We start from the raw sequence: 72,089 nt of genomic DNA, 5'->3' as shown, positions 1-72,089 counted from the left end.
GATTATTATGATGTTGGTTTCGTGCATATCCTATTGGGTATGACATGGATGGAAAATCTCGCAAGCTCCTTCTGTTCGCTTGTAGCATATTCTCAATCTCAGTTAAGCATAAATGAATTGTTTCCTTTCAGTAAGGCGAATACCTATGATTAGTAAAATAATAAACATAATGATTATGAGTAAACAATATTTATTTAGAATATATAAAATCACCTTGTTTTCTATGATTGAATATGATATCATCTGTCATCCATTGCCATGTCTGTTACCAAACATATTCTGGTCTGTCCATGGTGTTCATAAATAAAAGCTTGACAAATAATTTTCTTAGGTAGTGTGCAGTACCCCAATTATTAGCTTCCTGTAAATCACTAATAAATTCTTGATCACTACCTAGAAAGCCTTTTGCAAAACATGCTTCCCTAAATGTAGGATATACCAGACCGTTGATTGTTCTAATGTCACTGTAAGACTGTGCACCTTTGGTAGTGGATAGCATCATTCTAAGGTAAAACAGTTCACCACTGAAGGTGGGACCATATGAGTCTGCCTATTGTATTCCCTTGTTTTCTTGGTTGCCAGCATCTTTTGCGGGCGACAAACAAATCTTGAGATATATTGATGATATGTAAGATCCCGTCCATAAGAAATATTTTGTTAGAATGCATCAAGTTGTGAACATGGATTCTTTGATTGTGTTTTTTGATAGGACTTCACCTATTTGTTGATCATCTGTCCAGTAAACATGCTGTTGATTTTCAAGGTGGAAATATAGCCGCTCCACTGCGGGGAACGCGCATGCATTGGGAATGCAAAAATTTTCTAACATGTTTCTGGGGAGATACATATCTAATGATTCAAGCAGCACATATATTGTTGAAGATAGAATCAGATGTTGGTAAGTTTGAGTTAAACATATAACATCAAATAAATTAATTTATGTTAAATGATTTTGTTAATCAATTAGGTGAGAATAGAAGGATACCTGAATCAAGATATTGCTTAATTTCATCTTGATTTCCAAGAGAAGTTGTGATACGGTCAGAACCTTTGTTGATGTATTTAACAGATATTTAATGGATGTACTTTGATTACACCATTCCACGTTTAGTGTGTTTTATACTTTAATAAGAGTTGTGGATTGTATGGCACAACAAATCTGTTATCTAGTTCAATTCCATTTTCATCACTGTACGTCCATCATTTCTTCTCCTATAAACTGGGAATCCATCCTGGTCAACAATTGTTGCTCCATGGAATTTTTTTGGAAAACATCTAATGCACTTTCCATTGACCATACATGGTGATTTTTTATTTGCAAACCCACATGGTCCATGCATCATATGGTTGGACACAATTTCAAATAATTGTGCTGGGTCTGTTTGTCAGGTATTTATGCTGAAATCATTTGATCAATATCGTGTGGGTTTGGTAACTTGTTTGAAGGGTGCAGAAAAATTAAAATGTGGGCATGTGGCAATCCTCTTTTTTGCCACTCAATTGTATAAATATCTGTAATAAACTTGCATCAGTGATATTATAAACATCAATTAGAAAGTAGGGAAAAAGTCATAGAATTTTTTATTACTTACATCCAATAATGTTGCCAAAGATATTGCCATGTTTTAAGTCATTCATTAATTGATTGAGTTTTATTTTGAAAACTCGTGTGATAATATCAGGGCAATTATTGGGGGTCAGATTGGATTGTGTGACCTTGCGTTGTATTTCTGGCCATGTTGGATTACATGTCATTGTTAAGAATAAGTCTGGAAATCCAAGATGTCCACAAATTGTCATGCCATCAAAATACAGTTGCTCCATATATCTTTGACTACCAACAAAACTACTTGGCAGTATAATTCTCTTTCCTCTATCCCTACCAAGTTTTTCAGGATGATCATTAGAGCCAGTTAAATTGATGTATTTGTCAACCTTGAGTTGTTGTTGATGCTGTTTGACATAGTTTAGTTTTTGAGACTCAATCATACAATATCCATCAACAATCCATTGTTGAAATAATCTTCTGGAATGAAGTATAGTCTGTGCTTCATTAGTTCTTGACTGTAGGCGGTAACAAAAATATTCGCACAATGTGACTTGTTTCCTCTTTGCAGCATGTATATTGGCATGATCTTTGTGAGGTATATTTAGTCTGTAACCATCTTCTCCTTTTGGGTATAAAAGTGGATATTGCAAAGGCAAATATGCAGGATGAAGTTCATGTATTCTCTTTAGAAGTCCGGATTGTTTTTCTATTATAATATCTCTTTTATCAACTGAGTGTTCATCACCAACAATCAAGGCAGCAACTTTAGTGGTAGTTGGTAAGTTATACAACCTTCCGTCTGTTTGTCTTTGACTAATGAGTTTCATCTTCAGGTCTGGAACTGCAGCAAAATGCAATTTGTCCCTTGCCATTTGAAACCTTTGAGCATAGTGATTGTGATCAAGCATGTCTTTGATTGCAATGATAATATGTTCATCAAGCATATCATGCATCCTGTAAATAAAAAATTAGCCAGAACAGTATACACAACTATTTGAATATGTAATTTTTTACATGTGTGACATAAGTATGAATACTAACGGATTTTGTGACAGTCTGTTGATGATCTCATTGTCTGTATCATAAATACATAGTTGTGCAAACTTAGGTGGGTTATTAGGCATAGGGAGGAGGCTTCCAATAAGATGATGTGTTTGTCCATGTATACGGAAAGTTGGAGGTCCTTTTCCAGCATTATAGGATTTGTCAAATTTGATACCGGGAGATGTAAAGGCAAACATTAGATTATATATTCGTATGTACTGCTAGAAATTCTTAGCTTTAGGATCCTAGTTATTGAAAAGTAAGTGATTTAATGGATGGGGTGGTTCATGCAACAGAGGCAATTGTATTTTTCCATCAGAACAACATAATGAAAACATTGGTTTGTTTGTTTGTTTGTCTTTATTTATCCTCTCATCATACCACATCATAGCCTTACAATGTGGGCATTCCCATACAGGATCTCCGATATCAATGTAAGTACCACCTATAAATAAGGTATGAATAATAATTAAATATATCAAACACATTTGAATAAATTTTATAGTTGGAAGATCAAACCTGTATTTTGGTATGCAGATGAGGCAGATAGAAAGGTTTGTTCATCATAATCATCAAGATCATCTATTGTTGGGTCATTTAATGAGTATTCTATGCATATTGATATGGTATGACACACATCAGTCGAAAATATTCGATTTATTTATTTGATCATCGAAGAAACAGAATATAAAAAAATATAAATGATGGATAAATACCTATATCAATGTTTTCCTGTGTCATATTTACATCATCATCAGTGGAATATGAGATGTCATCGCCGACAAATTGATCATGCTGTGTAGTGTTAGTTGGTGTTTGATGTTCATCTGGATAATAAACAACCAATTTGGAATTCTATATATAAGTTGACTGTTGAACAAAATCTGAAAAGAATGTAAAAATAAATAAAATGTGTGCATGTAGATATTTGATAATAGCATAAGAATAAAAATTACCTCTGTGAATGTCTTACTGTGTCATATTGGAATAAGCATTACTGGCTTGGCATGTGGATGTAGAAGCAGTTGTCATATTTTTTTTATTGTCATAAGATGACATCAAATTTCTCTGGATGGAAGAAACATTGATTGTATGTCTTTTTGAGCAATGTCTAGAATCCTTCATAAATAAAGTCCCGTGTGATGGTGGTGTACATTGGAAGCTTGTAGCGGGGTTATTATTATCGTTAATGGTTGCACTACATTGTGAGTTAGACTGCAAGTTTTCTATAACAATAGTTTTTGTAAGTATAATATAATATTAATATGATATGAACAATAATAATGTATAAATGTATTACAAATTGCAAATTAGAAATTTGTATTAAGTATTACCATTAGTAGTTGAACGCTGTTTTTTCCGTTCTTGTAAAATACTTTGCCTACGCTTGCTTCGTTCAGCATATTTGTCCATGAGTGGTTTGATTTCTGCAATAACTGCCTTATAATTGTCAAACAACACCAAAATCAAACATTGAAATTGTGTTAAATAAGTTGCTAAATACCTATATTAATCTTTTCCTGTGTCATATTTATATCATTATCGGCGGAATATGAGCTGTCATGGGCGACAAATTGATTTTGTTGTGTAGTGTTAGTTGCTCTCTCATGTTTATCTGCATAATAAACAGACAATTTGGCATTCTATATATAAGTTGACTGTAGAAGAAACTTCGAAAAAGATGTAATAATAAATAAAATGTGTGCATGTAGATATTTGATAATAGCATAACAATAAAATGACCTCTATGAATGTCTGACTCTGTCATATTGGAATAAGGATTACTACCTTGGCATGTGGATGTAGAAGCAATTGTTCTATTTTTTTTATGCTCAAAAGATGACATCAAATTTCTGTGGATGCAAGAAACATTGACTGCATGTCTTTTTTAGCATCGTTCAGAATCATTTATAGATAAAATCCCGTGCGATGGTGGTGTAGATTGGAAGCTTGTAGCAGGGTTATTATCATGGTTAATGGTTGGACTACATTGTGAGATACACTGCAAGTTGTCTATAACAATAGTTTTGTAAGTATAATATAGTATTAATGTGATGATATGAAGAATAATAATAATCTATAAATGAATTACAAATTACAAATTACAAATCTGTATTAAGTATTATCATTAGTAGCTGAACGTTGGCTTTTTCGTTCTTGTAAAATAGTTTTCCTACGCTTCCTTCGTTCAGCATATATGTCCATGAGTAGTTCGATTTCTGCAACAACTGGCTTATAATTGCCAAACAACAGGAAAATCAAATGTTGAAACTGAGTTAAATAAATTGTTGTAGTAGGCTGACTTTAAAATGATACCAATATTATAGTTATTTGCATTTGCTTCACCGAGTAAAGGGATGTGTATTTGCAATAGAAAAAGCAGAATAGCATAAAACAATAGAAAAATTTGTATTCAAACGCGCATTAAATTTCATAGTCAATGGTTTAGTGCAGCACGAATGATCTGCTACTCTAAAATGTTAGGTTTGCAAATTCTCTGTTGGGTGAACATTTATGATCATCGTTTTTCTTATTGAAGTTGTAAACATGTAATTTTTTATGAGGGAGGAAACAAAATGTTGGAAAATAAATGGGGCATTGCCAGATGAATCGGAAGTAACAAAAGTTTTTTAACAATTGTTTTCATAGCATTAATATTGATATTGATTGATTGACATCAATGGGGAATTGACAAAGGCCGTCGAATGAGGGAAATAAGTTGGTAGAGTTGGTGAATCCAACTAACCCATGAAGCTTAGTCAGTGTTGCTGGTAAACGTGTATTTATATGTGTTCTATTAAATGCATTAAGGCATTGAGCATGGCATCCAAAAAATAGCCGCCTATAAAACATAGAACAATGATACCATATATTTTCATAGCTGCACACATTAAATGTATTTGCAGATAATGAGGTCAGTAACAAAATAATAATAATTGTAAAGTATTTAAAAAATCAGTGTATTGAATATTGTATATATGAATAATAATATATAAATAATAATAAATTATGGAAGTCTGAGATACGTTAAGCATGGGTTAAATTTTTTAAAAATAATTATTATTATTATTATATAATTAGTATTATTTATTATAATTTTTAAAATGGTAATAATAATAATATTAATAGTAATACTAATACTAATTGAATTAAAATTTAAAACCATATATAAATATATAATAATACTGATTCCAATGTAATATGCCAACATATTTGAAAGCAAAAAACAAACCCTGTTATATACTTGAAAAAGGAACGAAGCACTGTTATAAGTGTTATCCCTTGCTTGTTATATATAATTTTATATAAAAACATAAATAAATATGAATATAAGAATAAATAAATTGAACCATTAAATGACATAAGTTAAATTTTTTTGTTTCATCTTTAAAATCTTAAAATTAATTGATTGTAAGAATTTAAAGTTGATTGCTCCTCATAGATGATTTAAAGCTAATTGATAAAATACAACAACAGTTTATTGCATGAAACCAAGTATTTTGTTCGTCATACAGTCAAACTTGACTTAGTAATATGCAAATAAAGCAAGCCCAATCGATTTATATGCTATGGTATCACAATTTGAATAGTTAATTGATATGGTTGTATGTTATTCATTTAATTAATAATTGTGATGGTATTCACGATAGTAAAGAGTATAAGACGGATGAATACCAATGAAAAGTTAAAGTTTAATCAAATATTATCATATATCATATATATTTGATATTCGATTGTTTATACATCATTTGCTATGAAATGATGGTGGACCGCACAAAATATATTGTCATATCTACTCAGTGAGCAGATTCAATACGATCAAATTGATGTTAAACAAAACATAGAAGCTGAAGACACAAGATTGTGAAAGTCCTAATTACTCAGCTTTGATATGTTTGTTAGTTGATAACTGATACTGTGCATGCTCATCTGAATCGAAATCAGAACTGGTTTGCAGACAACTAATCCTTTTGGTTGGAGTTAAACAGGTAGAGTTTTTAGGATCGTAATCAGAAGACTATGACAATGATGGCTGTGAACACATTTACCAATATATATATTAAGAACAATATCATAAGTAAATATTTGACATGATGCAATATTGAAACAAAAGACCCACCGAGGGAACAAAAATTGGTGGTGAATTTTCTGGCTCAACAGCTATTCCTTTTCCCTTACTTGATTGTTCCTGTATGAAAAATATTAACACGGGAGAAACATCATTTATTGTTGTTGACCTTATACTGTGATAAACTTATTTAGTTATTACCTTCAACCCAAGGGTGGCTATCAATGATTGAATATGATGGAGTTCTTCACTCATATCCAATACAGATGATTGGCGTAATTGTGAACGGAACTTAAATCTGACAGCCCAAGTTTTCGATAGGATTTCATCAACACACGTTGGAAATACCTTAATATCATCCCCATCCTAGACAGGTGAAATAAATGGTATCAATGACAAATCACAGAATCATTATTTAATCTGTGGTTCTATTGTGTAGAACATACCGCTATCAACTCATCTCGACATTCTCCAGCAGTCTTACCAAACAGCTTGATACATGTTGCATCCCAGAGAAGGAAGTTTCCTTTGTCCCCATTATGCTCCATCCTAACATTTAATTTATACCTTGACATCCATAGAAATTTCAGGGAAATTTGCTAAAACAGCAAAGCGTGTAAATAAATAATCAGTACAAAAAATGATCATGGCTAACCGTGGAACTGTATCGATCACACTGGTATGGCAAGAACGGAAAGCTGAGCCACCTTTTGATGGATCAAATGTGGTTGTACAGTTAGGACAACTGTCATAACTCCATGGAGCATCAATAATGATTTCGTCAACTGTTCCAACAGTTAAGCAGTAACAATCCTGTAACATGGTGAATAATAGATGAGGAAACAAACATGTGGTAAAGGCCATATTAACGAAAGCATTGTTCAACTATTAACCTGTCTGAGATTGTTGATTTCACCTATACTGACCACTTGAGCATTCTGCAGAAATTTTTCCACCATATTACTCTGGCTAGATTGGGAGAGAACCATCCTTATCATTGATTATCCCATTAGAATAAAATGGGACAGACAAACTGAATGGACAACAATATAAAAAATTAGAGATCAACTATTAAAGCGTATAAAAAATGCAAAGGAACTAAAAAACATAAACACTGCAGTATGCCAACACTGTTAAAATGCAAATTTAATGACAAACCTTTGACGAAATTCGTGTATCTTTGTAATATTAGCGTTGACATACAATTTAGATCCAAATTTGATATTCTGCACGCTTAGGGGATACTTGTCTGGAATGATATCCATCAATATCATCAACAACATACATATTTATCACCCAAAGTAAATCAATCTACATAATAAAGACTAACCAACACCAGACACACCTGTAGCATCCTTGATTTTACCTAAGGTCAACATAACAACTAATGGTTCCTGAAGCAGAAGGTTTTTGTCAATAGCATCATGTAGCTGAATAGCATAGTCCTCCCAAACAGTTATTAGAATGTCACAGTTACTATGACCAAACAATCACAATCAATATGCTAGTTGTTGCTAACCCATTCATCATATTATATATCATCATATAAAATAATAAGGACAAACTGCAATTGTCTGATTTGTTTAGTGTGTGAACATATATATATATATATATATATATATATATATATATATATATGTATGTATGTATGTATGTATATGTAAAATTAGCAGATTTGAATACCTGTTATCCCTGAGCCTGACTGTCATCCTGTGAGGGGGATTAACTGTCTTAACATCGATCAGATCAGCAACAACACCAACAATATCTTGTCAAACATGGTCAGGCAAGACAAATGTTAGTCTGACACAAAGATGCATATAAAATTGTTGGTTAAACAAAAAACTAAACAAACTGACCCACTAAAGTATGGTGTGGTGCGAGGCCAGAGATTATATCAGTAAAAGGAGTTATGAGATAAACATTAGAAGGAATTTATGGACGATGAATTTCCTTGACGAATGTAGTTTTTAGGAAATAAACCAAATATGGAGTTGGGCTGACTCTGTATTCAGATTGGTTGTCAACAATCCTCAGGTTCTGAATCAAATACGAAGAACCACACTGTAACTTGTCCCGCAATTCAGTGAAGAGTTCTTGGTAGAGAGTAGCTCCAATTTTTGAACCCTGAAACACTTAAATCATAAAATGAAGTGACATGACATACAATACAAATTAGTAATAACAACAATCAAAAAGAACACAACAATAACCGTTTGGTCCATCAACACCATCTCAATTGTTTGTTTACTATTTTGCTTTCGAGCTTGCCAAAGATCAGTGATACGCACAGCTATTTTCCATGTTCCTTTTCTGGTGTGTAACTCAGATATCATATTTTCTTTGCGAGACATCACTACAACACAGATAATAAAGACCATTGCGAATCACAAAAAGAGAGACTAATACAAAGAAAATAGGAATCACATTCAACAGGAACAAATAGTTGGGACAATACCAACATTAAAAACCTTTCTGTCATTGCAAAAAAACCCCGCCAAACAGAAATGCATAACCCAAAACGTGGTAAGAACAAAACAATAGCAGACATTAGCAAACCTTTTTGGTTTTGCAAACAGTGGCAAACAGGAGCAATCCGGCAAAAAAAGTTGGACGAAAATAGAAACCTGCATATAAGAGAAGAAAATAGCAACACACGTCAGTAAAGCCCAACAAAAAGGTAAAGGGTAACAAGAAAAAAAAATGGACAAAAACAGAGGAAATAAAAAAAAATCAAATACAAAAGTAATAAAAGATTTTAACACAGCAATGAAAACGGACAGAAACACAATAACCATACACAAACCTGGAAAAAGAAGAATCAAATGACAGCTTCACGACTGGATATAGAAGAAGTCAAACAGTACTAATCAAAATGAGACTGACAATGAGACAAAGGTTACATTTGTTTTTAGTCCAAAGCAAAAATCAAAATGAGACAACATTTGTTTTCAGTCCAAAACAATATACAACCAAATACAACGAAACTAAATGACAATCAAAATGAGACAAAGCTCAAGTATCTTTTTTTTTCAGTACAAAGCAAATATACACAAAAAAAACCAACTACAAAGGCAAAACTTTAAACATGAAGGAAAATGAAGAGTCCAAAACAATACACATAAAAAACAAACACAAAGGTAAATGTTTTTTAACACATGGATGCAAACGAACATAAAGGCCAAAACGAACACATGCATGCAAACCTGTAAAAAAAAACAAAATAGAAACAGTTGTAGGCATCAAAACGAACAGAAAGGCATAAACAGTAGCAATGTAAATAAGAATCAGGCAAAGCTCACGCATGTTTTCAGCACTTCAGTCCAAAGGAAACTGAAAAAGCTAAACTGACAATGAACACATAACCGAAAAAAATAAGCAAATGCAACACAAACCAAAAGTTCAAAAAGCAAGTGCAAAGGAAAGAAATAGTGAACGCAGTGTGCACAGAAAATGCGAAAAGAAGAAATGGGAAAAAAATGGAAAGCAGAAAAGGGAAGAAGCAAAAAGGGGCAGGACGAACATAAACAAAGGGACAACACACGTGGACTGAAGTGAGCAATCAACAAAGAAGCATAAAAGAGGGTTTTTAATGGACAGGTGGCAACACACAGGCTGAAGAGCAAAGAAGCATAAAAGAGGGTTTATTATTGGACAGGTGGCAACACACGGGAATGAGGAAAGAAGAAGCATAAAACACAGCAATGAGCAAAGAAAGAAGCATAAAAGAAAGCCTATAACTGGACATGTGTCAACAGGACAAAGAATTGACAGTGGACAGGTGTCAACAGGACAGAGAAAATGTAGTCAGGGCCTTGTTTGTATAATTATATAGATGATGCGGTGATTTTGTGCAGGTCGGTTGGGGGCTTCAATTAGATGTAAGAATTTTTGGTATCTGCCTTCTGGATTCTGATACCCTTTTCGCTTTTCCTTTTACCCTTATTACTAGGGTTTAGAGTTTGGAGAGGCACTTTGTGTTTTTTACATACATATTTCAAAAAAAAAATAGAAGTAAAAAATAAAAGTTATAATATGAGAACAATGGGTAATTATTAGAAGATAATAATAAAAGTTTAAAAACTGATAAAGAATAAAATTGTTTAAAATTTATGAACTTTAAAAAATGATATTTTCTTTATTAATAGTATAGATCAACATGTGTGACAATGATATTGCTAATAAGTTAACATTATTGTTAACCAATTAAAGTCATTTAGGCATATTTCATCCGTTTTTTTAATGGAATTGAAGTATTAGCAAGTTTACTCAACCAATGAAATTAGATTTCTTAATTAATATACTTATTAGGATAAGATAAAATATTTACTAGTATTACTCTTATAGTTATTTGATATTAATAAGATATAATTATCTTAGCAACAAGACATTGGTTTAAGTAGTTCTCATTTTGGTTCTTAGGTAAGATATTGAGTTTGAGTATTATAAATGAAAAAAAAAAATGTGATTAAAGGGAAGACCCCACTAAAATGTATATATACTATATGTAAAACAAGTTAAAGTTTTGTCATTGGATCAAAATTTTAATTTGACAACAATTGTATATAAAGGAAGCTTTAAACTTTGTGAACCATGGGATCAAAATTGTAATTTGGCAATAGACGTTAATTTAGTACTTTATGTAAAGAAAGCTTGAAATTTTGTTCACCGTTTGATAGAAATTATAATTTGACAATAATGGTTGATTTAATTTAATAAATGTCTAGTATATTTTATCATTTGTGTTGTTAGATCGAGAATCTAATTTCATAGCGGCCATTGATTTGACTATTGTAAGAAAATTATTATTTTATTCAACAGAAATTTCTTGTAAAAAATAGTATTAAACATATTAGAACAAATAGATTTGTTTTTTTTTTTAATTTTGTTGACTTTATTTTTACTCCCATTGATTTATAATCAATTTTAAAAATGGATTATACAAATATATATATATATATATATATATATATAGTAATTTATTATTTAATTTCTATACTATATATTAATTTTTTTTAAAAATATAATAAATAAAATGTTACTACTTAATATTATCATTTGATTGAAATTCTAATTTCACAACTATCATTGATTTGATTGTGGTAAAAAAATTTGTAAAAGAAAATGCTTAAAATTTTTATAACTATTAGATTTGTTTAAATTATTTTGACAACAATCATTTACTTTATTCCATGCAAATATATTGATTTTATTCAACAGAAATTTAGTGTATAAAAAGTATTAAACATTTAAAAACGAATAGGTTTTTTTTTTACTCCCGTTGATTTTATAATTAATTTAAAAAATGGATTATACAAAGACATATATAAGAATATTTTATTTAATTTCCATATTAAAATATTGATTTTAAAATAATTATATAACAAATAAAATGTTACTACTTAATATTATCATTATTTATCATTAATAGTAATTAAAGGACAGCTCATCCAATCATATACAAGTTTTTAAGAATAATTTAAAACTAGCATAACATTTCAAAGTTTTTACTTTCATTAAATGATAAAAACTAATTTAATACCAACAAAAAAAAAAAACCGAACATTTACTCATCTTTTTGCTATTTCGTGGCTTCATGGCTATTATTTTTCGGTAACTTTTTTTAATGGCTCAAGTTTATACTTTTTTTATGTTACATGAACATTATAAATATGAAGAAATGGTTATTCGCAAAAATTATTTTCTTTCTTAAATTTTACATGCTATTTCTATTAGCTTCGTTCCCACATGCTAGCAATGAGGGAACAATTAATGGATACTCTTATCAGTTATCAAGATCAAGAAACAATGGTTACTTTGAGCAACAAAGTAGATACTTCCAAAAATGCTATGGAAGAGTAAGTAAAATTTCTCTAATGTTCGTAATAATTTTTTTATAATGACTATTCCATTTAAAATCCATTTGAAGAGTCTCTAGATGAGTTTTATAAGATGCAGAATTGTTGGTGTATCTTTCTACTACTTTTCTATCTTCTATACAATTGGAGCACATTTGGAGTTTCCTATCACTTTTAGGTGAGCAAAAATGGTATTCTTCTACATGGTAAACATTGTTTTTAGTTTTTACATTATGTTGTTCTTAAATACCATTTTCTCCTATCTTTCCTATAAATTAATATTGTTTTCTTTTATGATAACATAAAATACGAGAATGTTTTTTTTAAGTAAAAATAATTTTTTATTTTCAACCATCATTTGAGTCTTTAGAGTTTGACATTATTAATTATGCTCTAATTTGTGTTATGAAATTTATTAGGTTTGCTAAAGCCTAAGTGATGTTTAGGGTGATGTTGGAGAGACATGGTGCCCATGATATTTCTCTCAAATTCTATGAACATGATTTTTTCAATATTGATTGCCTCCTCATATACCATAATTTGGGTATTTTATTTTACTTCTTTAATAACATCAACCGAAAATAAGTATATTATTATTTTTAAGAGAAAAATGGCTTCCTTTTGGTTGTTTGCATCTGTGATTTGAGTCTTTAGAATAAGTAGTTTCATTCTTCATTTCCTTAAAGTGTGCAAAGGTCCTATTTGCTACTATTTGAGTATTTTATTTTTCTATTAGTTGTTCACTGAAATTAATCAGGTTCAGTTAACCGAATTGTATTAAACTTCAAAATGCTCATAAATATTTAATTATTAACCAAATGTCCAATAAGGTAACAAATTATGTCGTCATGAGATTAATCAACTCAAAATTTAAACAATATAATTAAAATTAATAACCTTTAAAGGATAAAAAATCACGCAATTTCAAAAAAATTAAAAAAATATTAATTTCACTATAAATATATTTAAATTGATTAATTATAAACATAAAAAATTAATTAGATTGTAAATAATATCCATGATATAAAAATGAACACTCCAACACAATATTCATATTTATTATATCTACTATTGTACTTAATATACTACTATAAACTAAAAATTAATAATTTTATTTATGTACATATTAAAAAAATAATTTTTAAATATTTTTTCTACAAATTTTTATGACACTAAAAAATATATAATTTAAATAAATTAATGCAACACAGTGGTTTAAAATCTATTATATATATATATATATATATATATATATATATATATATATATATATATATATATATATTATAACTATGACAAAAAAATTCAAAATGTATTCTCAACAAAAATATTCAAAATAAATAAATATTATTCAAATAGTTTTTAAAATTTGTAAACGTAATATTGAAATAATGAAATTTACAAATACTAGGGGAAAGCATGTCTCTACATTTTTTTTCTAAATTAAAAATAAAATGATAAGGGGAAAAATATAGGTTAAATATAAAATGGGAGGAAATGTTAAAAAGTAGTGATTAGTTTTAAATTGATGGTTTTGAAAATAGTTAGAGGGTAAGATAGTCTTAACACAATGTGAAAATAAAAATAAAAATAGCATTCTCTTTATATATTGCTAAAGATATAGATTATATTGTGATAAAAAATTATATCAATTTATTAAAGATATCTTATAATAATATTGTGATTTATCATTAAATATTTAATGTTAATATCATTGATATTTTAGTTAATTTTTATAATTTTTAAAAGGAAATAATGTTTATATATTATAAATTAATTTTAAAAGGAATATTATACAATTTTTATAAAATGGTAATATTATCATAAATGTTATATATATATATATATATATATATATATATATATATATATATATATATATATATATATATATATATATATCATATTCTGATATTATCTTATCTACGCAAATATAAAACATGGTAACTTATATGCTCCTTAAAAGATTATCATGTTTATCCTATTTTATTTTTATCCAACTCTTATATTATATTTTATTCTATTAACTAATAAAGGAGCCCTCGAGGATTTTTAATTAGTCTTAGGAGAAATTACTTTTTTATGTTAACATATGTTAAAAAAATAATTTAAAATATAAATAAACATATTATATAAAAACATTATAAAGTAATTAAAATATTTAATAAATATTTATGTTCCTTGCTACCTATCAAGCTGCACACATTAGAAAAATCATACTAGAAATGTTAGCACTTAGCAGGTTAGCATCTCCTTCCAATTCATTTTTATTATACATAAAATTTGGATAAATTTAATTACATTTCAATATGTTTATTCATATTATTCATTTTTATTTATATTTTAAATTTATCCTATTGAAAAAAATTAAAAAAGGTAAAAAAAATATCTAAATATATTTTAAAATATTATAAGTAATGTTTAGAAAGGAAAAAAAGAAAAGGAAATAAAAATAATACATTTAATTTTATTTGTACAAAAAGATTTCGCATTATAGTAACATAATCTGATAGAAAAAAATAGGATCAATGGTATATGTCTGGTAAATAAACATTATATTTAATAAATCTATTACAAAATCAAATTTAAGAAGAAAATATTTATAATGTATAAAGTTATTAAATTTAACTTTAGCAATAAAAGAAAGATATAGACAACTAAAAAGTAAATATAATATCAAATAAAAAATTGTATGTATACTTAAAAAAAAACATCTCTCAATTGCAAAAATGATAATTACATAACCTTTTGTGTCCAAATATTTGCATAATAAATAAGAACATGCTGCTAATGTAGCTTATTCTGTTATTACAATTTTATCCTTTCTGTTGCTGTTAGATTTGTAACTGAAGGGGTGAGTTCTCTCTTGAGTCTCTGTATATTTCTGTTGTTTAAAAAGCAGCATAAATGGTTAAATATTGGTAGTGCTGAGAGAGGGATTTTTTTTTTTAATCAGACTTGATTGAGAATGAGATATTACAAAGAGAGAAGAACTGAGAGTCTTCATTGTGTTTCACGGTAGTAATTTGAATCAAAGGGAAAACCATGACTTCTTACTCTGAACAAGATCAGACTTCGCTGTACTTTAATTGTTTTCTATTCACTGCACTGTGTCTTTTGCTGGTTTATCAGGTGGTTTAGATACAATAGAACATTAATATATCTCAATTAAGGTTATTTTTATATGTAGTATTTTAAAAGGCATGGAGACTAAACTTATATCGGATCTGTATTTGTTTTTTGTTTTACTTTACATGGGACGATTGTTCCAAATTACAGATGTATAATTTGAGTCACCAGTAGGTACGTGAACTGTAAGTAATTGACAACAAAATTTTGGAGGAAACAAATGTAGATTATCCAAAGGCTTGAAAACAGTAGTTAGCATGCTGAATTTGTCCCTGGAAAGGAAATTTTCAAAAAGCGCACATACATGTGTTGTACAATTGTTTTATTTCTTACGAAGTTAGACGCAAGATTAATCCTCAAAGCCCCTCACACCACATCTAAAATTTGGTTTCAGCTCTCATTGTACCTCTCCATATATATATATATATATATATATACACACAGTATCCCCTCTGCACATTTTTAATATCAGTTATGTTTCTTGCTAAACCAAGAACCATTGTTTGTTAATCAAAATCTGAGTGCAATGCTTAAAAATTGCAACAATCAATTAGATTTTCTATCTTGAGAGACACGACTGTGTTTGATATTAAGAGTGCCAAGTAGTCCTCGTCCCCTGGAAAGTTGTTCCAGCTCTTCAAGCTTTTGTGCAAGAAGTGCAATTTCTCTAGCCAATTCTTCATTCTTAGTCTTTATTTCCTGCAAAGTAACAAAAAAGTGAGTAGATCCTTGAAATTTAGAATATTTATTGTCCCCAACGGCTTCCTCCACCTCGAACGGAAGAAAACCAGACTAATTATATAGGTAGGCAAAACTAAAATCTAGATGTGGGGGAAAAAGGCATCCAAATTTAAAACCTCCATCATGCATAGCAGTCAGAGAAAATAAATAGATTACCCTCAAAACATATAATCCGTGACAAAGAAAGGCAGAAAAACAACCTCAATCTCCTGTGTACGTAGTTCTTCTTTTCTTGCTTCTGATCTTGAACTTCTTTGCACCTCAAAGATGATGGCAGCTCCTGCAACCTAAATAGAAGTAAATTAATGATGGCAGAAATCTTGATAGATGGTACAGATGAATTTTTTTTAGCATGCTATTAATCTTCATACAAAATACTTGCCCTTTAGTTTCTGTGAAGTTTTATACATAGCATACATCTCATGCAAAGTATGAAATTAGGTGAATAAACTCTGCTAAATGCATGATATTTCTTTTGTCCTGTTGTGGAAAAAATGTCAAATAATGATCTCAAGGTTCAGTCAGTTTCATGAATAAGTGTCATTCATACATATCCAAATGGTTCTCAACATTCTTGAATATTGATCCAGGGTACTCTTATTCAAATAAAAGATACGAATTCATAGTATTTCACAAGTTAGAGATATAGAACCATTTTCAGCCTCCACCTAATTCATTGGAAGCCAACAAGTAATACAATTAAAGTTGTCATGACTCATAGAACCAACTACTCTGAAAGCTTAAGTTGTTGGGTTGGTAAAGGCACTTAAATGGCTCTCTATCTAACATACCCTCACACGCAAGAGCCCTTTGGACTTGAAGCCTGCACAATGCACAGGCTATGTTACCTTTTACTAAAATTTAGCTGTCACTTAGAAGAGTATGACAACAAGGACTGAACTCTACACAACATGATCATAATGACACTAAAACCATGGCATAAACTACACGTCCCAAAGCTCAAGTTATTACGTGAAGGCACATGAATGGTTTTTCTTTTATATCCAACAATACATTTATCAGTGAAAAAACACAACCGAGTCATTATAAAAAAATGACCACATCCAAGTGATGAATGGGCCGAGCAGTCAAGTAGAGTCAAACACGATCCATGAGCCTTCTCCAGGTTATAGAGATATACGTGTGTAATTTACTGAAGTTCAGGGCAAAATGATTATTCCATCAAGCACAAGTGTGAAAATTTTCACCTTACAAAAAAGACTAATCACACTTCTAGAACCCTTGTGAGACGTCATGACAATTTTAAGGGAATATAGCATTTTGGAGATTCCAAATTGACTAGTAATATGGTTAAAATAGTGTATATAAGTAGAGAACAATCCAATCTCACAAGCTAGCTTTTGAAGTTAAGTTAGATCTAAAATTTTAGATGGTATCAAAGTTTATTCTAGCGATTGTTGTTAGCCTTACTAGACCACCTGTTATCAAGTCATTATATCAGACCAACTGCAAATGTCTTGTGTGAGGGGAAAATGGAAATTCTTCGGTGACTAGTGATATGATGCAAATAATGTATAAAAGTGAAGGCAACCCTCACTTCATGAATTAGCTTTTGAAGCTGAGTTAGGTCTAAGCTCAAATTCTAAATGAGAATTTAATTATTGGCTTAAATAAGTTTTTTTGTCCTTCAAATTCTGAGTTTGTTTTCTTTAGTCCCCAAATTAAAATTTGCATCTTTTAGTCCTTTAGATTCACAAACTGCTTTTTTTAGTCTCCTAACAATTTTTGGCCGTTTGGAAGCACATTTTGTGTCAATTTTTTATTGCAGAAATGACTAAAAAGAACATTTCACGAATTCGAGTGACTAAAAAATACACATTTTAAATTGGGGAACCAAAGAAGACAAACTCTCAAACTTAATGGACTAAAACATATTTCAGCCTTAATTATCATATTGCAGCTGCACCTCTTCAATCTGCAACTAGCATCAACACAGTAAAACACACAAACAGGTAGAAGGCAATTCATGATAATAATAATAATGATGGTTTATGATTACCGACCGAGAAAACAAAGAGTTCTCCAAGCAGATCAGCAGCAGCTTGCACAGCCTTCTCCTCGTTCAAAGGGCGGATTGCAACATCAGTGGCATGACTGTAAATTCGTCTCTGCACTCTCGTCGTCAATCTATGATTGGCCTGAGACACAGAGAGTCACACACAACACAACACAACGCACGTGCGAGTGTGAACACACGCGCGAGAAAGGAAAGGAAAATAAAAGTAGGACCTGACCTGGGCAATGCTGATGATGAAATTTCGGAACTTGGGGTGGTAACCGGCCTCCTTCTTGAGCCTGTTGGCGATTGGTTTGCACGCGGTTCTCAGAGCGAGTGTTGCTAGCTTCACCACCGGAAGCACCACCATCACTTGTACTTTCTGGAGAATAGAATAAAAAGAACAGAAACTGAACTACCAAGTTAATATGTGCTACCCCTCCTCCTCTTGGTCTTGGGTGCGTCTGATTGACCAGGGTATTGGAATTTCTTCAGCATCTTTCTTGCTCAGCAAGAACATGGTCTGAGTAACAGAAAAGTAGTAAAAGGAATACATACATACATGCACATACATAATACATAGTTAATATCGATGGTCGAGAATCTTCCAAGGAGGCCAAATTAAAGCATTTTTTACTAGTATTGTAGTATGTGCATCTTTTACATATAATTTTAGATTTATAATAAATAATTTGTTATAATATTTTTTTTAATTTATGATAATCATTTTTAAAAAAATTAAATTCAAGTTAGAATTAAAGATGTTAAAAATAATAGATCCAGAGAGATAAAAAGTTAGAGATGGTTAGGAACATATTAAAAAAAACATATATATTTGAAATTGATTTCTAATACTCAGTTGAACCGAAAACTCCATCAGAAAGCAATAGGTCAGGAAAGAGTGTTGCTACGTGCACCCAGTGTTATTGCTAGTGCACTCAGCCTCCCCGGTGAAAAGACAAAAATATTATCGTGTATTTTTTTAAAAAAAATTTGTGCACCAAGTCATTGAGGTTGATCTGCGCATTAATCTTGGTTGATCCCCATAAGCAAAATTTGATCCGTAGATGACATAGATGATCCGCAACAAGATCGCGGATCAACTTGATCCGCAGCAAGATCACAGATCAACTTGATCCGCAAGTAGTAGGCGAATCAAGTTGATCCGCGAGCTACTCGCGAATCAAGTTGATCTGTGATCTTGTCGCGGATCAACTTGATCTGCAAGCAGGTTGTGTCTTTGTTTTTTATTTTAGATGAAGATTTTATTTTATTTTAGATGGAAATTTTATTTTATTTTATTTTTGAATACGAATAACATAAAATTTGCACGAATTGAAACGTAAAATCATTTCAAACATAAAATAACATTACATTAGCTTCAAACGTTACATTAACTTAAAGAGAGTGGAAAGAAATAAAATTTGCATCAAATACAACAATTAAGTCATGCTAATTTTGCAATAAGGACATAGACATATTATTTTTTTCAAATAAGCAACAAATTTTTATGTTAACATAACAAATAAACAAAGGTACATTTTCAATCATCATTTAAGTCAACATAGTCTCTTTTGTACAACGTGAAGCTTCTATAATGTTGCATTCTACTAATATATGAAGTTGGCCACTGCTTCGCCTGAGTATGACAATTGGTAGACCATAACAATGCTATCAGCGGTAAAGGACAACGATCTTTCAAATAAGTCTGTCGTACATGCAAAAATAAATAAGTATTAACTCAATCGTACACAACTAATTGCATAAATATAAAAAAAAAATTATATCTACAATGTACCTGAACAAAATGATTGCCATAGACGTGACCGATACAAATTATGCGATGCACCGAAGGATCTCCCGGTGGTTGACTTCTAAGAGAAAAGAACGTCATGCTTTGTTGGTGAGACAAGGATACAAAAATTACATTATACCTTGATGCAATCACATATCCCATGTCGGTTATATCCATCCACTTATCCATAGTGACCTGAATGAAACAAATATAGACGTCAAAGTTTATTTTAAAGTTAAGTCTTAAAAATCAAAAACACAAATTAAATACCGTGGTTAACCCATCAACATGTAGTGACATCCTTAAATCCTCAAATTTGTCTGTGCCACCAAAGAGTTTGATATAGTCTTTTGTGAATTTGGCAAGTTCTATAAGCAGATGGGTGCGGATCAACGACCAAGACTCTTCACACATACCTAATAAACCGGCAACCGCCTGATATCCACAATTTCCATCAGCTCTGGCATCAACAATATTATCAATGAAGTCGTGCATAAATGGCTGGAATTGATCCAACATAGCCATTATCCTTCAAAGTCAGCAGAATGTTTTTTGGTTTGACCATTGACTTCGTCATATCAGTAATAAGTGTCTTTTCAGCTTTACTCAATCGCCCGGCAAATGGATGTCCAACTAATGACTTGACCAATTCATGATTATGAATCCCACAAATCAACTTCGCCGTCCAGCCTTGTCCCCCAACCACTGACTTGCCACAAAGCTTGAAGGGACACCCACATTTCCTAGTCTCAGTGTCTCTTCTAACGAATTCTTTCTTCCTACACCTATACTCGCTACTCCTTTCACACCCAATTAACACAAACGAAGTCCTTCCTCCATTACCTGTGTTTGTGTCAGACCTTACAATCACCGCCACAAATCCATTTTCATAAGCAACGGATCGAGCCCATCGCAGAACATCCTCTCAGCTTTCAAACACCTACAAACCAATCCACATAATTTCAGCTTCCTATGACATATTCATTTTATTAAATCACTCACAGTCATGAACATTATTACCTGAGAAGTATTGAACGTATCTAAACAATCAACATGTGGTTCATTCACACCACATTCTTCTTCATTTTCATAATCCATATCCACTTCTTCATGCATTATACCTTCATACATCCACTGATCCTCGTCCATCTTAACAATAAATCAAAAATTTAAACACAAACATACAAAATGACAATACAAACAAAGTAATAAATTAAAAAAAAATTAAACTTTACAATTTCAAAAAATAGAGTCTCTTGCGGATCAACTTGATCTGTGCATCTTTTGCAGATCAAGTTGATCTGTGGAAGGCCCACGGATCAACTTGATCTGCAAAAGACTCGAGGATCAAGTTGATCCGTGTTTCATTGCTGCGGATCAAGTTGATAGTCGCGGATCAACTTGATCCGCAAAAGACTCGAGGATCAAGTTGATTCGTATTTCATTGCTGCGGATCAAGTTGATATGTGAGAAGCCCGATTTGCCGTACATCAGAACAAAACGCACCCAACACTGCGTACCTCGTATGCCGCAGCCGACCACCGCAACGCCTTCACCTTCACAGAACCTAACTGTTCACCGAACCAAACTGATCACAACGAAACGAAAGAACTACGGCGAAGAAGCACTATGCACGGAGGAGAGAAAACAACAAAAGAATGCGTAAATGAAGCATTGTGTCATTTAGAAGAGGAATACGCACTATTCATGGCGACACTGTTCATCGACAAGACGAAATGCAGGAGCAGCAGGGGAAGGGGTAGTTTAGCCATTTACAAAATTTGTCGGGTGCACCTAGCAAGTCCCGCCAAGAAATCGTCAAATAGGTCTTGAACAGTAAATCTCAGAAAATGAAAAAAAATGGTTACTGAAACTCTGAGAAAGTAAACACGCCACTGGTTTAGGACGCAAGTGTGGTTTGGTGTTGCGTGTAGCTGTTGATTGGGAGACATCAATTTGTGTAGTTCTTTTTTCTTTTTTTCTACAATATAAAAAGCAAATAAAATGAATAAGATATGATAAATGCTAAGCAATAGACATAGACATGGCAATGGGTGTGGTGGGAAAATCTCGACTCCCCAACATATGTTTAGTACCGAATATCTGACGGGTTAAATTTTATTATCCTGTATTTGATATCTAACAAGTTAAATTTTATTATCCCATATTCGATATCTAACGGGTTAAAATTTATTATCTTATCTCATCACGTACTCGTTGCATAATGGGTATCCTTGCATCCGTACTTGATTCAAATTAGAAAAATATTTTTTAAAAAAAATATTAAAAATCCGATTTTAAAAAAAAATAAATTGATTGTTAAACATTTATTTTTAACTACTTATATATCAATAAATTTATTATAGTGCATTTGTCTACAAAAATCGTTAAGAAAAGAATATTAAATTATGTAAAATTCTAAAATAAAATTAACTAGTAATAAATAAAATTAAGACTAACACATTTGTCTCGTGATTCCATTTTTTCAAGGTAAATAAAATACACAAAATATGAAACAACATAACTCAAATTCATAGACACTAACCCAATAGTCATCGGTTCAAATTACACCAAATTAGAAATAACTAGAAAATGAAAACAATGTCCATCATCAAAATAACCACCAACTTCACCAAAGATGCCATCAACATTTATTCCTCAACCTGGTATTTATAAAATCAAACATCATATTTTAGATCTTGTTTCAAATCTTAAAATAAAACATCACATTAGTAAATAAGTATAGTTATTACTTTACCAATCAACAATAATGTCTACTAATCTTGCAAATGTTGAGTAATGCTATTGACCAAAGATCCACCTATATTTTAAAATTTTTGAAAAATTAGATATGAATAATGATATTAAAGTTTTTTTAGAACAACTAAAAGTGAATATACCTTCATCATCAGATTCAATCTCATGAGTAAAAGTTGATTCTTCAATTGTTCTAGAACCTATAAATAATAATTATAAATAATAAATAACAAGTTATAAGTTTTAAAAATATAAGCAATTCATAAAGTATTACATAAGCATTCAAAATTTTACCTGCATTCTCTGAATTCCATAACCAACTTTTAGAACACATCAAAGCTTTTAAAGTAGCATAATGAAGTCAGCTATGATGAGAAGTTAATATCTGACCTCCAATAGTAAATGTTGATTCAAAAGCTACAGTAGAGATTGGAATAGCTAACACATCCCTTGCAATTGCTTGTATTGTTGGATACTTTAGCTCATTCAATTTCCACCACATTAAGATATCAAAATTTGAACTTCTTGGTAAAACTTCCTCCTCTAAGTAATGATCCAGCTCTATTTTCATAGTTGAAGTTCTTGCCTTTTTCTTTCTTTCAATGTATCTATCATAATCATACAATTTACTCTTTCCATCACTAACCACATCTAGAGATTAAAAAGAACTAGTAAAATCTTCATACTTTTTGGCTTGATATTCTGAAACCAAATCATAACACAAGTTTCAGATCCTATTAACTTGTGGAAAAAAATCCATGGGATAAATTGATTCAAAGTAAAACTCAAGTAACTCCATTTTGTATCTTGGATTTAAAAATGATCACATGAATACCACTCCAATAAGAATCAAATTTTTCTAACATCTTTTCTGCCATTTTTTGAATCACTTCATTAGGGGAATTGACCTATTCAAATAAAGTCATCTTGATCTCACAAATTTGAGGAAAATAAATGTTAGCAGTTGGATATTTTGTGCCAGAAATCATTTTTGTAATATCATTAAATATGGCCAACCTCCCACACACTTCCTTTACAAAATCCCATTGTGAATCACTTGGAAAACAAGAGTATTGAGTTTTACGTTGCTTTAATCGGGAAAACACATCCTTATATGATATTGCAACATCAAGCATCTTGCAAGTTAAATTCCATCTAGTTGGACAATCTAAATTCAACCTTTTGGTGCACGGGATTCACAATTGTTTAGCAGTTTCTTGAAATTCTTCCAACCTTTTAGGTGTTGCAATCCAATATGCTACACTATCTTGAATTTTTTCCACTCCATCCTTCACAACTCCTAAACCATCTTTTACTATCAAATTTAAGATGTGTAAAACAACGCATGTGAAGAAACGCTCCTTCCTTAATTAAAGTGCCTAATTGCAACTTATCCTTAATTTTTTCAATCATGCAATCATTTGTACTACAATTATCCAAAGTGATAGTAGACAATTTTGTATCAATGTTCCAATCCAACAAACACTCAACTAATGCATTGCAAAGTCTTTCACTTGTGTGAGGTGAAGGACCACAAATGAACCTAATATATAATATAACAATAAATAGCTTAATCACACTATCACGCAAAAATATCTAACAAAAAAAATTCTAAAAAAAATTCAACACAATATGTTGGGAAGCTATAAAATTAAGAATGTTGCTAGCATCTCAAAATGCAACTTTGTAAAGTGCATGAGCTATCAATGTAATGAGTAGTGACAACCATATACTCTTTATTTTGGTTGCTTGCAGTCCACATATCAAATGTAATTGCCACCCTTCCTTCATTTGTATCCAACAACTTCATAACAATTGATTTTTTAAAGTCATAAACATTGAATATCTCTTTCTTTATAGTGTTTCATGAAGGACATTGAAATTGTTGTTGAAGTGTAGCTAAAAATCTTCTAAACCCAACACGATTCCCTATTAAAAGTGGATATTTTGCATGATAATAGCACATGCAAGATCCTTCTTAGCATTTTCTTCATTATAACTTCCAACGGTTAATTCTTGTCTACCTTGTGTAACCTTAGGAATAAGAAATGTTTGTCCCTTCCCTTTGTCATGTAACCTTTTTTGAATGCATTTCTCCATATGGGCATGCAAATGCTTTGTTCCATTCTTTGATGCTCCCCCAAGAAGCTTTTTGTTGTATTTACATTGGGCCTTGTCTTTCCCATTAGTAGTTTTAATCTTATCAATATGGTTCCACGCAATACTTCTGAGCCCCCCTCCTCCTGTTTTTGTAGATGATGCAACATGGTCATCCACCACCATGTTAGGTGGTTGTTGCATACGTTCATTATTAGGACCTTCAGCTGTACCAATAAAACTTTCTACTGGAGTTGGTTGGTGTGAAGACAATGGAGTAAGATGGTATGAAAATTGTGGAGTTGGTTGGTGTGAACTAGGTTCTTCAGTTTGCATATTTTCTGCCATGTGTTCCTGAAAAACTAAGTATGTTAATTCATGTTATGATATTAGAATAAAAAATATATGTATGACAATAGTGTGATATATAGACATTTAATCTTTATATAAGATATGCTTGGAAGTAACTATTGAATTGCTAAAATATTATTGATTCATCAACTTTGCATCAAGTTATAAAGATGCCATGGAGTTCAACAAAAAGCTATTATTTTAAAAACTAAAGCAATTTGTTAGACAAATGGCCTCAGTTATCTTAAGAAGGGGGGGTTGAATTAAGATACAAAGAATATTCCCCAATTAAAATTTCGCTCTCTCTTTTTAGATTAACAATGCACCCTTAACATGAATTACTCAAAAGACAATTCAAAATAAACTTCTTTAAAGCAAAAGATAAATGCAATAAATAAAAGAAGTTTAAGGGAAGAGAGAAATGCAAACTGATTTATACTGGTTCGGCCACTTCCCGTGCCTACGTCCAGTCCTTAAGCAACCCACTTGAGATTTTCCACTCTCTTTGTAAAACTCCTTTTACAAAGTCTGAACCACACAGGGACAATCCTTCCCTTGTGTTCAGGAATCCTTTACAACAAGAGATCCTCGGTCTCTTAATCCCTTTTCAGAAGTAAGAAGAAGAGAAGAAGAAATCTCTCTTGAAAGAGATAGATTGTACAATGAAGATCAATCACAATTCCTTATTGAATATGCAAGTGTTTGACCAAGGAATCTTTGAGAGGATAAGACATTTCATTTCAGAAAAACTCTCTTAATCTTTTGAGAGGATAAAACTTTTTGGGCAATGAAAACTCTCTTTTCATTCGTGTTTCCAAGTCACATATAAATAAACCTTTGATGGTCATTCATAAACCATTTGAATAGATGTGACTCTTGGAAGTTATTTTCTGAAAATCTCCTCTGGTAATCGATTACAGAATTTGTGTAATCGATTACAGGTTTTAAAATTTGAATTAAAACGTTTACTAACTGCTGGTAATCGATTAAACAGTCTAAAATTTGAATTCAAATATTTAGTAGCTGTTGTAAATCATTTTTGGCCACTGGTAATCGATTACATCCTCTGGTAATCGATTACCAGAGAGTAAATCTCTTGAAAAACACTTTTTAACTTAAATTACTTGGCCAAACCTTTTGCTATATCAATTAGGAATTCCTTTCCTAAAATACTAGTGATCATCTTGATGTTGTGTCTTGTATTCTTGAATCATTGTCTTGAATTTAAACTTGAAAAGCGCATTTCATCATTTGCATAAAATCATCATGATCATCATCAAAACATCAAAGTCATTTGCTTCTACAATCTCCCCCTTTTTGATGATGACAATATAAGTCCTGAAATCAAGATACAAGCAAGCAATGTATATGCATAATATATTGCGCGTTCACTCCCCCTATGTTTTGGAATTGATGATCACTTGATTTCTAAGCTTCTCTACCACCCCATTTTTCTCACCCTTTGGCAACATCAAAAAGCCAAAGTTCGTGGGAATCAATACAGATAAAATAATGAAGTGGACAAAGATCAATTATAAGTCATAACCAACCAAAATCATAAATAAGTCATAACCAAAATATAATCCAAACAGTCATAATTCAAAACCACATAGAATCTAAACATAAAAGACTCAAGTCCAAATACTAAAAGATAAATAAAGTGCAGAAAATGATAACTTAACTACCATAGCCAAAATACAAGGCTTAAAAGAAAATTAGAAACTAAACTCTAAGAAGGTGGAGGTGGTGGTGGAAGGTCGAAGCTCTGACGAATATAACCCACATCTTCTTCAAGCTGTGTGAGACGAATATCCATGCCGGAAAAGCGAGTATCCAGAGAATCAAAACGTTTGCCAACATAAGTACGAAGACCCCGTAACTCGGAAAGAACTTCAGTCATGAGGGCTGAATCATCTCGCTGAGGAGGAGGAGAAGGAGTACGCTCATCTTGAGGAGGAAGTGCATCTTTCTTCAGCCATTGACCATTCCGATCCTTACGGTATCCAAAAGAAGTCACTGCACCAGCACCAATAGCAAAGGAATGCTTGACTTGAACAAATGGTTCATCATCAAACGAAATTTGAAAATGACGGAGAAATAGGGTGACCAATTGAGGGTAAGGGAGAGGTGCATTGGCCCGTAATGCCTTATGCATTCGGTACTAAACCAAGTGAGCCCAGCCGATCTGACAACCGGTAAGGAAAGCCCACATCAAAATCAAATCCTCCTCAGAGGCTTGAGCCAAATTTGAAGACCGAGGAAGCAAAATTCTAACAATAATGTAGTGCATGATGCGATTATCAAAAGTTAATGATCCGGCCAACAATCTACTGGTCATTTCAGCCTGGTCATTGCAAACCATACGGTGAGCATCATGACTAGAATAATCAAATTTCCAGTCATCAACAATGGTGCCCTCAAAAGGTGCACCTTGACTGGGGTAGTTTAGTCAAAGAAAAGAACAATGATTGATCAATGATCATGGGAATACCATGCACCTCAGAAGAAATAATGTCATCCTGAATTTTTTAATTGCAGTAAAAGACTTTTACAAGTTTAGGATAATAAGGCAATTATAAAGACATGAAATCAACCAAGCTATAATTTTGAAACACTTGATAACAATCAAATGTCTCATCATTGAAGAAATCTATGTCTAGGTACTTAGGGTCTAAAATGATCCTAGAAAAAAATTGAGAGAGGTACCGTAGACGTTGATCATCGGAAGAAAACAGAGTGGATGATCTTGGAGATGACAAGGAAGGATGGATAGGTGTTGTGGGTGCTTCGGATGGTCTGTGGCGGCGATGGCCAGCAGCAGCGGCGGAGGAGGATGACCCCTTTCTCTTCTTTGACGATTCTGCCATTTGATGAAGTTTTAGTGAATTTCAATCGGTGGAATCAAAAGAGAAGTGAAAAAGAGGAAGATTGGGCTTTACGGGACGTGTTTTGGTGAAGAAATGAGGAAGATATGAGAATTTGAAGATTAGGGATAAAGGAGGCTCGAGAACGAGGGTAAGGCTGTGCAGCGTGACTGGTTTCGTGGGTATTTATAGAGGAGGATGAGTTGTAATCAATTACAAGGTGTGGTAATCAATTACAGGAGTAGTAAGCCTTCTGGTAATCGATTACAGGATGTTGTAATCGATTACAGGCTGCCTGTTCTTGTGTAATCGATTACACTGAATGGTAATCGATTAGCAGAGCATAAACTAGGCTAGTTCCTCTAAAAATTACCTATGTCTATGCTAAATACATCTAATACTATCAATCATCACTACTAATGTATTTAATTCAATCAAACAAGTATTAATCAAACAATTAACACACACCAATCAAATATAATCAAATACTTACAATTAAACACAATCAAACAAAAGCAATCATCAAAACATAATCAAAAACAATTATCAAAGACAATCAACATAACTATCAATCAAAAACATTAATGACAATCAAATATTTAAGCAGTAAACAAGCATCAAAACTCAATCAACAGTTAAAAATCATAGACAAAAATCATCAAAGTAATCAATCAAAGACAAGTGACCTGTTGGTATCATTTGATATTACTTGTTGGGCTTGTTGATCAAGTGGCCTTTGTTTGTTGTCTCCATAAATCACATATCCATTTATCTTGGGGAGAAATATGAATAAACTTTGATGCATGCCATGTGTTTGGAGAAATTGCTATCAATGAATCGCCTTTTCTCTTCTCCATTTTCGTAGTCTTTCATCATGATACCCAGATTTATGTTTTTATTTTTCTGAATCACTTGAAAAAAATTTGTGATTTTCTTCCCAAGTGATTTATGCTTTCTTTTCCTTCTTTTCTTTGAGATTCCTCTTGTCGGATTTTTCAATTCTTCTTTCAAAGACAAGATAATCGAATCTCATGTGCCCAGGTTGATTGCTTTCATAGCATGTTGAGGCTAAGGAGGAGTCTTCTTCTTTCTTCTTTGTATTTATGTTTGATTCCCTTTTATTTCTTTTGTTTCTCAAAAATTTATTGAACCTTTTCACAAAGAATCTGAAATCATCATCATCTTCTTCTATTTCAGTCAAGTCCTCTTTGTCACTTTCTTCTTGAATAAAAGATGATGAGGCTCTGAGTGCTAATCCTTTTCTCTTTATATCATTCTCTTCATGTTGATGGAGTCTCATAAGTTTCATTTCATGTTCTTGAATTTTTCCAAAGAGAGTGGCAAGAGACATATTAGTGAGATCTCTTGATTCTGCAATTGCTGTTACTTTTGGTTGTCATTGCCTGCTTAAACATCTCAACACTTTGTTAATAAGATCTTCATTAGGAAATATTTTTCCCAATGATGCAAGATGATTAACTATACGAGTAAATCTCTTTTGCATATCTTCTATGGTCTCATATTGAAACATTCTGAACAGTTCATATTTATGTGTGAGAGTGTTTATTCTATATCTCTTAACATCAGTTGTGCCTTCATAGGTTACTTGCAAAGTATCCCACATTTCTTTTGCATTTTTATAATTTGAGACTCTAAAAAATTCATCCATGCCTAATGCAGTAGTGATTATATTTTTGGCCTTTAAATTGTATTGAACCTTTCTTTTTTCATCATCATTCCATTCTTCTCTTGGTTTTTCTATAGTTGCATTATTTCCCATTACCTTTGTAGGAATAAAAGGACCAACTTCAATGGCTTCCCATATATTTAAATCTATGGCTTCAATAAGGATCTGCATTCGGGTTTTCCAATAGTGATAACCCTTGCCATTGAACATAAGGGGCCTATTAATAGAATTTCCCTCAAGAAATGGAAAGTTGGATGAGGCCATATCTATTCTTGAAGTTTTTAAACTTTATACAAGAATCCTGCTCTGATACCACTTGTTAGACAAATGGCCTCAATTATCTTAAGAAGGGGGGGTTGAATTAAGATACAAAGACTATTCCCCAATTAAAATTTCGCTCTCTCTTTTTAGATTAACAATGCACCCTTAACATGAATTACTCAAAAGACAATTCAAAATAAACTTCTTTAAAGCAAAAGATAAATGCAATAAATAAAAGAAGTTTAAGGGAAGAGAGAAATGCAAACTGATTTATACTGGTTCAGCCACTTCCCGTGCCTACGTCCAGTCCTCTAGCAACCCACTTGAGATTTTCCACTCTCTTTGTAAAACTCCTTTTACAAAGTTTGAACCACACAGGGACAATCCTTCCCTTGTATTCAGGAATCCTTTACAACAAAAGACCCTCGGTCTCTTAATCCCTTTTCAGAAGTAAGAAGAAGAGAAGAAGAAATCTCTCTTGAAAGAGATAGATTGTACAATGAAGATCAATCACAATTCCTTATTGAATATGCAAGTGTTTGACCAAGGAATCTTTGAGAGGATAAGATATTTCAATTCAGAAAAACTCTCTTAATCTTTTGAGAGGATAAAACTTTTTGGGCAATGAAAACTCTCTTTTCATTCGTGTTTCCAAGTCACATATAAATAGACCTTTGATGGTCATTCATAAACCATTTGAATAGATGTGACTCTTGGAAGTTATTTTCTGAAAATCTCCTCTGGTAATCGATTACAGGATTTGTGTAATCGATTACAGGTTTTAAAATTTGAATTAAAACGTTTATTAACTGCTGGTAATCGATTACCAATATTGTGTAATCGATTAAACAGTCTAAAATTTGAATTCAAATATTTAGTAGCTGTTGTAAATCATTTTTGGCCACTGGTAATCGATTACATCCTCTGGTAATCGATTACCAGAGAGTAAATCTCTTGAAAAACACTTTTTAACTTAAATTACTTGGCCAAACCTTTTGCTATATCAATTAGGAATTCTCTTCCTAAAATACTAGTGATCATCTTGATGTTGCGTCTTGTATTCTTGAATCATTGTCTTGAATTTAAACTTGAAAAACGCATTTCATCATTTGCATCAAATCATCATGATCATCATCAAAACATCAAAGTCATTTGCTTCTACACAATTAATACAGATTAAAATGTGAATTTTATCATGCTAATCACCTTCCACAAGTTACATTCATTGCACAAGACACATTGTTTTAAACTGAAAGCTCTAAATCATACCTATCCTTTTAGAATGGAAGTTAACTTCAGCTTTTGCCTTAGTAACATAACCTTGATTCTTTCAATTAAGAATGATTAAATGTCGGAGTTCTGAGATTGTTACCCTTAATTTTGGTTAGCCTGTAATATATTAGCTGGTGATAGTATTGTAATTGTTATCACCCAATAGCATAGCCATTGTCATCCTAAACATTGTGGGAGTAAATAATTTTACAACATAGCCCGCATATATATATCTTACTTACAACACTCACTTTGGACTTCTTTAGAATTTCCTTTTTGAAAGATTCTATTCCATCCATTGTATGCTTCATCTTTTCTTAATCAAGTAACATGGATTCACGACCCCATTTTTTTCGTCGCTATACAATTTAAAAATAGAAAAACAAAATCATAATATTTTTAGCAAACATTATCTTTTTTTTCACTTATAGAAGAAGAAAACTACTTGGTCAATTAAAAGTTTATAGTAAATTAATATTTAAGTGAAAGTAAAATATATTGCAATAATTAAAAAAATACAAAAACCGAATCCATAGTCCAACGATTACAACAAAGAAAGAAAAGGAAGGGAAAAAAAGGCTTCTCAGAGATTGCTTAAACTCTAATCCAAAATCAACATCAAAAGAGAAAATACAAAGAAAATTTCATCTTATGCATAACAACATTTAAACGCTTGGATTTGGAATTTAAAAGGCATGCACCTGAACGTAGCTTTCGTTGAATAGAGGCATCGTTGCAGTTATTCAAAAACTGTGAAATCATTGAAAGGAGAGAAAGAGAAGGCAAAAAACTCATAAACATGATAAAAAGGTCCATTAATTAAAAATAATAATTGGAGATATAAAGTTTATCTAGTGGTAAAGAGAAAAAGGGAAGGGAGGAAAGGTTGCAGGTTCCAATCCCAGCTAACAAAAACTAATAAGAAAACATACATTCTTATGAAGTTTGAATCTATTGGTGGCGACAATGACGGTCAAAACACATGCTTACAACGGATTGAGAGTCTCGGTCATTTGAGATGGTCAATTTTAGAGTGATTGAGTGAGAGAGGTAGAGAGATGAGTGAGGAAGCGCGACGTCGTAGAGCATACAACTTTTAGGTTTTAGGAATTAGCCATTATATATAGGGTTTTTTTATGTTATTTCTTAAGTGGCGGGGTGGATTCGGGTTTGGGGTCGGGGTCGGGACGAATATTAGTAATCTCATACTCATAACCGTCCTCGCTTTTGGTTATCGGGGAAAACCTGAACCCGAACCAATACCTGGTCAACTCGGGTATTACTCGTCAATGTCAGGATGGATTCGGATGGGTACCAATGGGTACAGGTTTTATTGCCATGTCTAAATAAATAGTTATAGCCATCCTATATCCTATATAGATGAATTCTAGAATGCGTCAGCAAAAGAAGTGTTTCATGTGCGAGAGCGGTGAGTAGTGGGTGGGAAATTAATCTGGGTCGTGCGATTAAAAAGAGTTAGAGTGTGATTGAAATATGATAAACCAATTTTGGGGTATTAATGTTAGATTAAAAAATAATTTCGCATTATATTTATGTAGCTAACGTGGTAAATTTGTCCCAATTTACCCCCTCAAAACCAATTTACACATCTCAATGGTACTCTAACTTTTAAATCACACAACCCAGATCAATTTCTCACCATTTGCCCACCTTGGTTGCACATGTAACACTTTTTTTGCTCATGCATATTAGAATTCGTCATCCTATATAACGTAAAAAGGCTTCCAAAATCAGAAAAGGAGTGAAAAGTAGAAAGATGCTCTACCAAGTTCATTTTTTTAAAATAAAAATAAAATACTTTTTAATATATTAAATTAAATCTTAAAATAAATAAGATTTGTGGGTGAAACAATCATTTAAGGGTCTTTTTTTTGTTAATTACCATTTGAGGATTTGTTTTGAAATATTATTCTAAAGTTACAACTTATCCCCTTTAGAATAATATTTCAAAATGAATCCCCAGATGAAAATTAACAAAAATAAAGACCCTCAAATGATTATTTTGTCAAGATATGTGATATGACCGTTCGACACCAAGATTGATGATATAACAAATAATTTTCATATTTTGCAATTGTAGTTATTGATTGATATATAATATAATTTTTCTTACTTCACATCAATTTGTCAAGGTTCAAGTATCTCAAATATTTTGTAATAAATGAAAGGCTACTTGAGAAAAACATAAGCTAAAACAAGTAAAAAGTAGTTCAAGACTTAATCATGAAGGTGAAAGCTAAAGAAGATATAACTAAACTAGAGCCTAATTCATATCATTACTTATACAAACAAGAGATATTATTTTATGTTGTAGAAATCAAATAGTATGTTATATTTGATTTACTTTAATGTGTAATTTGTATATTATTATGATAGTTAGTGGGAGGTAAATTCTGGCTGAAAACAAAAGCTTAGTAGAAAATAATTGTTAATGGATAATTAAGGCTTGGTGAAATTGTTAGTGGGAATTCACTACATGTGCATCAACGGTTGCTATGCATAACCTTTAAATAGGAACCTCTTGTAAGCTTTTAAGGCAGAATATTCAGATTAATTAAATTGAGTGTTTCTCTTTGTAAGAGTTTCCTCTTTGTTCTTGGGTTAAGAACTTTATAGTGTTGGTTCTATTGATAGATTACGGTTACGGTCATGCTTTCTTTGCTAACTTAAGTTCTACCGATAGGTCGCAGTTAGGATCAGGTTCTTCTTTCTATCCTATACATTCATATCATTACCTAAACAAAAAAAGAGATATTGTGTTATGTTCTAGAAATTAAATAGTATGTTATATTTGATTTGGTTTTATGTGTAGTTTTGTATATTATATGATGTTAATCATAATAATTTTCAAGGAAAGTTATGAATATTATTATTTTTGTAAAAACTATGTAATTTATTGTATTCAAATTTAAAAATATTATTTAATTATTACTGGTTCAACAACTGTTCAATTATTGTTGAACCATTAAACCTTGAACCGGTATCTTTATCGATTCACTAACGGGTTTGATTTTAAAATATTGTTGTTTGGGGTTCGGATTCTAACCTTGGTTGTGAAATAAATTGTGTTGAGAGAAAAATTCAAAAATATTCACCCTGTGGGCAATCACTATTCATAATGGTGTACCATAGTAACACGAATAAAATTTGAAAACATAAAAGGATATACATGTTAGTAAAAGTTCACCATTTTATGAGAGGATAATATTTAAATGAGTGTAAAAGTGAGAAAGTGAAGGCACTAAAAGCTTGAAGAAGCTCATAAACTCATTAGGTTTATATACAAAGAGATTAATTAATATTATTAGGATAATTTTTCTTTGTCAATTTCATATGACCTGTTTAACTAAAGTGACTTGTATTATTGTACATATGTTTGTTTTAGTAACTTTTTTTTGTTATGTATCAAAGATGATGGATTTTTTTTATCCTATTGAATCATAGATTAATTTCACTAATGGTAGGTAATTGTCGTTGACCCAAGAGAATTTTGTAAACAGAGAGACTCAAATATGGATTTTTCTCTTAAATACGTTGTTCTCCTAAATACATTGTTTTTCATATATGAATGCAATGAAATCTCACACCATTGTGTCAACACTACAAGTTTGTTTATTAACTTTATCTTGTAATAAAATATTGTTTTGAGCCTTGTAATAAAAGTTAACAAACTTGATAATAAAATACAAATATATGCAGTGATATATCTAGATTTTTTTCAGGGTTGGATAAAAAAATAGCCTATAATATTTTCATGGTTGAAAAATAATATAACCTTTATTAAAAAGGTATTAGATGAATTGGAAATAGTAAAAATTAAAGGGATAAAGTAGGTAAAATCAATATGAACTTTATCTTACATAGTAAAATATTGTTTTGAGCCTTGTAATAAAAGTTAACAAACTTGATAATAAAATACAAATATATGCAGTGATATATCTAGATTTTTTTCAGGGTTGGATAAAAAAATAGCCTATAATATTTTCATGGTTGAAAAATAATATAACCTTTATTAAAAAGGTATTAGATGAATTGGAAATAGTAAAAATTAAAGGGATAAAGTAGGTAAAATCAATATGAACTTATTTTCTCTTTTATAAAGTTTTACATTAATTTTCTTTAAAAATTATCTTATCACAAAAAAATCATTATTTAATATATTCAAGTAAAAAAAAACTTTATTGAGACAATTACCCCATTATTGTTTATATAGATCAACCCTTGAACACACAAGAATTAACACTATGGAAAAATAATTTAAATTAGATAAACATGTTGAATAACAAATAAAAGAGATAGGGAGAAAATAAAATAAGTAGTATTGTTTTTTATATATTTTTTCCTATGATATTTGTGTAAAATATTAATAATTTTTGTTGGTTAGTAATCTTTGTTGTAGGATCGAATTAGTCACTTTTAGTGTGATTTCTTTTTTCATTTATGAATTATTTTTTCCATTCATTAATATAGAATTCAAGATTTTGATTAAAAGATTCAACCTAGTTTTACTCTAACTAAGCACATGTTGACTATTACTTAGAAATATGATGATAAGGAGTGACGGATCCAAGGCTCTAAGTCAGTCGGGACAAATTATAAAAAATAAAATCAGTAAGTTTAACTATATAAATGTATATGGAATAAAATACAAAAATATAAGATTTTATTTATAATTTATAATTTTTTTTAAAAATTATTAGTGAATTTTAAAAAATGAGGGGGTGCAAGTGCACACCCTCACCATAGTATAGATCCACCACTGATGACAAGGTTTGTTTCTTAATTTTTATAATAATTATTTTAAAAATTATATTTAGAAATATTTTTTATTTATTAAGAATATAAAAATCTTTATATTAGCTGTAAATAAAACTCAAGCTCTTATTTTTTTACCATTAAATATTATTTGTGGAACAAATCAATTATTTAGAGGGCTTTGAATACTTTATTTAAAATAAAAAATATTATAGTTTTTAAACTATTTATTTACCAAGGTTCGAGAATAAAGTCATTGATAATTAACTAAAATTTTTAAATAATATAAAATGATACTTTAAATGTCCTAACTCAATTCATTATTTTTTTTAATAATTCATAATCTTTTGAACAATTATGTATTGATAGTAATTTTTTTTCCTTTTTGAATTATCTATTAAATAAAAAACTATATAGTGTTAATTTGATAGATAATATAACATTACCCTTTACCCCGCATATATAATGTGATGTTATATTATTATCTAAATCATTTTTTTTTATGGAACAAATGACGAAGAACCTCAAATAAAACCCCGATCTATTAAATTAAAATGACGAAGACCCTCAAATAAAACCCTGAAGTGAAACCTACCCTTAACGCTTTTTCACGGAGGCCACCGTCGTCTCTGAAAGTAAGCCCTTCCCTTTCATCGTTCACAGCGGCGCCTCTAGTTTTCTCACTCCGCAACCAAACGACACCCATCTTCGTGTTGTCTCCCAAAAACGACACCGCCGAAGCAGAACCCTAAAACTTTGCTTCAACGATGCAGCACGACGAGGTCATATGGCAAGTTATCAGGCACAACCATTGCAGTTACATGGCCAAGTAAGTTCCCTCACCTCTTCAATTTTCCTTTTCTTACGCCCTCTTCAGATTTATGTTTTTTTTAAATGTTATTCGTTCATTTTTTTTTTTGTAGAATTGCGACGGGGAATTTTTGTAGAAACCCTTACAACGTGACTGGGGTTTGTAACCGAAGCTCGTGCCCTTTGGCTAATAGTCGCTATGCCACCATTCGCGACGACAATGGTACTTTTGCTTACAAATACTTTTTTTGGGTAGATTTTTGGTAGAAATTAATGCATAGTGATGAAACACGTGTGGATTGTGAATGATATGCACGTTTTGGTTGAGTTGAGGTTAAAGTTTGGTTCTTTGGAGAATCCACAAGATGGCTTGGTGAGGACCTGTAGTAAATTGTCTTTGATGTCTCACTTAATTTGGGCATTATCGTTCTTCATGTTCCCATATGGAATAAACTGGTTTGGTTTTATTGTGTGCGACATATCAGTGATTTAGGGCGTGTTTGGATAAACAGCTTAAATGAGTGTTTATTTAGTCGTAGATTATTGTGTGAAAAATTTATGCCACGAGTGCTTAATTCATTAAGCTACACTGTTTAACCAAACAGCTTTAATTTTTTGCTAAAATACCAAGATAAATTAAAAGAAGCTCATGGAAGCTCTTCCAAACACTCCCAAATGATTATTCTGATGTATGGAAAATGCAATAAGTGGGGAATTCATGGCAGAGTATTCAAATAGTGATGATATTACATTGGGTGCTGCAGGAGTGTTTTACCTTTACATGAAAACTATTGAAAGAGCTCATATGCCGAAAGATTTGTGGGAAAGAGTAAAGCTTCCTAGGAATTACGAGAAGGCACTTGAAATCATAGATAAACATCTGGTACTGTGGATCATGTAGTCTAGTCTTTTAACATATTTAAGTATTCAATGTTTTACTTGTTAGTCATTGTCAGGATTGGTTGTGTGCTTGAACTTTCTGCATTGGCAGATGTATTGGCCCAAACTTCTTATACACAAGATAAAGCAACGTTTGACCAAAATGACACAGATGCGGATACGTATGAGGAAACTTGCTTTGAAGACAAGGTTTGAAATCAAATTCTCATTTGCATTTTGTTTTATCATGCCAAGCCATACCTAATGTATCTATAAGAAGCTTGTGCTCCAGATGCTCTTAATTTGTTTGATTCTGAACATTTGAATAACCAATCTGATAAATGCATTTTTGCGTGGGTGTGTGAAGTAAATATAATTTTCTATGAGTGAATATGATTGTCACAGAAGAATTTACCACCTGAAGTAAAACCTTAAAGCCCCACCATATTACATTTGATTTTCAATGAATCAGTTGCTGATGGTTTAGACTTTGGGCTATATTTGGCTTGTTCCTTCACTTCCTTGAAATAAGTGAAGCCATGACAAACCAACTAAATGTTTGACTACTGTCATGATGCTTAGTTCTGGTGCTGATTTTGCTGAAACATCCATATTAGGGAGAATAACATTATATTACTCCAGCTTAGGAAAAAAATAGATCTCCCACTTGTAGATGTAATTTTACAACCTTCTCATCACTTTTGATTTTTTAGAATGGTTTGTATTGGAGTTTTCGGAGGCTTTGGATCTTTCTATAGCCAATACATGGTTTAAGAAAAGAGAGGAACATCTTATCACTTACAAAAGTGGAGGGACATGTTCTCAGATAGATTTCTTCCTTATCAGGAAGTCTGATAGGAAGTATTGCTTGAACTGTAAAGTTATCTCGGGAGAGAGCTTGACTACCCAACATAGAGTTTTGGTTATGGATGTAAGAATTAGAGATAGGGCAAAGAGAAGAAGTCCTCTGGTAGCACCAAGGATCAAATGGTGGCACTTGAAGGGTGAGAAACAAGGAATCTTCCAACAAAAGATATGGGAGGGTTGGTGTGGACAATCACAAGGAAGTGCAAATGATATGTGGAACAAGATGTCACAAGAGATTATTAAAGTGGCTAAAGAGACGTTGGGTGAATCTAGAGGTTTTGGACCTAGGGGTAAAGAATCGTGGTGGTGGAATGAAAATGTTCAGAGCAAAGTTAGAGTAAAAAAGGAGTGTTTCAAGGAGTGGTCTAGGTGTAGAAATTCTGAAACTTGGGATAAGTATAAGATAGCTAGAAATGAAACCAAAAAGGCGGTGAGTGAGGCAAGAGCCCAAGCTTTTGACGGACTATACCAAGCTCTAGGAACCAGGGACGGAGAAAGATCTATATATAGGCTTGCTAAGGGTAGAGAGAGGAATACTAGAGATTTGGATCAAGTAAAGTGTGTTAAGGATGAAGAAGGCAAAGTCTTAGTGCATGAAAAAGATATCAAGGAAAGGTGGAAGGCGTATTTCCACAACTTATTTAATGATGGATATGGATATGACTCTAGCAGTCTAGACACAAGAGAAGAGGACCGGAACTATAAGTACTATCGTCGGATTCAGAAACAGGAAGTAAAGGAAGCGTTGAAAAGAATGAGTAATGGTAAGGCGGTGGGGCCAGACAACATACCTATTGAAGTGTGGAAAACTCTTGGAGATAGAGGTCTTGAGTGGCTCACCGAACTCTTTAACGAAATTATGAGGTCAAAACGCATGCCGGAGGAATGGAGGAGAAGCACGTTAGTGCCAATCTATAAGAACAAGGGGGATATACAAAATTGTGCAAATTATAGGGGAATCAAGCTCATGAGTCATACCATGAAATTATGGGAAAGAGTGATCGAACGGAGATTAATAAAGGAGACTCAAGTTACTGAGAATCAATTTGGTTTCATGCCGGGAAGGTCGACCATGGAAGCGATTTATTTATTACGGCAGGTGATGGAGCAATATCGCATGGCCCAACAAGACTTGCACTTGTTTTTTATTGACTTGGAGAAAGCGTATGATAGAGTGCCTAGAGAGATTTTGTGGAAAGCTCTAGAGAAGAAAGGGGTTAGGGTTGCATATATTCGAGCTATCCAAGATATGTATGATAGGGTATCGACTAGTGTTAGGACACAGGATGGAGAGTCAGACGATTTTCCCATCACAATTGGTTTACATCAAGGGTCAACCCTTAGCCCCTACTTTTTTACCTTAATTCTGGATGTCCTCACGGAACAAATCCAAGAGATAGCGCCGAGATGCATGCTTTTTGCAGATGACATAGTCCTCCTTGGAGAGTCGAGGGGGGAGTTGAATGAGAGGTTGGAAACTTGGAGACGAGCTCTAGAAACACATGGCTTTCGCCTAAGCAGAAGCAAATCGGAGTATATGGAATGTAAGTTCAACAAAAGAAGGAGGGTTTCTAACTCAGAGGTGAAAATAGGAGACCATATTATCCCTCAAGTCACACGGTTTAAATATCTTGGGTCTGTAATACAGGATGATGGGGAAATTGAAGGGGATGTGAATCATCGCATTCAAGCAGGATGGATGAAATGGAGAAAAGCATCGGGGGTGTTATGTGATGCAAAGGTACCGATCAAGCTAAAGGGAAAGTTTTATCGGACTGCGGTAAGACCGGCGATTTTGTACGGAACAGAATGTTGGGCGGTCAAGAGCCAACATGAGAATAAAGTAGGTGTAGCGGAGATGAGGATGTTGCGGTGGATGTGTGGTAAGACTCGACAGGATAAAATTAGAAACGAAGCTATTAGAGAGAGGGTTGGAGTAGCGCCTATTGTAGAGAAGATGGTGGAAAATAGACTTAGGTGGTTTGGGCATGTAGAGAGAAGACCGGTAGACTCTGTAGTGAGGAGAGTAGACCAGATGGAGAGAAGACAAACAATTCGAGGCAGAGGAAGACCCAAAAAGACTATAAGAGAGGTTATCAAAAAGGATCTCGAAATTAATGGTTTGGATAGAAGTATGGTACTTGATAGAACATTATGGCGGAAGTTGATCCATGTAGCCGACCCCACCTAGTGGGATAAGGCGTTGTTGTTGTTGTTGTTGTTGTTGTTGTATACTTTGTTTTTGGTAATTTGACATTTGACATCTAATTACACTCCAAACTTATTCTTTCAAAGTACATTATGTGACAAGTAATTCTAGAGAGGTACAAGTTTATGAGTGAGGGGCAGCCTATCTACTTAATTAGAGGACACATCACACTAGAAATATTGTGGTTGACTTTTTTGTCCAGTTTTTCCTGCTTCTTTGTGTCTGCTTATTTGTTTAATAATTATGAAGCACTTACTAGAAATCAGTTGCTTGTAATGGACCAAAAGCAAAGCATATGTATGTAGTCATTAAATTAATATAAATAGAAATAATAGGTTCTTTAGGATCTGTTTTTGTATTGAACCATTCTGAGTATGCACCAAAATCTGCTTTTTCAGCCTTCTCTTTGAGCCTATAAGATTAATGGTGTGTTTGGATAACAAGTGAGAATTGGTTCTGGTCCATAAAATCATGACGACACCATGAAAAAGCGGAAGCAACTATTTGTTGCTTGACGCCTACTGTGATTTTTTAATCAATTATGCTAGAACTGAATCTAAACCAAACATGCTATAACTAAATAACTTAATGATTCTGTCTCACGTCCCTAGAACACTAATATTTCAACATTATTATTAGTGTTAATCTGTTTGATCCCATTCATTTGACACTAATCTGTTTGAGGATAAGTTCCCTTTTTTTATAGAATTTAAATTAGAATTTATTAGACTGCTGTGACTTTATAGGTATTCTTCCTGTCTGTTATTTTTACATGTGTATATATTATTTTGAATATGATTTTATGTTTGAGGTGAGATCTTTGCATTGTGTTACATTCATATGACAATTCTTCGTACCTTCATCTATACTTTAGGTTGTTGTCTACGATGAAAGTTCATATTATTGTGGTGGTTGCTGTTGTACAGGGAGAAAATAATGACAACTCCAAGGAAAGAGAAAAAGAGAGAGGCTCGAAGAGAAGAGAAGGCTGAAAAAGCAGCTTTGTTAGAAAAGGTTATAGTTAATCTTAATGTTACCCATGCAAATTAAGTTATATGTTGTTTTCACTTTACTAACTGGTGCCTTTTAATATTATTTTAGTCTATTGAAAAAGAGCTATTGGAACGCCTTCAAAAAGGAGTTTATCAACAAAGTGATATATACAATTATCCTCTTGAAGAGTACAATAAAGTTCTTGATATGGAGAAACTTCAAATTGCTGATGAAGAAGAGGATGAAGAAGTATGTATTTACTAATCCATCTTTTTTTTTCTGTTGTCAATTATGTTTCAGTAAAATCTATTTGGAATTTAACTTTTTAATGTGTTTAGTCTGTTCAATTTATTAATTTTTTGATTTTGGATTGAATAGGAACCAGAAGTAGAATATGTAGAAGGTTATGATGAACTTGAAGAGGAAGAAGACATGGAGGATTTTGGTGGTTTTGCAACTCTTAAGTCTCAGGGTGATTATGACAATGATGAAAATGGTAACATTTAGTTTAGAAGCTTTGCAACATGGATTGAATATTTTTCACATGTTCAAATATATATTGAATGACATTTTTTTATTTGTGATGAAATAGTGAATTAGGTTCCCATTTTTGTTTCAAATATTTTTCACTCAACAAGGAATTTGCTTTTGCTTGATTTTGAAGCCCAAATTCAAGGATTCTGGGTAAGAGGCTGGTATGATATAGTTAAGCAGGTCATGTTATCAATGTTCCTCACCTAGTTAGGTAAACATAATAGATAGGATATTATTATCTTAGTTTAGTTTCGACTTCAAGTTGGTTGCATAATTTCTTTAGTCAGTTCTCGTATGTCTTCATTTATTCTAGATTTGATGCTGTAATCAGATCTTCCAAGTCTTTTCATCTTTAATCATAAATTTATGGAAATTATAATGATAAAAGGAAAAAAGATTTAGGAATTAAAACAATGTTTACTGATCTACAATCATGGCTTCTGATTACTTTCAAATTATTATAATCTAATCAAATAATTTATACAAACAATTTTGCAAATGATAACCTTTCATATTGAGAAGGAATCTGTGTCATGAGTTTGGAAATAGTTCCAAACTTACACATTTGAAAATTAAAAGCATGACAAAGCTTACTAATGCAGCTGGAAGCACTGATGATGAAGAGGAAGAAGCAATCGATAGGAGTAGAGCAAAAAGGAAAATGGCTTTATCTTCAAAGAAACTTGAGAAGAATGGCCTTGATTCTAAATCAAAGAAGACAAGGGTACTTGTTGAGGTAATTATACGATGTTTCCTTCTATGAAAAAATATCCGTGCTTTTAAATACTATTGGATATTGTAATTCTATGAATTACTTTCTGTGAACATCTTAACTTTGGGAAAGTTTCGCAGATCATAATTTAAATATTTAAAATATATAATTGTTGACATTCAGTTCTAATCTGAAGGTCATACCCATTATTGTTTTCAACTAAATGATGCCATAGGATACAATTTCAGTGCTCTGAACTTTCAAGATAGACAATGTTAGAAAGTGGAAACATTTTTTATTATCTGAGATTGAAAATAGAGCCAATGCCTCTTTTTTTAGTTATTAACAAAAGGAAAATGGCTTTATCTTCAAAGAAACTTGAGAAGAATGGCCTTGATTCTAAAATTGTACCTTGATGACTGGTTGGTCATGGGTTCTAATCTGGAAACAGCCTCTTTGCATATGCAAGGGTAAGTCTGCATACAATGACCCTCCCCCATGCCTTTACATAACGAGGAGCTTCAGGGCACCGGAGTATAACAAAGCCAATCCTCTGTTTACTTCAATAATATGTTATATGTGCATGTGTTTTCCATGTACCGAGCATTGACAATGATGTGAATCAAATCCTTGTCGATGTTTCCCTTTCCTCAGTTCCTCTTGCTTAATTTTACTTAGTTTTTGTTCTTTGTTTGGTTTGCCAAAACTACATTCTGAAAGTTAGAACAGATCATTACGCCAGACACATGCTGTAATTTTATGATTAATATTCATTTGTGTTTAAAGAATAAGGCACCGGTTAACTCCATTCCATCTTTAATATTAGAAGTAACTTTTATAAAGCAAAAGCAAGGTCATAGTTGACCGTATGAGTGCTATACAGTGTTGAATTAAATACAATTCTATATTAGACTAATTTTCTTCATTGTTGACATTGATAGAGTTTAGAGATGTATGAAATACCTAAAATATCTTAGGTTCAAGACCTGATGTTGCAACTTTGTTTTTCTTTGTTTTCAGGTTGAGCGGGAGGATGCTGGTGAAAGACAGAGGGTGGTACAGTAGTTGCATTCACCGTTGTTACGGATAGAGGAAAACTGGCTATAGCAGAAAAGGAATTTTGATTGTTGAGTCTTCTATTTTTTTTTCCAGCTTTTAAAGTTATATACATTTTCCTCATTTGTTTTTAATTTATTTCATAGTTGTTCTGAAGAGTTCTGGCAAATGCCATAAAGTAGTTTAGGGTGGTTTGACAGAGGTGGAGCTAGGGCTGTTCAATTCGAACTGAATTGTGACGAACTGTAAAACATTTGCAGTTCGCCGAACTGAACTGAATCGTCAAATAGTTGAGACAAACTGAATTGAATGGTTGTAGAAGTAATTTGAACTGAATTGTTCTAAACTGTTTTGTATTATTTCAAATTACTTTAAATTGTTCTGAATTATTTTTAAGGATTATTTGTTTTGAAAACGTCTGAGAAGAAAATGTTTTTTTTATTAATTTGTATTTTAAATACTCCCAAGATTAAAAATATTTATAGCATTTAGAACATAAAAATATAATCTTTTTTTTAAAATTTTTTTTAGCACTTTTCCTAGGAATTGATATTAACATTTTCTTCACTTAAAAAAATATTTAGATCTTATTGGCTGTGCATTTAGAACTGATATTAAAATTTAGTTTTTTTCTTTGTCAGATATTAACATTTAGTTTGTTGATCTTATTGTGTAGTTTGGTGAATGCAAATATACAAGTTTTAGTGGAGTCAAGCAATTAAAAAAAAGATGGATGGAAAAGGGGGCAAATTCAATCATTGATGGTTGTGTTACTCTATTAATTGATAAATTAAAGACTTTAAAGGATTTAAGGCAGGGAAATGAATTGAGCTATGACACAGATAATTTGAGTGGACGTTGTAACAAGATTTAAGTTATTTTAGAAAGCAATTCTCATTTTGATTCATAGTTTAGTTAATTGTTAATTTAGAAGTAGTTCAGGTTTTTGAAACTAAACTATATAATAGTTTAGATCAATTTATTGAAAAAGTTTAGTTATTTTTTACTAGTTCAGTTTAGCATCGGTTCTTTAATTCAGTTTTTTTTTCCACCCCTAAGTGGAGCATCTCATTCCTGCATTAATTGAGCATTAAGGTGGTTTACAATTTTCTTGCGTCACGCAGCTCAGCCAGGTTTTGGAGTCCTTTGTAAGTTTTGAAAAAGTTAAGCACATTCCATTATTTTTTGTTCAACTGATTTTCACTTGCAGATGTTTTGTTGACATCTAGCGTTCAGTTATGCATAAATTGGCTGTGGGTCTGGGGGGACGAGAAAATATTTTCATCAAATAAACAGAAGCATATATATATATATATATATATATATATATATATATATATATATATATATATATATATATATATATATACATCATGTTGGATCATTTTGGGTAAAGTTGTACCTTTACTCAAGTGTCAAATTTGTTGTGGCCTTGTGCCAACAATTTTGGGTTGAAATACGATCGTATATGAAAATAACTCTTGAACAAATTATTAGCTTGTGTTTAATTTTCCCTATAAAACGAAATAGGTTAGTGGGACGTAAAACATTATGTGATGTGTGCTGGATTGCACCATCAAATGTTACAAATAATTTCCTGGTAACCATGCTCCGTTGTGTATAGCCAAAAATATCTGATTGATTGCACCACTAAATGTTTTACGAGTCTTTTATTAATTCAACCTGTACTAGTGAAAAAAAAATAAAAATTCAAGATGTTCCAGAGAACAATTTATGAACTTGTATTGTAATATTTGTGCATTTTTTTTCCCGTTTGAATAGATATTCACACTTGCACACAAATAACTAGCACTATTTCTTATTTGCGACATGTTAGGGAAAATGTTACGGCTAACTATACCTACGTTTAATTAATTCATTAAGAAATTGGTGATTAATTTTCTTGTGAAAAAAGAATGCCGCCTACAAGTCAATTTTATAGATAGGCAATGGCATGAGCAACCAAGACCTTGTCCTTCTGAGCTCGCAACTCTTTACACTCCTTGATAGTCGTATTTGGATTTTGGAGTCACTCGAATAGTTAGATTTAAATTCAGTGGAGTGATAATTTTTGTAATAGATTAAAATCAAGAACAGTGCTTTAGCAGCTATATGGTATGAACACATTCACTACTATAAAAAAGCATTTCCACGTCATCAATATAACATCGGTGCTATGCCAACGTTGTTGAATCTGTAGCGGTAGCATTTTTGTAAATACCCTCACATTAACGACAACGTTTTTGGTGTTGCCCAATGTCGTATTTGAGCGGTTCAAATGACTACGTTTGAGTAGTGAAAAACGTCTTCGTATTTGACAGCATGCCAATGAATACAACAACGTTTTTTAAGAAATCACCGTCCTTGTTGCAGTTTTGCAAATTAAAATAATTTTGGAAACCGCGCCATTACCTTTTAACTCTTTGCCCTTCCTATCTGTTGTGAGCACGCCCTAGCTAGCAACCTCCTTCGTAGCAAACCTCTGTGGTGCCCTCCCTCTCTGCTTCTGCGTTTCGTCGGTGCCGATAACTTGTCCGGGCTAGGTTTTGTCCAACTTTTGTGAGGTAAGTAAACTTTGTTAATTACTTGTTAGTTTTCGTCATTTACCAGTTCTAGGGTCTGTCCGGGCTTGGTATTTACAGTTGAGGTCGAACTCTAGGGTCTGTTGGACTGAGTTCTGCATAAGCAACATGAAAATATATCAACATTACAATTAACCCAGCTTGTCCTTAATTTATTGGGTGCTATGGTAAGGACTGTGTTCGAAAGTGAAAATAGTTTTTTTAATTGGAGTTGCATGTACACTTTGAGGTAACACCGTATGTATGATACAACTATATAGGTGAGTCATGGTTTTGAGGGACAAAGAGAACACTTCATGGGGGTGGGAATGGTAAATAATGATGATGATGGTTTGTGGGGTTTGCTTAAAATTAATATGAATATGAGGGTATATAGAGAGAGACAGAGGAGAGACAAAGGAGAGACAAGGATTGTGTTTTTATTACGTATGATACCTATAGTGGAAAAGGGATTGGAGGGGGACCTCATACAGAGCTGTTAGTTTTTGTTAATGCTTAGTTGGCTTGCAACAGTGGCCTATAACATTAGTGGACATGAGAGAACAATTAACTAGCATGAGTAACTAATAATTGGTGAGTTTCTTGAGTTAGTGTGTGTTCAAGCAACTAATGGTGATTGTTAGTTTGTAGCACAGTATGTGGGTAAGGTGGCAATGCATAGCATAATTCTTGAAATTTTTTTGTAAAATAGGGTCTGCAACAAGAAGCAATTATATTTGTCTGCAGAGTGCTTCTTTATTTATTGGATAATTTCCTTTGACCAGAACTCCAGAAGTTTCCTTAGACAATTACTTCTGGTGAAATAAATGTGTTCTTACAGTCAGCTTTCTTTTTTATTAGTGTTGGGGCTACACAAGTTTCTGTGTGTAAGGTGAGGTATTATAACAGTAGAAGGGATAAGTCATAAGTTAAAGAGGTTCAAAATTGAAAGGCAGATTCAATTTGGAAGAAAATCTTGAAATGGAACTATTCATCACCTGGTGTGTCTGAGGCTATTAGGTTAAAAAAAATGAACTTAAAAAGCAAATGAGTTAATCTAGTATTGCAATACATTGGCTAGTTAGTTTCTTTATAATAATATCACATGTAATACGATTTCCGTCTTTTGACTTTCTTTAATAGAGGTAATGGCCCTCTTTAATTTATGAAGAACTGGTTAGTAAGCAGAAACGATCATCTATCAAAGATGGTTCATGTCAGCTATAAGAAGTATAAGCTTGTGTATGCTTGTAATCCTTAACAAGAATTCTTTTGGTTTAGTCTTTCCTATTTAACCTTCATTCACCAATGTTTGTTTCTATTACTTCTATATATATTACATCCATGCAAACAATGCTAAAAGGATAGGGGAAAAAAATCATAATAATCAGATGTAGTTTTGTTCCGAACTGATTTCCAATTTTTCAGAAAAGAATCTTTGCATGCTATCCATAAACATTTGCATGAAAAGCAAATCGATCTGCTAGTTTCATCTGTTATAGTAACCACACCACATAAAAAGAAGACAAAAGTAGAAAAGAAATAGGCTTTCTCTGTCATCAGAAGTGTGATCATCATTGTAAATTTGTAGAAGGGGCACTGAAAATTAGGAACTTCAAAAGCTATGAATAAAGAAAAAGCATTTTACAGCCATGCCTCCTTCTTTTTCTGGTTCCATATATCATAATGAACCTGACTTTTGATCACCAACAATACTGAGACGTTTCTCTTAGCCAGCAATATAGCCATAAAGTTGGGACCAATTATATGCTCTACACAACATAGAGAATTACTTCCCGGCAAAAGGATTAATTGATGGAATGTCTTCACACCTGGCTTAGTTCTATTTCTTTCTTAAATTCACATGATTCTTAGGAGTATATAGATCTTTTTCCAAGTGTTGTTTTCATTTAGTTAGAGGCGTGTTTGGTGATAAAGCTATGCAATTAAAATGTTGTTTTATATATATTTTAGTTTAGTGGATAAAGCTAGACATAACATAGTGTCCGCTTTTGTCAAATACTATGTAAGTGTGTAGTATATAGTTTATATACTACACATTGTTAGGAAGATTAGGGTGGTATATCAATGCAGACAAAGTTGATTGAGAAGTGGATTTCGCTGCTGTATTGTTTGTTCTTTTGCTTGAAATGCAGGGAAAATTGAATGAGAAAAGAGATCTCAATTGGTTGTGCTTGTGCGTGAGCTGATGAAAGATGCACACTAGTGCAGAAAAAGGAAGCGTCCTTTATTATCATTCGGGTAAGCAGATGTGAAATCAAATCAATCACAGTTAAGCAACCTGTAGTAACTGTTAAAGCCTCTTTTTTTATCATTTGTTTAATTAATCATAAAAAAGCCAGGTTGGAAAAACTAATAAATGCCTCACTTCTCCCTATCGAATAATTAAACATAACAGAAGTCAATTTATTGTAGCAGTCTGGGAGATAAGCAAACAAGATCAAAGCCCGGTTCGTTAATGATAATATTCTATTATGGTTTATATACTTTCTTCCTTCCTAACAATTCATCAACACAACACTGTGGTTTCTGAGCTTCAAGTACATATGAAATAAATACAAGGGAAAAAAAATATTATTTTGCTTTCAAGTTTCAACTAAATAGAACATGCAAAAAATGCTTCTATTCATAGGGAAAGATCTAGAGATGTTAAAAGAGAGATTTTTTTCTATTTGTTACCTTTGCTTTACTAATTTTCTCTTCTTGTGATCTCTATACAAACAAGTTGAGTTATGCTTAGAAGAAAGACTCACGTGAAATAATTCATTGCAGTGTTCATTTGCTTGAAGATACCTCTGGACACCCCAAGAAAAAAACTATTTTGAAACCCGTATGGTCAATTCCAAATGGGATTCATACTCTGTCCAAGTCAATTCCATCAGAAAGATCATCAAGGAAGAAAAGGATCCTCTTCTATTTCTTTATACTTTCATCAGCTCACGCACAAGCACAACCAATTGAGATCTATTTTCTCTTTTCTCAACCAATTGAGACCTCTTGATCAAGTAAAATGTTGTTTTATATATTTTATCAATTATTTATAGACAGTAACTTTTTTTAATATCTTATATCAATTATTTATAGTCATATTTATCACTATAGTCATATTTATCACTATAAACAGTATGTTTTATTTATAGATAATTTATTCATTATAAATTATTTATTTTAATTAACCTTAAATTATTATGCAGGTTAAATATGTTTTTACATCGGTGCCTATGTCACCACCGATGTAGAAGTTCTCATATTCAACATCGTTGCTTTCTGTAAAACAATGTAGAAAGCGCAACATACTACATCAGTGCATACGTCACCACTGATGTAGAAGTTCCCATATTCAACATCGTTGCTTTTTGGAAAACGATGTAGAAAGCGCAACTTACTACATCAGTGCCTACATCACCACTGATGTAGAAGTTCCCATATTCAACATCATTGCTTTCTGTAAAACGATGTAAAAAGCGCAGCTTACTACATCGTTGCTTAATTTAAAAAACGATGTAGAAAATAAAAGATCAACATCGTTGCTTAATTTTAAAACGATGTAGAAAATCCACCTTCAAAGAGCAGAACCAAGGTTACTACATCAGTCATTAGTATAGCACCGATTTAGACAAAAATCAGCTTACTACAACGTTCGCTTATGGACTGATGTTGAAATTTTTAAGTTTCAACATCATTATAATAAAAAATAGTCATGCACCGTTGTAGAACATAGATTGTGACCGATGTAGATCATGCATCTTCTAGTAGTGATTACACACGGATTTGCTCGAAATCAAAGGGAGCACTTTTATATTGGCTAAATAATGAATTAAATAACTTTAAAAACAATTAAAAAATCAAACGATAATCAGCCACGTCTATTGACACTGTAGTTTTAGTCAATTTGTACTTAGTATTTTTATAAAATGAATCAATTCCACTAAAGCAGAAAAATAAAAAAGCAATGCATAGAGTTGACCAGTATAAGATTTTGTTGCACTCACATGTTAAAAAATAATTTATTTAGTAAAAAAATTCGTATTTAATTTTGTGTGTGTGTAAAATTCTCATAGGCCAACTTGAGTCACATTCTGCATGCTAGATTAATTATCAACTTAAACGTCCATCATCTCCAAAAAAAAAAAAACTAAAGAAAAACAGTTGAAAGGTGAGATAAAGCTATTTATTGATCATAGTGCACTTTACTTTAGTGGAAACCAAAAATCAATAACATTCTCAACACTTCACAGCATCAAACAAGCTTCTGGCCAACTCAGGTTCAAACGAATCTAACTAAACAACCAAAACAATTCTTATTGTTCGTATTTGTGGAAACCACAAGGGACTAACATATCCATGCATTTCGACCAAGGAAACCATATGCACATTATGCACAATACTGAGTGGCATCCCAACTCTGTTCTGTAGTAACAAGGCTAAAAAAAATAATTAGAACAATAACCGAACCCAAAATTCAAATAAAGCCAGCACCAAAATAACAAATGATCCATCATTAGTCACAATAGTCAGAGAAGTTTCACAAATCATATTTTTAACATTGCAATAGTAATATAACATTCAAATACTTTAGAATTGAAAAGTGTAGAATAATAGTTGTCGCAACCTACACTGCGACAGGAGTGCGAAGGCCAAATGGATAGGCCAAAAGTGTTCGTCTTCTAGGAAGAAAACGAGTGGAGTTGGGGTCGACAAGGGTGTTGCCCTTGCTCCTATGTCACAAGGGACGACAGCCTTTGATAGAATGTGCATAACGTGACTTCAAAATTATTTTCTTTTCCCTTTTTAAATTTTTATTTTTTTGGGGTCGACAAGGGTGTTGCCCTTGCTCCTATGTATCCTCAGGTGCGATGAAGAATTTAGACCTACATAGTTCTTTAAGTCTGAATGTTTGTGTGTTGAGTTGGTTTTTTGAAAGATTTATTTTAATTGCGAACAAAAAGTCATTTAAGGCGTTGGACTTTGAAACGATGTTTTAAATTTTGAAAAGCGGAGAGAATCGTTAAGGCATTGGACCTTGAAACGATCTCAAGTGATATTTGATAAAAAGAAGAGGTTATGAATTGGTTTTATCTTGGTTTTGTTTATTAACTTTCAACCTCTTTAAAGACGACTTTACAATACTAGTAATCGGTTAAGATTGAACTTTACAAAGAAAACGAGATCACTGATAATAGATGGAGAAAATGAATATGCATAAAACAACAAGGGGGAACCCTAAGGGTGCATAGATCTCATTCAAATCTTAAAAACAAAACTAACCGACGGTCGCATGAAGAACACAGACCAAGAAACAAAGTAAGTAATGATCGTGGTCATGATCCGGCAGTGCCTCGGCTTCGTTTCCTCTTCTTTCTTCTTCTTCTTTCTCTCTTCTCTTAATTCTCTCACCTTTTGGACCTTGGAACTGTGAATGTATGTATACGAGATTTTGATGATGCCAAAGAAGAATCAAACAAGGTTGCTTCAAAGGATAAGCATTGCTTCAAGATTAATACAAGATTGTTTCAACAAACAAAGCCTTGTTTCAAGATTCACTAAAGATCAAGCCTTGTCTCAAAACAAAGTGTTTCCAAGACATGCAAGGCTCTGGTGATCGATTACCAAGCAGTGTAATCGATTACTAGAAGACAAGTTTGAAAAATAGTTGTTAAAAAGTGTTTTGAATTTGAAATTTGAACCTGTAATCGATTACCAGATGTGTGTAATCGATTACCAACAACGAAACTCTTGAAATTCAAATTCAAAAGTCACGACCCTTCAAAATATAACTGTGTAATCGATTATCAGAAACTTGTAATCGATTATCAGTGAAGAAATTCAAAAAAAGCTTTTTGAAAAGACGCATCTTTTCAAACTATTTTGAAAAGGCACGAAGGGCCTATATATATGTGTGTGTTTGACTTCAAAAAGCAAGAGAGAGATTTTCCAAGAGAACTTCATTACCAAATGCTCTCTCAACAACTCTTGGGCAAACACTTGCAAATCTATTAAGAGTTCATGAAACTTCAATTGTAATATTCTTCTCTTAAAGAGAGCTTCTTCTTCTTTTTCTTATTCAAAGAGATTGATTAAGGGACCGAGGGTCTCTTAAGTTATAAGGATTCTTGAACATAAGAGATGGATTGTCCCTGTGTGGTTCAGACTTTGTAAAAAGATTTTTACAAAGAGAGTGGAAAATCTCAAGTGGGTTGCTTGAGGACTGGACGTAGGCACGGGAAGTGGCCGAACCAGTATAAATCGAGTTTGCATTTCTCTCTTCCCTTATCTCATTTATATTATTGCAATCAATTTTGTCTTGCATGTTTAAAGAACATTATTAAATTGATTGTTGCTTTTACTTCTACATTCTGAGCCTATCATTTAGAATAGGGTTAAAAGTTTGTTAGTGGGAAATTAATTCACCCCTTCTTAAGTTATTGAGGCCACTTGGTCCAACAAGAACCACTTCTCAGCCCCCCTAGCACACCTATTTATAGGCAAAGGGTCATTTTGGTGGACCTGCAGCTCGCCCAACGCGAGCTAAGACTTACTCCTGAAGTAACTGGCTCGCCCAGGCGAGTTGGAGCTCACTCAGGCGAGCTGGTTCCTTTGCCCTAAAGTTGTTTGGTGGCCCAGACGAGCCAGCGGCTAGCCTGGGCGAGCTAGGGTCCAGGAAACTCAAGGAAAAGACCATTTTGCTCTCATTTTTTTGATATTTTTAGCATTCTTGATCAAAACACTTAATGATCATTTGTTTTGCACTGTAACTGGCGTTCAACATCGTATGTCGACTAGTAAGGATCAAAAGATCAACGAACGATAGTACCCAGATAAAATTAGGGTATGACAATATTAATAATATAATGAATCTATGTTCCCAGTTGAATCATATCATTATACAACATAAAGAGCAACGATCCAGAAAAATATTCATGTGCCAATAATAAAAATGAAACTGAAATATGAAGGGATATCTTTGGTTCAATCATTTTATGCTATACATTTAATTCAGTGTAAGTAAAATAATATGCCATGATGTATAATTTTTTTTAATATGCTATGTAATGAAGGAACAAACAAGTACATCGGCCACCAATTCCAATTGCTTTTAACTCAGGACAAAAGACAAATTGATAGCGAGATAAGTACCATAGAGGCACCCATGCAGCCCACTAAGATACCCATGCCGCCCATTAATACCGCAAGTAACCAAGAAGCACGTGGAACTTCTCGGATCCACAAGAGACTCGCACATTTGCGTGATTACGTGTCAAGTTAGTTAGCTATGTCGGGGGTAGGGAGACAAGCTTGTATTCGTTATAACAAAATAGCTATTTGGTTCCCTGTAATTCCACTATATATGTATCCGCCATAGAAAGGAATAAAGCATCGAGAAAGTATTTCCAGATATTCATAGCTCTTACTTTTAGCAATAGATAGGAATGTATTAACTGGTCCGACCTGCCATCCCGTGTCCAGCCATTATGCTGGAGCACAACAACCGTCAATCCGTCGTCGACCGCCTCGAGGAGGCCGTGGCTCACCTGACCCAAGCCCAAGGCACACTTACTTAGAATCACGCCTCTCTCGCTCAAAACCAAACCTCCATCACTGCCAATCTCGACTTTGTGCTAGAGCACCTCACTACACTTTCCCTACCGCCTTCTTCACCCAACCCACAACCTTCAAACAACATCACACCATCCTCTCCATTACCACGACTTCACATGAAACTCGATGTCCCGCGGTTTGACGGACAAGACCCTGTAGGTTGGATTTTCAAAATCCAACAATTCTTTGATTATCAGGGACTCCCAGATCACGAACGCATCACAGTAGCCTCCTTCTACATGGACGACCCAACTCTCTCTTGGTATCAATAGATGACCTGCAATGGGTTTGTCTCATCCTGGCCGGCATTGATGCAAGCGTTGGAATCGTGTTTCGCCCTAACGTTTTATGACGACCCTCAGGGAGCTCTATTCAAGCTCCAACAACGTGGATCTGTCAACGACTACCTCACTGATTTCGAACGGTTAGCCAATCGTATCATAGGTTTTTCCCCTACTTCCCTATTGAGCTATTTCATTTCAGGTTTGTACCCCGAGCTCCGCCGCAAAGTACAGGCGCTCCAACCCATGTCCCTGCCACAGGCCGTGGCACTGGCCAAATTGTAGGAGGAGAAGTTACAGGATCACCGTCATCCCTCACGCGCAACTCCTCCCGCACCACTACAGCTGGCGCTTCCCGGCAATCCTTCTACCCTGCCCACACCTCAACCTCGTCCTCCAGTCAAGAAACTCTCCACCGAGGAGCTGGCCATCTGCCGTGACAAGGGCTTATGTTATCACTGTGATGATAGATGGACTGTCGACCACAGATGTCTCCTTTGTCTCCACCTGCTTATTGCCGATGACGAGGATGATAGTCACACTGTGACTCCTTCTTCACCCACATCCATGTCGGAGGACACTACCAGCCCATCTTCCACGACCACCGCCCCTCAGATTAGCCTCAATGCGCTGTCAGGTATGCCGACACCAGAGAATTTTCGTTTATACTGCACTATCGCCCACCATCAGGTCATCATCCTGATCGACGAGGGTAGTACCCACAATTTTATACAAACTCGCCTGGCTTCCTTCCTCCATTTACCACAGGTTTCAACTCCGGTGATGCGCGTCATGATCGGCAATGGCAGTACTATAGACTGTGATGCCAAATGCACGGCTATTCCCATCATCATCCAAGGATGTACTTTCAATGTTGATCTGTTCCAATTGCCGATAGGCGACGCCGACATAGTTCTCGGCGTCCAATGGTTGAAGACGCTTGGCCTCGTCACCACAGAATACTCAACGTTGACGATGAGCTTTTCTCTTCAGGATCAACTAACCTCCCTTTGAGCTGATGTGCCCATCCTTCCCTGCCTAGCCTCGGCCCAACAAATTAAGAGACTGGCCCAAACCCATAGCATTGCAGCCTTATACCACATCACCAGCTTACCAGATACCACTCCCCCTCTTACTAACTACATTTGTGTTCCTTCAGACACCCCCTCCTCTACTACCCTCACCCAGATCGAATTACCCCTCCTTAATCATCTTCTCCAGCACTACCACACCTTATTCTAGGAACCTACCCATCACCCACCGCATCCACCTATTACCTAACTCTAACCCCGTCAATGTCTGCCCCTACCGTTATCCCTACAGCCAAAAGAATGAATTAGAACGCCAAGTCACAGCTATGCTCCAGTCGGACATGATTCGTCCCAGCCTTAGCCCATTTTCTTCTTCGGTGCTTTTGGTGAAGAAAAAGGATGGAAGCTAGCGTTGCCGCATGGATTATCGGGCATTGAATGCGATCACCATTAAGGATTATTTCCCAATGCCTACAATAGATGAACTGTTGGATGAAATTGGCACCGTGTCGTGGTTTTCGAAGCTCGACCTCCGGCAGGGCTTCCACCAGATTCAAATGCATGAAGAAGACATCCCCAAGACCGCGTTTCGTACCCACCACGGCCATTATGAGTTTAAGGTCATGCCATTTGGCTTGACAAACACCCCACCCACCTTCCAAGACACCATGAACGACGCTCTCCGGCCGTTCTTACGCAAATTCGCATCGGTCTTCTTTGACGATATTCTCGTCTATAGCTCCTCTTTTTCGACACACATCGAGCACCTGGAAGCTGTCTTTCATGCTCTGAGTGATGGTTCCTTCTACCTTCGTCGGACGAAATGCTCCTTTGCTGAACGTCAACTCCATTAACTCGGCCACATTGTTTCATCAAGAGGTATCGCCCCAGACCCGGAGAAAATCCAGGTGATGCTTGACTGGCCTGTTCCATCTTCTCCTTCCGACCTTCGTGGTTTTCTGGGTCTCACAGGCTTTTATCGAAAATTTATTCGCGCCTGTGCCGCCACTGCTTCGCCTTTAATGGCGCTACTGTGCAAAGATAAGTTCCAGTGGAACCCTGAAGCTCAGTCAGCCTTCGAGCGCCTGAAATCTCTCATGACGCAAGCTCCTATTCTTGCCCCGCCAGACTTCACCATACCATTTTATCTTGAGACTAACGCTTCTGGCACCGCCATTGGTGCAATATTGCTCCAAAATTCACGACCGATAGCTTTCTTCAGCAAGCACCTGTGCCCCCGTATGCAACGAGCTTCGACATATGTCCACGAGCTCCATGCGATCATGTCCGCAGTGCGCAAATGGCGCCACTATTTACTTGGCCACCATTTTTTTATCCTGACTGACCACCAGAGCTTGAAAGAGCTCATGTCTCAGGTTATACAAACGCCGGAACAACAACATTATCTGGTCAAGTTGCTTGGATTTGACTATAAAATCCAATATAAGCCTGGATCACACAATGTGGTGGCCGATGCCTTGTCCAGAGTACCGTCTTCCCCGTCCCTGTTACTGCTTTCAATCTCGCACATGACGTTCATGGCACAACTTTGACATTCTTGTTCTTCGGATCCCGCTTACCAATCCTTGTTGGCATAGATTCTGCAGAGCCCGACAGATCATCCCGGAAACTCAATCAAGCAAGACCTGATATTGTTCAAAAACAAAATAAGGCTCCCACCTGGCCATGATTTCTCACAGGTCCTGTTGGACGAATTCCACCGCACTCCGACAGGCGGCCATATGGGGATAGCAAAGACACTCCGCCGTATCCAGCAACAATTCTACTAGCCAAACATGCGCCGTGACATCAAATCTTACATCTCCCATTGTACCACTTGCCAGCACATTAAGCCTGAAAATCGCAAACCTGCAGGTCTCCTTCAACCCATCCCAATTCCATCCTCCGTTTGGGTTGATTTGTCTATGGACTTTGTTACGGGTCTCCCCATGTCACAAAGCTATATTGCCATCTTAGTGGTTGTCGACCGCTACTCGAAAGGGATCCACTTGGGACCATTACCACCTCATTATACGGCGCATAAAGTTGCAGCTTTATTCATGGATATAGTATGCAAGCTGCATGTTTTTCCACATAGCATCATTTCTGATAGGGATCCTATCTTTCTCAGTGCATTTTGGCGCTACCTTTTCACCATCAGTGGCACCCGTCTCCGCTTCAGTACCGCGTACCACCCTCAATCGGATGGGCAAATGGAGGTAGCTAATCGGATCCTTGAAAAATATTTATGTGCCTTTGTTCATGATCATTCCCATCAATGGGTGAAATACCTCTCCTTAGCTGAGTTATCCTACAATACTCCAGTGCACAACGGCACGGGCTTTTCACCATTTGAGGTTATGTATGGCAAACCTCCTCCTTCCTTACCATTTTACACAACGGGCACGTCTATGGTGGAAGTTGTTGACAACATCCTCGTTACACGTGCCACTATTCATCAAACATTGACCCGCCGACTGCAAAAATACCAGGAGACCATGAAACGTATGGCTGACAGCCACCGTCGCGACCTCTCTTTCCAGGTTGGCGACTGGGTGTATGTACGCCTTCGCCCCTATCGCCAAACATCCCTACGCCCAACATACTCTAAGCTCTCCAAACGTTTTTATGGCCCTTGCCAAGTCGAGGAACGCGTAGGCCAAGTGGCATATAGATTGAAGTTGCCACCCTCCTCCAAAATACATCCAGTCTTCCATATTTCACTCCTCAAGGCTCACGTTGGACCCCCACCCCAGACCTCACCCGCATTACCCGCTTTCTCCACGTCCAACCACCCCCTCATACATCCTTTACAGCTACTGGACTAGAAGATGGACGAGTCCACTACACCCTTGACTCCATTGGCCCTCGTCCAATGGGTTGGACTTCCACCAGAGGACACTTTTTGGGAGACGTGGGACAATTTACAGTCCATTTACAATCTTGCGAACAAGGTTTATTTCAAGACCGGGGGAATTGATAGCGAGATAAGTACCATAGAGGCACCCATGCAGCCCACTAAGATACCCATGCAGCCCATTAATACCACAAGTAACCAAGAAGCACGTGGAACTTCTCGGATCCACAAGAGACCCGCACATTTGCATGATTACGTGTCAAGTTAGTTAGCTGTGTCGGGGTAGGGAGACAAGCTTGTATTTGTTATAACAGAATAGCTATTTGGTTCCCTGTAATTCCACTATATATGTATCCGCCATAGAAAGGAATAAAGCATCGAGAAAGTATTTCCAGATATTCATAGCTCTTACTTTTAGCAGTAGATAGGAACGTATTACAAATCATGGAACATCATATGCGTACACAACAAAATTTGGATACATAGTTTATCAAGTGATAAATTCCTCTTCAAAAAAAAAAAGTGATAATTTTTTTTTGGTATACAATAATTGCACTGAGGTTTGAACCTAGGATTTCATGCATATTATTTCAAACCTTCTACCAGATATTTTTTTTTTCAATACACAAATGGCTTAAAGAAAATATTAAACAAGCTTCCAAGAGATATAATTCTAGCTTTAGTGACTCTTGGCCGCCCTTTACTCCTCTCAGCGTGTGTGTGTTTTCTTTACTCTATTCCCCTTTCCGCAATTAATGCATTTTTTAAAAACTTATCTAAAATATTAAGAAAGCTTTTGACAAAATAAAAAACACAGACAGTTTTATCAAAATAATGCGTATCAATCATGCAATGGATTGTTGGGATAAACAGACCAAATAATTTGGCTATGTGCAAGATGGGACAACAGGTAAAGCATAAATAAGCAGAGCAGTTAAGACAAATCATTGTGGGAATGGATCATCAAGATACTTTTGGATTTGGTTGAATAAAGAAATGTGATGAATGATGGCCAAGTTTGTTTTTTCTTAATTTTAATTTTTTATTAATGTTAAAAAAATTAAATATGATTAACAGTAAGATTTGATATATTTCTTAATAATTATAAAAGAAGAAAATAAAATAAATAAGATAAAATAAATCAAAATTTTCATAGAAGTTAAAATTAATTTGTAATTTTATTTTTTTCAAAACCTTTCTCATCTAATTTTTCTGTAAGCATATTTAAACTAATTATAAAAATAACGGTACATGTATTAACAATATAATTTTTTTTACAACTCTTGCGTCGATTGATCTATGTATTCGATGGTAGTAAAAGTACATATTTATTAACCAATATTATAATGCCTTTTTAGTAAATTAAAAATCAAATATTAATCTCAATTGAATAATTTTGATAATTCTCAAGCTGATTCACACTCCACCTTAATCCCAAGTAATAAAAAGTAAACACTTACTATCTTTTTTATTTTTATTTTGTGATTATTTCCAAATTATTATAATATAATAATTCATGCAAATTTGGTGATAACTTTAAAATCATTACAATATAATAATTCATAATCAACATGTGATTAGTTGAAATAAAACTTAATTTGGATTTAAGTTTAATAGGATCAATAATATTTTTTTGATAAAAATTAGTATCGATAAAGTTAATAAATATTTTACACTTGTAATATATATATTGACTGAAAATAAAATAATGATATATGAATCGTCTTTTATTTTAAATATCCTTCCAACACCTCTTTTTTCTCTCTCTTTTCCTTTCTTCTTATTACAACATAAATCTTATTATATTTATATTTCTTACTTTTTCTCTCTCTAAATGTTGGATAATATATTAGGAAGATTTAGGTACAACTTTGTAAATGATAAAAAAGTTTTATCTACAAAGCAAATGCGCTAATTATCGATCAGTCCCACACATTTTTTTTTCATAGATAGTTTTTATTTCAAACTGGATTGTCTGTGTTTTTTGTGATTTCATTATTTGATGTGATGCAGTTAAGATCTATCATATGGAGAAGGAAGCTCTATATATGCATGTGTTTGTTATGCTTGATATTTATACATTTGGAAAGCAAAAGCATGATGAAGCCAAGTAATGCAGCTGAAAGCAAACTCGATACATTTCATATTTCATAAATTTTCAACTACGTCAGGTTGATTGCATTTGTCATATAGTATTTGCAAAGGAGAAATTCTTATATAAATTTTGTTTTATTGTAGTTACTTAAATGAAAATTAATGTACGTGTACTACTAAAATATTTAATATACGTGTACTTACACACATTAAGTGTTGATTTAAGTAGATATGGAGGAAGTTCTTATGAAAGATTTTTTTTCCAATACGCATGTATATCATTACAAATAAAAGGGTGAGGAATATTATTCTATAGTTTTCGGCAACTTCAACAAAATTATTGCATATCAAGATGTCTTCACTATAATTTAAGGTAATGGTATTGTATATTCTTATGTTAATACACTAATAGTGCACGTGCTGGCATTATAAATCCACCCCTCTACTAAAAAAAAAGTTTTTTACTACGCACCTTCGATTCTAAAAAACCGTCTGGTGAAAATTTTATAAATATAAGAATTTTCAATGAATTCAAAACTACTATTCACGATGGTTTCGCAAAAATCATGTTAAAAGGTTGTCCTCTCACTCTCACTCTCATTCGATTTGCTTGGTATGTTTGAACACCATAACCAATAAATTGGAAATTATGAGGACTCTATCTTTCCGCTACTAAACTTCCAGGTGGACCCTCTGGTGTAGAACCTCGTCATCACTGACGTGGACGATTTCACCTTGGAGTTCTGCCACATCTACCGTGGGACCTTGCGGTGGCACCTGCTAACCACCGGTTGGAGCACATTCGTCAACAACAAGAAACTCGTGGCCGGTGGAAAAAAAAACTTCCTCCATAACTCTTTCTTTTCTTTCTTTCTCCGATTGCATCGCTTGCTCGCAACCACCATGCCTTCTCGAAGAAGAACTCTCTTGAAGATCATCATTCTCGATGACATCGGGTTCGTCTCTTTCTCTCTTCCTCTTTCTTTTCTTCCTCCATTTCTAGGGTTTACTTCAATCACAGATCTATACTCCCTTCGTGCTTTCGAACCACTTTACCCAATCTCTTTTCAATTATTCCATTTCGTTAATTCATTTTTACTCCTGATTACATTATATTGTGATTTTTTTCAGGGATCACAAGAACCGTAGCTTCTGTTACTCTAATCTCTTGGACAATTGTAATCGTGCCTACTTGATTTATTAGTTACAAATATTTACTTAATTATTTTAATTTTATTGTTGATGCTTCGCAGGGTGCGGAAGACATCTTTGATGTACTAGTATCCTTCGGTTTCTGTCTACAAACTTTGTGTTCTTTACTCTTTTTTTTTTAATTTGAGTTTCATTAAACATCTGTTGTTCGTTTTTCTTTTGGTAAACTTGTATGCTAGCTGTACTTCTGTTTCGATCCTTTTCTTCCACTAAGCAAAAGTAAAATTGTCTATATAGTGCTTTGCATCATCCAACCAATAGGTTATTTTAATTGGAAAATACTCATGCATGTAGGTAAGTTAAAATGATAATTCCAATGAATTTCACCATCTTATCTTCATAATTGCAAATGTATCTATGAGCTTAGATAAATTATAATTTAGGTTTTCTAATTTATTTGATCTCTTTGACTAATATGACAACTAGATCAAGTTGCTTGTGTTGGGGAAGTGGGCTTATTTCCTTTCTCTCTAGGAGCATCTGACAGATTGAATAATGTTGATCATAAGAAGGTTTACTTTAAGGGAATGCCCATCTATAATTAATTAGGTAGAACTTCAATTAATATGCTTAGAATGATTTTCACACTTGGATACAACTATCTTCAAATATTAATTTTTTCATGTGTGAAGGATACCATTTCTCCTCTGATCTACAAGTATGTTGTGATTACTTATATGCTAGAGGCTTTTTTTGATGGCCCTATTTCATAAGCACTTGTCTTCATGCACAATTAACAAATTACACATTGAAAATTAAAACTAATTAGAGTGAACATATAGAAACATCTTTCATTTTGAACTTTGGTTGTTTTATAGTTGGTTATCAAATGCCGTCAATACCCATGCAAGCTTTTGATGTCCAAAATACTATAAATCCATATGACCCCCATTAATGATTTTCAAATAATCTCTTCTTTGTGAACTATATAATAATAGAATAAACTAAATTTGTAATTTTAACTACTCTCGTTCTAATATTATGGTTATAATTTTTCCTGTCTAATTGTCTATCATTCTAAATTTATTAACAGGTTCTTAGGAGACATGGAGATATAAGTCTGCTTCTTAGACTTATAGTGTGAGAATACTATATCTTTCATGTCCATGGTCTGTATAAACTTGGTAAGAATGGAATACTCTAATTAATAGTGGATTCTTCATAAATTCTTAGAATTATTAAAAATGCTTTATCTTCCATTCTTACACATATGATGTAAGAATTCTATCATAGCTTTCATGTCCATGATCTACAAGTACAACTTAGTAAGTAATACTTTCTAACTGATAATAGATATATCAAAAATTCTAAAACTTACATGATTGTTGCTCTTATTTTTCCATTCCTGGACTCACTGTTGTTTTAACTTTTAGCTTTCATATTTATTATAGTGGTGAATTTCATAATTTAAGACTTCTAAAGATTACGAAGGAAGTGAACTTGGTAATTAGGATATCCAAAATTTTTGTAAAACATTACACTAAAACTTATAATTTGTAGTGCTATATGATTAAGGTTCTTTAGCTTTCTCATTTAAATTGAGCTTGAACTTTGAACTTGTTTCTCTTATTCTAATTTTTTATTTTAGATTAAAAAAATATGAAAAAAGCAATACCAAAATTCTTGTTCTATTTCTTTTGTAGCTGTCTGTTTTCTGTTAACTTACTTCAATTGCTCCACATATTATTGCCTATTTTCTAGGTTTGTTCTATTGAATATTTCTTTTTTGATACACAAGTTTTTTGTATTCTCGCTTTAAAAAGATTATTGTAGTGAGTGATACATTGGTTCATATTGTTTCTTATATGGATTTAAATTTAACCAATCATAACTTGAAATTTTACCTCTGACTACAATGAAGACCATCATTATTCACAAAATAATGACAACAGAACTAACAATCTTTGTCCTACCGTCAATGGGGACTCATTAAATTCCCATTTTGTCAAGGGATTGCAATTCACTCTATTGTCAGGACCTTAATCATTGGTAACTTGAGCATTTGTCTGGACCTAATTGTACTCTATTTTGAATTGATTCCAATTTTACAAGTTATGGTCTTCTGCTTAAATATTCAATTTTCTATTTTGAAGTGATCCTATTTTGTTTTCTATCTTTTTTTTTGAGGAATTTGTATCATATACCTTAATCATTGATCATCATGCATATTTTTCCTTTTGTATTTTTTTCTAAAGGTCTTTGAGATTGATGATGTGAAAGTATGGAGATCTATTTTGATATCTGTCACTTCTTATGCATTGGGGCTCTTCTTGATTTCCAAAGCTCTCTGGCTTCTTCCTTATCATTATTTCTTAGTGAAAACTCATTTCTTCTTAAAGATCTATGCCAACTTTTTTTGTTTTAAGTTCCCTATAATAGACTTAAATATGTTAAAAATATTTATTTATTATAATTTTAATTACAATATTATTTTTTGTAATGATTGGTAGTTTACTTTGGCATAACAAATATTTGCATCACTCACTTTATATCTATAAAGAGCACAACTTATATTATATGTCGGAGTGGAGCCATGCCATGACCACGAAGGGGGGATCCGATTCCGCTAGCTACAGTTGAAGTTGTTACTGAGGTAAATATAAAATTCTAAATTGTCTTATTGTGTTAGTTACTAAAACCAACTGAATAAATGAGATCATACATATGGTAGATTTAGTAATTGGAGAAAATAATATTAATTGGAAATAAGAAAATAATATATTACACGGTGTATTGGTTGTTATTCACTAGAAAGCTAGTTTTTTTCATCAATTGTGTAATATTTTGTAAATTAATATTATTATTTATGGTTATTGGTGCACCCATTCCTAATGCTTTCATGGTCATTAGTCCACTACTAAAGAAAATTTGAATATCATTGTTTTCTTAAACTTGATAGAAGCTTTAACATGAGCTTGCCGTATTTTTTAAAATTATTGTAGAGAAAATAACTATTATTATCATAATATAAATTCATGTATAATGTCAAATTTAAAAATAATGTCAATAATGGGACCTTAATTTGCTTTTTATTGGGTATGCATGATTATTTTTTGGTCAAAACTTGGATGTTTGCATTCATAATGTTATTCATATAGTGGTTGGTTTGATGTTATTTTTATTTAGGTTTGGAAAACACTATTGTACTCGACCCATTTACATCCCTATTTAGAGCTTATTTGTAACACTACTAGAAAATATGTTTTTAACATTGGTTATTAAGGACTTTCAACATTGGTTATTAACTGATGTTAAAACTACCGATATTAAAAGTCTCAACGTTAACATTGGTTTTCCAAAACCGATGTCATATCATATAAAAAATAACAAAAATAAAATAAAATAAAATATTTAAAAATGCACATCGATTCTTTATGAAAATCAATGTTGTCAGTCAACAACAACATTTCTTTTCCAAAAAACCAATGCTATTTTTGAATGACAACATAAGTTTTTCATAAAAACTGATGTTGCTTTTGAATGACAACATCCATTTTTAGACAGTCGATGTTGTCAGTAAAAAAACACCGGTTTTCATAAGAAATCGATGTTTTTTGTATTTTTTTAGTATCCTGTGAATTGAAAAGCAAAAGCAGACTATACAATTTTTATGAAGCATTTTAAATTTTGTCCATAATATATAATAGAATATTTACAATGAATTATAAGAAAAATGAAAGTGAATACATAATAAATTTTGTAACCTAATCTAAATTAACATGATAACTACTACACAATTCTAAAATTACTTAGAGTCCTAATGTTTGATTTTTAACTTTCAAATAATATCTTTCCCATTGAATGCGAATGACCTTCATTCTCTCTGGTTCCAATGGTCTTTGATCAGTGAAATACTGCATGATATAATAAAACATAAGTTAATAAATGAGTATAAGAAATTGAATTAGTTTTGAAGTAAACAGTTACCATTTCCCAGTTATCCTTGAAACCTCCTAAGATTATTGTTGACATCTACCCGCACTTAGTGCTTCCTTTTTGCTTATTACACTAGATTGAATAAGATATTTAGATATTCAAAGTTAACTGAAGCGTAATAAAATTTAATTTTTAAGACATGAAATGAAACATTATTTAAATGACTTACTTTAACTACAATCCATCTAGTAGCAACCTTGGATTTACTTCTTTGACTGTCGTTGAATACTTTCAAAACACCGATTAAGAGAAACATGCATGTGTATTATACAATAAAAATATTGAAGTCAAATTGTAATCATAAAGTAAATGTATTACAAAATATAACTTACCTGTTAATAATTCTTTTCAAGTAGTTGTCGGGCCTATCCTTATTGTGCAAGAAACAAAACCAGAGGACAACATTGTCGTTAGGCAAAATGATGACCATTTGCCAATGTGTATTGCATTGGAGAACATTAAGTTATTATAAAACATACATGATTTAAATTGATTTGTTGAGTTTAACTTACCGATTCAAGTAGGCTCCTAGGTAGACATCTCTTTGTGAAGTTTGCATCCATTTTTTTTAATGTAATCTTATGATTCAAATTGCGATTGCCTAGATCTTTGCATAGATTGTGGCTTGAGGAATCCACACACGTCGACATTCCCCGCTCGCATAGTTGTCTTAGTCATATGCCTATTGTTGTTAAAATATAATATATTATGCATGAATATAAAACAATCAGTTAGGTAATTTATAATAATGTAAAGTGACTTACAAAATCTACAATTGTATAACATAGATGCTCAAACATTTACCACCATAAGCTATTTCAGAAAGATTTATGTACAATGGGAAGTTATCATTATACACCCCAAACATACTAGCATCTCACGACACTTGCAATGGCTTCAGGAAAAGCGACGGAATGGTCAATGCCATCAGGTGCAATGGATCGACGTCAGGATTCAGCATATCTACAGGTTTCGTCGGTCCCTTAGCTACCTGCTTATCCTACATAGTTCATAAACATTAAGCGAATGACCGTCAAAACTTGATTTATAACAAATCATTTATTAATAATTATTAAAAAAAACAAAATGAAATACCTGTTCTGAAAAAGGCTTTACGAGATGTGGCAGCCAAGCAAGGCAGGTGTTAAATGCCTGCTCCACAATACTTAGCAAATATCACAAGTTTTTACTATCTAAACTAAAAAATAAATAATGATGATTTGAACATAGCATTCAACAACACAGATAAAGCAAAACAAAGCTACAAGTTACGATATTTTGGAATTTTTAATAAAGAAACAATAAAACGATATGAAATTCAAATGACAAAGGTTGTTGGGATTAGATTTCATCGAACCAAACTCTATTTACACTAAAACATAATATTCTAATCCAATGTTAATATCAGTCACAGTTCAAAAATGATATTCTAATCCTTAATTCATTAGGTGAAAAGACCTAAGTTCCTCCATTAAATGTCAATCTCTTGCACATTTAAAAAAGAAACTTGCTTTTAGATCAATGATCCAAAGATAATCATTACCCCTCATCATATTCCTAACTTCGAGGTTTAATGGGCATTTTACCATAATTCAAGATAAAGAAAGTATTTTCCAATAACAATCTTATCCATAAATCAAGCTATGAGTGGCCAATCCATAACAAACATGAAACATAGAAGTAAAAAGATAACATTGAAGAAAAAGATGAATATATAACACTATTTCAAAAGAAATACATGAGAGCATAAGGTTTAGACATAATCTAATCCCAACAACAAAGGGTTTAGCCACCCCTTTCCATGAATAACATCCAAATGCAAGAAAGACGGAAGAACAATGGAAAAAGAGAGTTAGAGAAAAAAACTTTAGTAAATGAGGTGTTTTTGCAAAATGAGGACCTGTTTATCAAAATGACCCAGAGAATCTATTTATACAAACCAAAAAATCTACACTTAAGTGAGTGTATGCTCAAGTAAAACAATTTGGACTTAAACAAACATTGTAGCTATGCAGTTATGCACTTCAATCTAAATGCAACTTAAGCCAAAAGCTATTTTGTCGAAGTAAATTTTCCTCTGCAACCTTCTTTTTCATCAATTCTTCAAAAAAGGAACTTTAGTTTGAGCCATCCAATCCTAACTTAAGCACATTTGTTGTAATTTCCACTTCAAGCTTTCATTAAACCTTACTCCGAAAAATTCACTTCAATTCAATTAAATATCCTACAAAATAGTCCATCAATAAGCATATGCAATCTTGCAAAACTACAAGTTAAAGAGAACAAACTAGAAATTAACAATTTATATCAAAAAGTCATAAACAAAGTCCTAAATAAGAAAAAATATTAGATAATTGTCTAAATCACATGTTTCAATTAAGTATTTTTTGGCAATTATCAGTGATATATCAATTTTCCTATAACAACAATATATAATATTTTTATTTGCATGCAACATCAAGTTGACACCCCAAAATATGTGTGTACTTCCTAAACTAAGAATAGTTAAGACTAGGCTATAGGATCTTTTGATTGCAATGTTTGGTCCTTCATGAGACACTAAAAGAGACTACAAATATTGGGGATGTATAAAAAAAATAAGCAAAATAAAGTTTTCCAAAATGTATAAAAAATAAAGCAAAATCTCATGACAATCAAAATTCATACAATTATATAAATTGTCTTTTTAGTCACAATACTCCCATCTTTTCAAGTTCAAGTGTCAATATATAAATCTCAGTTATGGAAGGTTGCAATCCTTTAGCTTTTATTGTCTATCATTGTTAAGAAGATTGTCAATCATTCTATTTGTAATCAATAAGAGGAATAATAAGAAGAAAAAATAAATAAACCAAATCATGAATATGCCTCGAAAAATTCTTGGTTCCTATGCAATGTAAATCCTCATAATTTGAGTGATTCTTTTTGTTGATGTGACTTATTTCCTATAAACAATGAATTAAAAAGTCAAGAATAAAAATAAACACAATGTACATAATTATTATATTAACCAATGATTAATAATGTAATATATTTACCTTTCATTTCTTTGAACACCAATGATGTACTAGATCATAATATTGAGAAGGATCAACTCTTGTATCAAAGATATTGGCAGTCATTTCCTCCTAAGTCTTGCTTTCATCATACCCCTTTGATTTCATATCATGTTTAAATTGCCTCCATTTACCACTCATGTGATGCTCTAGAATTTGCTTTGTTAGCTCAATCAATTCAAGAACAAATCGAAACTTACTCTGTTATGGGAATTATTAGCAATTTCAACACAATATTGTATTAACACTTGAATCTATGGCAACAATTGTTCCACACAATTATATCACTAGGTGCAAGCAAATCATGAATTGATACACAACTCAAACCAAAGGTAACACACTCTTGCAATTGAATTGATGCACAACATAGACCAAAAGGTAATACACACTTGCAACTGATTTTTGTTAAATAAAATTGTTGCCACAATTGATTTTGAATCTGAAAATGCCATCGGATATGGTTTGAACAAATAAACAATTGAATGAATCAAGAAACAAATTCAAATATGTCGATGCTAATGTGTAATAGCTAGAAAATGGTAAGTTGAAAAAATAAATCATGAACAGAAGAACATGAGATCAAATCGAAGGAAAAATCACAATGAAAAAGGATTATGGAATAACCAAAAGCACCATAATCCATAATAAGCATCAAACAAGGAAACCTCTAATAATGCTAGAGAGAGAAAGAGAGAAGGAGATTCTAGAGAGAAAGAGAGGGAGAGGACCTTGCATTTGAGAATCTGCACGGTGAATAACTCAATCTCAAAGTTGTCGAGGAGGGGGAGGCAGCGATCAACGGTAGGGATGGTGGTGGCAGCGTGGGTTTGTTGGAATTGGACAAGCAGAAGAACATGAGTGTGTATGAGATCTATAAATTTGGACTAAGCGGGTTTAAATATTTAATATTTTTATTTATCTAAAACTATATTTGAAATATAAGGAAAAAAATGTATAAAATTTACCTTGAAGTTAATTACTTTGACACTTATGTGATATTATCATCAATATTTAATAATAAATAATGTTTGATTTTTTAATATAGAAATATATATAAATAATAGTCTCAAATTTTTTTATCTTCTAAATTTAGGTCAATGTTGCTTTTTATCTCCTAAATTTAAATTTGTTTTTTTACTACTACAATTTTTAAAAATGATCTTTTTAGTATTTCCTACAATAAACATATTTTGCATCTAAGCGTTCAAAAACAAGAGAGACTAAAAATAACAATCTTCAAATTTAAGACACTAAAAAATAAATTTAAATTTAAATTTAAACGATAAAAAACAACAGTAATTCACTTTTCAGAGGCCAAAAATATATTTAAACTCAAATAATAATAATAATAATAATAATAATAATAATAATAATAATAATAATAATAATAATAATAATAATAATAACATGTCAAATCAACATGTTGAATTCATAATTTAAAAATTAAAACTTGTGATCAAACTCATACATGAAGGACTTAAGTTAAGGTGAATTCAAACAAAACACTCAAAAAGTTAATTCAAAGTGTATTAAATCAATTTAGATCAAGTGAATTTGTTGGTTATTCATACCCATGAATACCCCTTATCTTTAGGTATGTATATTTTTTTATTTTTCTTTTGATTATTTTTTTTGTAATTATTTAATATAGACATTAATTTAAAAATTTTAAACTATTTAAAAAGATTTGATAGCATTACCAAATATTCCTTGTTTTGAATATAATCTTTATGATATATAAAACATTATTATATTAAAGCATTTTTTATTAATCATTGAAAATTTAATAAAAAATAGACAAAAAATGAAAATAATAATGATACATATGTAGTGTAAGAATTAATAAAAAAAAATTATAATAAATAATAGATTATAACCGTTATCATTATTATTATATTACGTTATGTTATTTGATTAAAAATACACAATTAATTACAATTTAAATATAATGAACTATTGATGTATAATTTATGGGCCTTTTTAATTTAATAATTAATTACTTTTTTTTTATAAGGAAGATTATCTCTTGCGGAAGATACATCTTGGATTAAAGCTGAAAAGGTATATTGCAATTTAAATCTAATGAACTATTGATGTATAATTTATGTATCTTTTTAATTTAATAATTAATTACTTTTTTTATAAGAAAAGTTTTATCACCCATAATGATTTTACTGGGTTTAAACAGAATTGTCTCTCGTGGATAGTACATCTAAACCCAAAAAAATAACCATTATAATTAATTTGATTTTTTATCGACTTAATTTGATCGTTGCATTTTAAACATGAATCAAATTGGTTTTAGTATAAATTTGAATATATTTAATAAATATGAAAATATTAATTTCTTAATGATATAAAAATCTTACTTATATTTAACACTTTAAAGAAAAATAATATATATCATAATTTACTATATCTTGCACTGATTAGCCCGTCAAAGTTAACGGTTTATTTTAACTTAATTATATAAATTAAATTTGATAATACATTAATCAATTTATAAAAACATTTAAGCTAATTATATAATTTAAAATAATCCTATTACACTTGTTAAGTCAAAGAATTAACTGTGATGACTGCACAAGACTCTAATATTAGATTCACATATGAGAAGATAATCTATTTAATTTAACGAGATAACTTTAATCTCTACAATATAAGATTTGAATTAGACATGACAACGGGGCGGGTCTGGATTGAGTTTTGTTTACCTCACCCCATTCCCAAAACTGAATGGGTTACATCTCATCCTCGTCCCCGATGGAGTTGGGTTTTCCCGTCCCCGACATCTTTATAAAATTTTATTAAAAAATATAATTTCATAAAATAAAAAATATAATTTTAAATAAAACATAAAATTCAATCTAATAGTTTCATATTTCAATGTGTTGTATATATTAATTATTAGCGGGACGAGTTTGGGGACGCGTTCATGGCGGATAATGAGAATCCTATCCCCGAATCCGAATTTGGCTATCGGAGAAAATCCGATCCCGATCAACTCAGATTTTTTTCGTCAAAATCAGAGTGGGTCCGGGGCGAACCCCACATGTTCGAGTCTCATTGTCATGCCTAGATTTGAGCCAGAGAGTATCCATTGACTCTTACCTT

The 72,089-nt window shown here is 32.7% G+C and overlaps 2 protein-coding genes and 1 long non-coding RNA gene across 5 annotated transcripts; 2 read left to right on the top strand and 1 right to left on the bottom strand.

The window, feature by feature from the left end:
• Window positions 1-16,084: 16,084 nt before the first annotated feature.
• Window positions 16,085-19,025, bottom strand: LOC100779734 (optic atrophy 3 protein homolog). Its single transcript, XM_003539900.5, has 4 exons — window positions 18,646-19,025; window positions 18,415-18,549; window positions 16,591-16,677; window positions 16,085-16,348 (listed from the first exon to the last, which is right to left on the bottom strand). Exons 1-4 carry the CDS (start codon window positions 18,775-18,777, stop codon window positions 16,196-16,198), a joined length of 507 nt encoding a protein of 168 aa, XP_003539948.1. The 5' UTR covers window positions 18,778-19,025; the 3' UTR covers window positions 16,085-16,195.
• A 17,760-nt stretch (window positions 19,026-36,785) lies between these two features.
• Window positions 36,786-44,693, top strand: LOC100527645 (MAK 16-like protein). Of its 2 annotated transcripts, none has more exons than XM_006591788.4 (9): window positions 36,786-37,096; window positions 37,191-37,300; window positions 37,842-37,960; window positions 38,069-38,166; window positions 41,959-42,046; window positions 42,134-42,274; window positions 42,404-42,521; window positions 42,690-42,770; window positions 43,162-43,280. In XM_006591788.4, the coding sequence occupies exons 1-8, from the start codon at window positions 37,035-37,037 to the stop codon at window positions 42,764-42,766; spliced, it is 813 nt and encodes a 270-aa protein (XP_006591851.1). In that variant the 5' UTR covers window positions 36,786-37,034; the 3' UTR covers window positions 42,767-42,770; window positions 43,162-43,280. The 2 variants fall into 2 exon arrangements, with proteins under 2 accessions (XP_006591851.1, NP_001235395.2); NM_001248466.2 differs by lacking the exon at window positions 42,690-42,770 and adding an exon at window positions 44,292-44,693 and having other exon boundaries at window positions 36,810-37,096; window positions 43,162-43,295.
• A 16,641-nt stretch (window positions 44,694-61,334) lies between these two features.
• Window positions 61,335-69,932, top strand: LOC121173174 (uncharacterized). 2 transcript variants are annotated; one of them, XR_005887510.1, is made up of 3 exons: window positions 61,335-61,727; window positions 61,903-62,532; window positions 63,017-69,932. It is a non-coding gene; the product is annotated as an uncharacterized lncRNA (long non-coding RNA). The 2 variants fall into 2 exon arrangements; XR_005887509.1 differs by having other exon boundaries at window positions 61,903-64,576; window positions 66,821-69,928.
• The last annotated feature ends 2,157 nt before the right edge of the window (window positions 69,933-72,089 follow it).

Source organism: Glycine max, chromosome 12 (assembly GCF_000004515.6).
Source record: "Glycine max cultivar Williams 82 chromosome 12, Glycine_max_v4.0, whole genome shotgun sequence".
Lineage (NCBI taxonomy): Eukaryota > Viridiplantae > Streptophyta > Magnoliopsida > Fabales > Fabaceae > Glycine > Glycine max.
The sequence above is the reverse complement of the archived record's forward strand: the minus strand, read 5'-3'. Positions and strand labels throughout refer to the sequence as shown.

Coding starts and splice junctions, on each gene's coding strand:
- LOC100779734 (XM_003539900.5), bottom strand. CDS start 18,777: ATGGTGGTGCTTCCGGTGGTGAAGCTAGCAACACTCGCTCTGAGAACC. Junction 18,550..18,645: donor TCATCATCAGCATTGCCCAG/GTCAGGTCCTAC, acceptor TCTGTGTCTCAG/GCCAATCATAGATTGACGAC. Junction 16,349..16,590: donor TACGTACACAGGAGATTGAG/GTTGTTTTTCTG, acceptor GTTACTTTGCAG/GAAATAAAGACTAAGAATGA.
- LOC100527645 (NM_001248466.2), top strand. CDS start 37,035: ATGCAGCACGACGAGGTCATATGGCAAGTTATCAGGCACAACCATTGC. Junction 38,167..41,958: donor AAACTTGCTTTGAAGACAAG/GTTTGAAATCAA, acceptor GCTGTTGTACAG/GGAGAAAATAATGACAACTC. Junction 43,296..44,291: donor AGACAAGGGTACTTGTTGAG/GTAATTATACGA, acceptor CTTTGTTTTCAG/GTTGAGCGGGAGGATGCTGG.